The 58,111-nt window shown below is 45.0% G+C and overlaps 1 protein-coding gene across 1 annotated transcript; it reads right to left on the bottom strand.

Annotated features, from left to right (window-relative positions):
* Positions 1–10,048: 10,048 nt before the first annotated feature.
* LOC130121793 (BCL2/adenovirus E1B 19 kDa protein-interacting protein 3-like) lies at positions 10,049–39,156 on the bottom strand. The gene is made up of 6 exons (XM_056290694.1): positions 38,734–39,156; positions 33,551–33,758; positions 27,168–27,246; positions 22,918–23,021; positions 17,819–17,968; positions 10,049–13,487 (listed from the first exon to the last, which is right to left on the bottom strand). The coding sequence occupies exons 1-6, from the start codon at positions 38,783–38,785 to the stop codon at positions 13,439–13,441; spliced, it is 642 nt and encodes a 213-aa protein (XP_056146669.1). The 5' UTR covers positions 38,786–39,156; the 3' UTR covers positions 10,049–13,438.
* Positions 39,157–58,111: the final 18,955 nt, after the last annotated feature.

Here is a 58,111-nt window from a genome sequence, read left to right as displayed (position 1 = left end):
CAGGGGCAGAGACAGGAGTATTAAGCCTAACATGCATGTCTTTTTTTATGGTGGGGGAAAACAGGAGCATCCTGAGAAAAGCCACCGCAGACACGGGGAGAACATGCAAACTCCACATAGAGGACGACCTGGGATGACCCCCAAGGTTGGACAACCCCGGGGTTCAAACCCAGGACCTTCTTGATGTAAGTCGACAGCGCTAGCCACTGGGCCACCGTGCCACCCAACTACTACTCGTTGTCTACCTGCAGCGAACCGTCAGGGCCTTCTAGGCCTTCGGTGAAGGCCTAAGACTCCACAGAAAAAGGAAAACACTTCAATAAATATAATACAATCTTCTAATCAGTCTGTTAATATCGCATTACATTTCGATTTCGACTACACATGCAAATTCGGGAGGCTCTGCTTGCAGTCTCTCAGCCAAACAAAATCATCCAATCAGCTTTTTCCCCTCTGTTGTAACCATGTGAGGAATCGCCTGCTGTCAGCGCCTTCGGCATGTCGAGTGAAGGTCTCCGCTATCTAAATAAGTTAGGCGTTAATACTGGATTGATAGATTACTCAACCAATCAGATTTTGATGTGTAGCGGATGGGCGTATTCTTTTATACTTGCACAGCATCATAGGGTCTTTGCTGCATACAGCTTACGTGACCGATTGTTCAGCCAATCAGCAGCAGCGCCTAGGTCTGTGGTTGAAGCCGTCGTGGTTGCATTCCGCAGCGCAGCGCGGTAGTTGGTGGCTAATGTTAGCTAGCGTTGGTGTTTTTGATCTAGTTAGCTAAGCTAAGCTAGCCGTGAGTGAGAATAATGGCTCAAGGAGAACTCGTGGATGATGTGGTGGCAGATTTATTAGTCACGCCATTTTCAAGACGATCGTTTGGGGAAAAGCAAAGGCTTGTGGAGACGGACAGACCAACCCCACAGTTAGCGGCTCTGACCCAACCGGGGAAGACGGATGTGCGGCATTTCCAGGCAAGCACCTCGGAAAGGTACCCGTGGCTCACTGGATCCGAGCAAAGCGGAAAACTACAGCTGGGCCTGCTTGCTTTTCCCGCCAGAGAAGGAGTCATGGAGCTACACAGGCTTCCAGAACCCGGCTTGTCTTATTTAAAAGCCGAAGGAGTGCTCTATGGCCGTGTGATCGACCGTTTCATCAAGAAAGAAAGGAGAATGGATTTTGTCTTCAAATAGACAACACTGGTGAGTCAAATGTATTTTTTTGTACAGTTAGTTGCTTTGCTTAATGTTTGGTTGTTTTTATACCCAGCGGCCCAGCTGGGATGTGTTTGTTGAGTTTCTTGATAGCATATTTATGTGCCCAGCGGGATTACTTCCAGTAAGGCCGTACGTTACACCATGTTGCCACACGATATCGCTGTTGTGAAAGTGAAAAGTGTCAAATAACTTGATGGTGGTGATGATTGTGATGATAACCACTTTTATGACTAGAACATTGTAGCATGGCGATATGACGGTTGTCTTTGGGTACTTATGAGGAGGTGACGTCTCACTGAAGGCCTAGGTCTGAAATGCACGGTCCGCTATTGTTGACTACTACTACTACTATTACTACTACTACTTTTGGCTGCTCCTGTTAGGAGTCGCCACAGCGGAATATCCGTTTCCATCTCTTCCTGTCCTCTGTATCTTCCATTGTCACATCAGCCACCTACATGTCCTCCCTCACCACATCCATAAACCTCTTCTTCGGCCTTCCTCTTTTCCTCTTCCCTGGCAGCTCCAGCATCCTTCTCCCAACATACCCAGCATCTCCTCTCCACACATGTCCAAACCATCTCAATCTTGCCTCTCTTGCTTTGTCTCCAAACTGTCCAACCTGAGCTGTCCCTCTAATATTCTCATTCCTAATCCTGTCCTTCTTCGTCACTCCCATTTTGCTCTGGTTATGCAAAAGCAGCGACTTCTCCTTAAAGTTACAATCCTGAAAATCTGTTTCTGTTTGACCTACTGACGTCTAATCCAGCCACTGAGGATGCACAAGCCAGTGCGTCCTTAGTGCCGGTCCCAAGGCCCAGATAAATGGGGAGGGTTGCGTCATGGAAAAAAAAACCTTTGCCAAATCAAATATGGCGGATCATCAAATCAGATTTCCATACCGGATCGGTTGAGGTCAGGGTTACCAACGACCACCACCCTTACTGTTGGCCGGCAGGGTGCCGGTGGAAACTATGCTACTGTTGCACTGGATACACCCTCCCATCAGCTAAGGAAAAACTCCCATTAAAAAAAAAAAAAAAACCCTTTAACAGTGAGAAAAAAAGACAGAGGAGGGATCTCTCTCTCCCAAGATGGACAGACATGCAGTTGATGTTGTGTTTACACAATTCACAGAATACAATATTGAAAGAGCATAACAATTATAATGGAATTATAAAATATATCAAGAATATGGGATAGGCTCCAGCATCCCCGCATCCCTGAGAGCAGGATAAGCGGTTTGGATAATGGATGGATGGATGGATCGATGAAGAATATGAGGAGGATGCCAAGCAGTGTCCAGACACCACCAGAACAGCCCAAGACGCGACCGCCATCACCATGTAGACCTGACAGGAGGACAGACTACACATGCACACAGCAGCGACTCACATCACACCGTTCACATATGTGGGAGAAGAGACAAGATAAAAACTTGAGTTACACGTCTGAGTGAGAGAGGGATACAACATTAAAACAGGATAACAAAATTATATGAATTTATACGATATATAAAAAGAAAATGTGATGAGGGGGATTCCAAGCAGTGTCCAGGTGGTGACCACTGTCACCATGGAAACCTGGGCGGAGGACAGAATGCACGTGCACACAAGGGAGACTCACATCACACCATTCACACGCCCAGAAGAAGATAAAGGAGAAGACATCATTCAGAGAGAGAGAAAAGACATGTGAGAGAAGAGAGCAGTTTGCAATAGTCAGTAATCTGTACTCTATAATCTCGTGGGCAGGACAGTGGTTGGTAAATTCACTGAGACAGAAACCAACCCGCCATGCAGTACAGGTTGTGAAGCATCCAACTTAAAGGCAGCTAATTGTAGACAAAGACAAAAAGATGAGTTTTAAGTTTGGATTTAAAGGACTCAGCAGACTCTGCTCCGGCAGCAGGCAGGTTATTCCACAAGAACGGGGCCCGATAGGAAAAGGCCCTGCTGCCACCAGCTGACTTCTTTTTACCTTTGAGAGCGGAGAGCTCCCGATGGAAGGTACAGTTTAAGGAGATCAGACAGGTAAGATGGGGCAAGCCCATTTAGGATTTTATAAATCAGCAGAAGCACCTTTAACTCTGGTCTAACATGGATAGGACGCTGTTTAAGTTGAACATGGTGGCCCAGTGGTTAGCACTGTTGCCTCATAGCAAGAAGGTCCTGGGTTCGAACCCCAGGCCATCCCAGGGCCTTTCTGTGTGGAGTTCGCATGTTCTCCTCGTGTCTGCGTGGGTTTCCTCCGGGTGCTCCGGTTCCCTCCCACCATCCAAAAAGGCATGCATGTTAGGGTTAATACTCCTGCCTGTGCCCCTGAGCAAGGCAATGGAAAGAAATAACTGGAGTTGGTGCCCGGGCGCTGCAGCTGCCCACTGCTCCTAGCTACACAGCTAGGATGGGTTAAAAGCAGAGATTACATTTTATTTGTATGCATGTACAAAATGACTATTCTATTCTATTCTATTCTATTCTATTTCTGGGACAACATTGAATAGATGGCTCCTGGCTATCTTAGTTGGCAACGGGACAAAAGGTCACAGTCCCGGTTACGTATTGCTATTATGAACTGGCTATTCTCTAACAGACAAACCCTCTTTTGCACAAGTGGCAGCGGTATAATCTTGTGCTGAACTCGTGTAGACCTCGTTTCCATAACAACCATCAGACTAGCAAATGGCTTTACTGCCACAGTGTCTTCTCCCACAGGGGTTGTGGGTGGGCCTCTGTGAAAAAAAGGAAACAAAATATCCGATTTGCTCGCCGCGTGTCAAAGGTGGGTTTTAAAGGGAGGATGTGGCCGCACCCTTAAGTTATCACGTAATGACAGAATCCCCTCGCTGGACTGACACCAAATATCACGATGACACTCCCTCACCAAAAGCGGAAACAAGGAATTAGAGAGGGAAGTTGGCAGTGTGCCCGGTAAAGAAATGAGACACGGGGCATGTGTCTGGTCCCCGGGCTGTCCAGACTACTGTGGAGGGAGGGCTTGGTCTTTGCAAATGGCAATGCATTTGTCTTGCAATGTGCCTATGCAGCACACACACACGCCCATAAGCATGCACAACCCCCCCCCCCACACACACACACACAAATTCACAAAAATCCGGTGAGCGAATCATAAATTTTCAGATGTGCCGTAATTGTGATTTAGATTAAAATCTGCTGACTGTAAAATAATCCGTCAACATTTCCAAAAGCCTTCTGAATAATTTCAGAAACTTCAGAAAAGTAAACATTTAATCACTCAGATAATATTCACGTCATACAATTCTCAATTTCTCACATTTGTAGACGACGACAACAGTGCTCGGAATATTATGAGTTTGTGAGTTGGCACAAATAGCCGGTTACTTCAAATCCTGTAGATTTGAAATACAGTCATCCTAAGGAACCACAAAATACTCAGTATGGTATTACTGAGCTGGTGAAATTCAACTAGTTAGCTGCACCCTCACTTGCATATTTAGATGAGAATTCATTAAATAATATCACTTGTTTTGAAAGCAACGTCCCCCAATTATGGCTGCAAGCAACAGATCCTCCACGCGGCCAATGCAAGTAGTCTCAACCAATCCTCAGTGCTACGCTCCCATTCCTCTCTTGCTCCATCAGTCCTCCAACACCTTCCCTATATGGAACATCAGAACACCTGTTCACAGCCAATCCAGATGCAGCAAGAGCCACAGCTCCTCCCACTGCAGCTGATGGCGTTATGGTGGGTTACAGGGTGGTGGCCAGTTTCATCTACATCCCTCTGCAGAGAGATTTGCCTCCATGTTCACTACAGAGATGCTAAGACACACCAGATTACACTGCTTTGTAAAAAGAGGTGACACATACAAGCTTATAGGGTGGACTGGGGTAAAGCAAAACCCAGGGCAGAGGAAATCGTCCCTTCCTTCAGCATACTGACCAGAGAGCAAGGGTCCAGTCTGACATCTGTCAATACTACATGTGTACAAATAGACAGCAGTGGAGTAGATGCCAGCTGCCCTTCCCCTGAATGAATGTGCAGATCGAAGGCAGGTACTGCGAATGTGCACCATCCTTCCCTCACCAAGATGTGTGACTATTTTTTTCTTTTTCTTTTACACGGTGATGCTGGTAGCATGGCTTGGGTCCTGGGTTGTCCTGGTGGCGTCTGGACACTGCTTGGCATCCTGCGCATCATATTCTCCATGGGGTTTTATGGTTCCATTGTAGTTCTGTTGTCCTCTTTCAGTGTTGTATTCTGTAAATTGTGTACACACAACATCCATTGCATGTTGTCCGTCTTGGGAGAGAGATCCCTCCTCTGTTGCTCTCCCTGAGGATCCTTTCTATTTTTTCTCCCTGTTCAAGGGGATATTTTTTAGGGAGTTGTTCCTTATCCAATGTGAGGGTCTAAGGACAGGATGTTGTGTTGCTGTAAAGCCCCTTGAGACAAATTTGTAATTTGTACTATACAAATAACATTGACCTGACTTGACTAGACCAGTGTCAGCTGTTGACTTGCTAAATGGAAAAGGCGAATGGGTGTGGCACTCTACCACAGGATAAAATTAGAGCTGATACAACAGCCAACATACATGCATGTCCATACTGGCACCCCTCTTATCTGGTTAGCTTTCAAGGCACCCAAAGTGTCCCACAACCAAGGGAAGACGCAGGCGTATAAAGGATAAGGGGATGTTTATTTAAAGTTTTTTTTTCTTTTTGAGAAATGATAAGTATTAATACAGCATAATATACAAGCAAACTTACATCAAATAACACTTCAACATATCAGCCACTAGAGTGCAGTGTTTGCTCAAAAAGTATGAGTAAGTGTTCTTCTTTCAGAGTGTACTGATCAATTTGGTAATCTCCATCCTTCCATCCATCCATTATTCAAACCGCGTATCCTGCTCTCAGGGTCAAGGGGATGCTGGAGCCTGTCCCAGCAGTCAATGGGCGGCAGACGGGGAGACACCCTGGACAGGACGCCAGGCCATCACAGGGCCAACACACACACACACACACACACACACACACACACACACACACACACACACACACACACACACACACACACACACACACACACACACACACACACACACACACACACACCTAGGGACAATATAGTACGGCCAATTCACCTGACCTACATGTCTTTGGACTGTGGGAGGAAACGGGAGCCCCCGGAGGAAACCCACGTAGACACGAGGAGAACATGCAAACTCCACACAGAGGACGACCTGGGACAACCCCCAAGTTTGGACTACCCCGGGGCTCGAACCCAGGACCTTCTTGCTGTGAGGTGACCGCGCTAACCACTGCGCCACCATGCCGCCTTTGGTAATCTCAGATTTAAAATTAAAAAAAATAATTATAAGATCTCTCTCTCTCTGAAATAGAGAAATGAGTTGGGAAAGATGGAGACAGATGGATGGACAGATAGACAGAGGAAGATTACTGCTGTCTAAGCTTCAATGAACAGCTTGATGCATTTGCAGGTGGTTGTCCTTCACAGTCAAATAGGGTCAGAGGTTTGATGGATTTGGGTTCAAGACATAAAACATTTTTCTTCGTTTTTTTTCTGGCGGCCTGTCCAGGGTGTCCCCCCGCCTACCGCCCAAGGACTGCTGGGATAGGCTCCAGCATCCCGCGACCCCGATTGGGATAAGTGGCTTGGATAATGGATGGATGGATGGATGGATGGATGAGGAGAGGAAGCTTTACCTTAAAAGGCGTTGAGTCAGTTATTGGTGAACAAGAAGGCCAAATATAGTTAAGGTCAGCTCAATTTCTTGAGCTTGAGTAAGTGTTGAAAAGTGCTGCAGAGAGCAACAAGGGAAAAGATCATTAAGATTAAAAGACTGAAAAAAAGAATATGAAACATTATTCGCATAGTGTACTATGCTTTCTTCATGAATGTAACTTGAACCAGTGTGTTACTCTGATGAAAGTACTCCCAGACTTCGGTTATCAATGGAGGTGGAAGACGCAGCATAAACGTGCCTTGAATACGATCAACTGAGCACAAAAGGAAGGCCTTTACAGTTATATAACCGAGAAAATGTTGCTATTATATGACATTATATATGGTATTATTATATTATATATTATTCAAATTATATATATTGTATATATTATTATATGATATGAATATATGATAATTGAATAGTTTTAAAAATAATATTGAAATAATAGGGCGGCACGGTGGTGCAGTGGTTAGTGCGGTCGCCTCACAGCAGGAGGGTCCTGGGTTCGAGCCCCGGGGTAGTTCAACCCTGGGGGTCGTCCCGAGTCGTACTCTGTGTGGAGTTTGCATGTTATCCCCGTGTGTGCGTGGGTTTCCTCCAGGAGCTCCAGTTTCCTCCCACCCATCCTCCCATCCGCGATCTCACCCTTTCGGTCACTACCCAAAGCTCATGACCATAGGTGAGGGTTGGGACGAGGATTGACTGGTAAATTGAGAGCTTTGCCTTCCGGCTCAGCTCCCTCTTCACCACAACGGTCCAGTACAACGTCCGCATTACTGCTGATGCTGCACCAATTCGTCTGTCAATCTCCCGCTCCATCCTACCCTCACTCGTGAACAAGACCCCGAGATACTTGAACCCTTCACTTGAGGCAACAACTCATCCCCAACCCGGAGGGAGCAATCCACCATTTTGCGGTAGGGAACCATGGCCTCAGACTTGGAGGTGCTGACTCTCATCTCGGCCATTTCACACTCAGCTGCAAACTGGAGGTCGTGTTCTGATGAAGCCTATAAAAACACATCATCCGCAAAGAGCAGAGGTGCAATTCTGAGGTTCCCAAAAGGACACATTCCTCACCTCGGCTTTGCCTTGAATATGCATGCGTCCATGAATATCACAAACAGAATCAGAGACAAGGGACGACCTTGGCGGAGTCCGACATCCACCGAAAATGTGTGTGACTTTGCAAGATGAAAATCAAAAGCTTCGAGCCTTATTCAGCAAAAGGCAGCGGCAAAGAGGAAAGTCTTCAGCCCAGATTTATAACAAACGAGAGTTGCAGCAGACCTGCAGTTTTCAGGGAGTTTGTTCCAGATATGTGGCGCATAAAAACCGAAAGCTGCCTCTCCATGTTTAGTTTTGACTCTGGGGACAGAAAGCAGAACTGTCCCAGACGATCTGGGTGGTCTGGATGGTTCACAGTAGGTCAGAAATGTATTTTGGCCCTAAACCATCCAGTGATTTACTAACCAAGAGCAGAGTTTCAAAATCGATTCTTTCACGGACAGGGAGCCAATGTCCTGACCTCAGGACTGAAGCGATGTGATCCACTCTTTTGGTCTTAGTAAGGACCCGAGCAGCAGAGTTCTGAATCAGCTGCAGCTGTTTGATCGATTTTTTAGAAAGACCTGCAAAGGCACCTTTACAGTGGTCTGATTCGGCTGAAGATAAATGTATGGTCAAGTTTTTTCAAACCCTGCTGAGATGTAAATCCTTTAATTCTTGATATATTCTTCTTAATGTGGCTATCTAAATTCAGGTCTGAGTCCATAACTATACAAAGATTTCTGGCTTGGCTCGTTGTTTATAACATTAGGTCTCTTCCTGTTTTCTCAGTCCAGGATCCCAGATCAATGTAGACTGCAATGTGTCTGGCAATCCAAAGAAAACACAAAACACAATGATCAGTTCTGTAGCCTGAGAACAAGGCTCCCTGTTGAACTTGTAGCCAGAGAACAAGGCTCCCTGTTGAACTTGTAGCCACAGAGCAGGCTTGGACATAGAACAAAGATTTGTAGTCAGTAAATATGGTTCTGTAGGCCTCCTCCTCTCCAAAAACATCAGGGCGAAGAGAGTCGAGATAAAGTATCTTGTCTCTCATCTACCAAATTAACCTGCAATGTCAATATCTATGAAAACCCAACACACTAACCCCTTCTGTTGAACTGAAAAATAAAAATCTACAAAGGTCATAAAAGGACATTCAACAGTGTGATCAGCTTCATCCTGCTGCCTGCTCCAAGCTGCTAACAGTATGGCATCCTTGGAGCTCAATCTTTCCTAATAGTAATGGGGTGAAATAACATACCTCGGCATACAGAAACAGGTGAGGCCGCCGTCAGACCGCCCTCGGTGGTGTCGGAACTGCCGGTCTGCATGGGCTAGCAGTTAGCTTAGCCTGCCCCGCTTCCGCATCCTGTCGGACCACCCTCGGTGTTTCCTCTTCGGGCGCAGCGCCAAGCAGTGCCGTGGTGCCTGGGCCCACAGGACGTAGCAGACCAGGCTCCCTCAACTGATCCAGCGCCAGCTCTTCCAGACATCAAACGAAGACACAAACTTAGACGCGTACGTGGACAAAGACACTGCATGGACGGTACTGGGTGAGGCCGCCGCAAACGTAAATTCGCGCTGCCATCTTCCCACTAAAGATCTTTTTTTAATGGCAGCTCCCATATCCCATACACTGCTCTTTTATTTGCCCTCAAAATGCCTGCCGAACACTGCCCCCCCCCCCAGGAAAACCAAGGTCTCTTCTGCAAACATTAGTCTTAGTCACGGTCCTACAGTCAGCCAGTCAGTCAGTCAGTCAGTCAGTAAAATGGTCGTCTACTTAGTCCGAGTCAAACATCCTAACAAACAACTCAACCACAATAACTAAAACATGAACACAACATCACTAAAACAACAATTTGAACATGAACGTAAACAGTCCCAGAATGCCTTGTGCTCCTCCCGCGCAGAATTGCTGATAGTTAGAGCGACCCCCCCCTCTCCGGTCACTACAATAAAATGAAATGCGAGAGAACCCCCCCCCCCCCGCTCCCACTCAATAAGCCCCAGAAAACTCCAAATAAAAAGCATACTCGGCAAATTGCTTGACTCAGGTAATCTTTAATGACAAAATCTTTATCAATTTTCCAATGAAAAGGGGGAAAAAAAACAAAATAAAAGCAAACATATTGTAATACCTAGTGCTATGCTATAGCAGTTTGAGGGAACTGCCTTTCATTTCTTATTTGCATTACTCGCCGCCCTCAACATACTGCTTTTTTTTTTACACCTCTGTTCTGGATAATGAAAACATAATCTCAAGTCAAAATGCAGATTGCATTTATATTCAGCTACAACTGTTGATCAATGCATTCTTGATCTAGCTCCACAAAACAAACAGAAAAGGAACAATCCGGCACACTTCTTTCAAAAGTTGCACATAGAAACACAGGCAGAAAGAGCCCGGTGGCACATAAAGACTGCAGTATCTCTGCGGCTGAACTACGCACGATGAAACCCAAGCAAACCCAGCGGAGGACAGACAGCGAGGCACATGGTTGACAGATGAATCTCTGAGGGTTCGGTTGGAGCCCAGTCACTGTTGGCAGTTACTTAGTATGGTGTAAAGAGTAAGACGATAGTACCATGGGAAGACCTTAGTCACATAATATTCAACAACAATCCGTTGACTCCCTGACGTGTGGGGTTCAGAGCATCAAAACAAGCAAGACAGGGGACTGTCAGTCTCAGTGTACTAAACTGCGCTTAAAATACTTTTGTGTACACTGCTAGTCGTACTCATCTCATGTCATACTCTGACATCAATATATATATATATACTATAAAAATCATAAGAATTATTTGCAAATACTATCTAACCCCGGTGCGGCCATGGCATTTATATTTAGAGAGTTAAATGGAACAGCCCACCATGAAACTCTGGTTATGACTGCAGAGATACTGCAACAAAGCTTATTTATGCTTGAGAACTAAATCAAGCTTTCCAAACATGCTGTAGAAGTGCTCGTACTCACATGCTAGAATCAAACCTGTGTTTATGAACTACTAAGACCTCCCTTAGTCAACTAAAAGTTGCCAATCATTGGCTATATGGAAAGGGATGTTAAACGAAAGACTATTTCCGATACCTTCCGCCTGTCCACCACGTCGCTGGTGGTGGAGGCTGTCTGCACGTTTTGCTGAATTTCAGCAGTCAGGAACTTGATTAAGAAAGTCTCGAAGTAAAGTTGTCTCTGTGAATTGTTCAGTAATGTAAACGCCTCTGCCATTACTTTTTATTCTACCTATTTTTTTCTTCTGAATCTGAACGAAAATTTAATCGCGCAAAAGTCCAACTTCGTTGTGATATTCAAGGTAATTTTGTGTGCCCTTGTGTTCTCTGTAAAAGCCATCGTTTTGAATTCGATACATTTGATTTCTTTAATACAATTATTGGTATTTTCATAACATTTAAATAATGGTACCATTATTATCAGAACTACTAGAGGACAGCATTATGGCCTCACTGGGTCCTGGGTCCAATCCTAGCCCTTCCATGTGTTTGCGTTTTCTCCTGGTGTTTGTGCGAGTTCCCTCCAGGTACTCTGGTTCCTCCAATGGTCCAAAGAAATGAATGGAACTTGGAACATGGAACTGGACACACTGCCCAGGGGTATGAATGGTGTGTTCATGACTGTGTGTGTGGACCCACCGATGAACAAGTGACATAACTATGGCGTCTCTCTGCCTACTGCCCAAGGAATGCGGGGATAAACTCCAGCCATTTGCAAACCTTTATGAGTTGGATTTTTCCCCCTTTTTCTCCGCAGTTGTACTTAGCCAATTACCCCACTCTTCCGAGCCGTCCTGGTCGCTGCTCCACCCCGTCTGCTGATCTGGGGAGGGCTGCAGACTACCACATGCCTCCTCTGATACATGTGGAGTCACCAGCTGCTTCTTTTCACCTGACAGGGAGGAGTTTCGCCAAGGGGACGTAGCGCGTAGGAGGATCACACTATTCCCCCCCCACCCCCTCGAACAGGCGCCTCGACCAACCAGAGCAGCGACCAGGACACATACCCACATCCGGTTTCCCATCCGTCTCTGTCTGCAGGGACGCCCGACCAAGCCGGATGTAACACGGGGATTCGAACAGGCGATCCCCGTGTTGGCAGGCAACGGAATAGACTGCTACGCTACCCGGATGCCCCCAAACCTGAAGTGGATCACGCAGGTAGCGTACAAACAAACAATAAATACTGCTATGACTGCAATTAATGATGGTAATAGTAATACCAATATCAAAATGAAAGCACTGAAAGGTTATTATTCTTCGATATTCAGCACCGTCTGTAAGAGCCCAGTTACAGAAAGGACGCACAAATCACTTAGGGCAATTTATAGACACGTGAAGGGCTAAGTATCTGATAAAAGGGCCAATCTACAATAGCTCCATGATATGTCACAGACAACCCAGGAGGCTAGAGTTACACACAGGAATGACGACGTCAATGCACAAGAATGAACAGACAGGTGTTCTATTCCAGATCCCACAGTGCTGTTATCCAAGACCCAACAACAAAATACTGCCTATACGTGTATGTTAAGGGGATAGACTGTCTGCCTGCAGTTTACAACCACTCTATTCACTGACTTCCAGTTGTCACTTTGAAAATGTCCATTCAGATGAGGAGGTGAACTTATTCGAACTTTCATTCTTCCAACAACTCTTCCACCTTTTCTAGCAGCCAAAGCCAAAGATTCCCACAATGCAAAGCAAGGGTGCTTGTGAACTGGGAGGATCACTATGGCAACTCCTTTCATAATCACCAATTAAACCTTGTCAATAAACCATCAATGGTGTAAAATAAATAAGAAATGACAAAGTCATTGTATATATAGCAATGAACAAGATGGCTACTTTCAAAGGCATGCTCACATTATCGGGTAGCGTAGCCAACTCGCTAAATTTGGTTGAACGTTTTCGGGATCAAAAGCCAGGCTACAGCAGTAGGTGGCACAATCTCAGGTCAATATTACGTCTTAATTGGACAAGTTCCCCCCTGTTACCGGGTAATCAAAGGAGGTGGGCATAGTGTGTAGCAGACGAGTTTGGCTTTGTTTGATGCTGTGCCCCCCTCAGAAAACCCACCCTTTGAAACAATTACACCCAATACTGGGGAGAAGAGGACTATGACCATATTCATTCCTTGAATGAATGAAAAGCTTAAACAAATGAGTGAGGGAGACAGGGGGGTCGAGGGGATTATCTACAGACAGTCAGAGAAAGACTGATAGAGTAGGGGGGCAACGCATTCCTCCTGAGAACATGTCATATCTCAGGGCAAAAGAGGTAGGGACAAGAGGGAGCAGAGGGATAAGAAAGGGGGAGAGAAAGCGGGAAAGTTGGGAGGAGATGGGTATTTTCATGACAGCAAATATTCCCCCAACAAGTCATGGCCACTTCTCAGGCACGTCTTCAGTTTCTAGCTCAGAAAGAGCTTGCAGGTGGTGTGGTCAACCTCTTCCCAATGTAGACTCTGTTAAAAATACAAGACAGAAATAAGTATGTTGGCAGCATTCCTGGTTTAAGAATCCTGTGTCACATGATTGGATATTTCAACACAAAAGATATCCTTTTTCTCCCCAATTGTATCTGGCCAATTACCCCACTCTTCTGAGCCATCCCGGTCACTGCTCCAGCCCCTCTGCTGATCCGGGGAGGGCTGCAGACTACCACATGCCTCCTCCGATACATGTGGAGTCACCAGCTGCTTCTTTTCACCTGACAGCGAGGAGTTTCGCCAGGGGGATGTAGCTCGTGGGAGGATCACGCTATTCCCCTCAGTTCCCCCTCCCCCCTGAACAGGTGCCCCGGCCGACCAGAGGAGGCGCTAGTGCAGCGACCATGACATATACCCACATCTGGCTTCCCACCTGCATACATAACCAATTGTGTCTGTAGCAGAGGAGGTAAACTCCGCTTCAGAAAGTCGAAGTACTAACCATGTATTTGCTCCAGCCATGCACTAAACCAGCTGATTCTAATTAGCACAACACTTCAGCCAGGTAGGAGGACTACTTAGTGAAATCATTTCATGGGTGGAGCAAATACATGGTTAGTACTTCTACTTTCTGCAGCCGGGTTTTCCATCTCTGGTCTGTAGCCAGAGGTGGAAAGGCCAGAGGTAACACGGGGATTCGAACTGGTGATCCCCATGTTTGTAAGCAATGAAATAGACAGTCTGCCACGCCACCCGGATGTCTCAATAAATTATATCTTGATGTGAATTATAAACAAAACAAGACGTGCCTACTCCAGCTTGGCTTATGTGATTGACACCATCTCATAGACACAGAAAAAGAATCCTGACAGCAACACATCGGAGGCCCAGGACCTCTTGACCACAGCCAAACCTGGTGTCAACAGCCAGATCTCGAGGGAACCTCGCAGCTGCTAAGGGACAGTCGTGTGCCAGTGATTCAGTGGTTTCACCAAAAATGCAGCTGGTTGCCAAGCTAAGAAGGGGTATAAATGAAGCTGTTTTTTCTTGAAAATTACCCCTTCATATTCTTCAACTTTATATACTGCTTTGGTTAAAACATGCTGAGTAGCAACTGTTAGAAACCATGCAACAACCCATGATAACCAAGGCAGTCTTCTATATAAAGACTATTGGTATTCTGCCAATGATGCGGACAGCTAGCCAATTCAAAATTGAAACGTTGAAGAAATGTTGTTTCTGTGAAGTATTACACCAAAATATAACCATATATGATATTTGATTACTTTTAATCTTTGACCGTGTCCCCCCCCCCTTTTTTTTCTCCCCAATTTATCCAGCCAATTACCCCACTCTTCCAAGCCATCCCGGTCACTGCTCCACCACCTCTGCCGATCCAAGGAGGGCTGCAGACTACCACATGCTTCTTCCGATACATGTGGAGTCGCCAGCTGCTTCTTTTTACCTGACAGTGAGGAGTTTCGCCAGGGGGACATAGCGCGTGGGAGGATCATGCTATTCCCCCCCAGTTCCCCCGCCCCCCCGAACAGGTGCCCCTGCCGACCAGAGGAGGCGCTAGTGCAGCGACCAGGACACATACCCACATCCGGCTTTCCACCCGCAGACATGGCCAATTGTGTCTGTAGGGATGCCCGACCAAGCCGGAGGTAACACGGGGGATTCGATCCCCGTGTTGGTGGGCAACGGAATAGACTGCTACGCTACCCGGATGCCCCTTCTTTGAACGTGTTTAAGTTTAGTCTATATTGCTTAGCTAGATGCTTAAAGTTCATATGTAACAGAACAAAGGTAGTGTTATAAGGGGTCTTTTCCACAGCAGACGACTGTAGGAGAAACTCACTGAGTGCAGCAAGTCTATACACAGTAACTGGAAAAACAGCCTTGGTTGGATGTGAGCTGGAAAACACGAGATAAGAAGGAGTAGAACAGATACTGACCTATAAGACAGGCTGTACTGTACTGTACAGATGGGCGCGCACTTAAATATATATGCTTTGTGTGTTTGTTCATGAGCATATTAAAGTGTGATAATACTCTAATGGGTTTTTGTCTCGCTCCTCATTTATTTTTATTTTTTTTTTTAAATTTTATTTCTGATTTTTCCCTTTTTTTCTCCCAATTTAGTGGCCAATTGATCCCTATTTTAATTCAAACACCCACCCTCGTATTGCATGCGTTCGCCAACTGCATCTCTCCGGCCGGCAGTCTCGAAGGAAAGCGCCTCCCCACTTTCGTGACAAGGCGAATCCAAGCCGAACCACTGTTTTTCCGACATACACAGAGACGCATTCACATGACGAACACAAGCCGACTCCGCCCCCCTCCCGAAGACAGCGTTGCCAATGATTGCTGCTTCATCGAGTCCGGCCATAGTCGGATCTGACGAGACCGGGGCGCGAACCCCAGTCCCCAGTGGGCAACTGCATCGACACCAAGCCGACGCTTAGACCGCTACGCCACCGCGGACTCGCTCCTCATTTATTGTCAGAGTGGAATTACATAATTGCCACGACAGACTGCTTTTGGTCTGAAAGGGTCTGTGGCTCAAAATCTTAAAAATGTAGTCATGGGTATAACACAGCAGTTTTCCTAGGAATTGGCACATTTTCCTGGTATCATGTCAGTGTAGGTGAGTCTTACAGAATTCCAGCATCCACACACTTGATGTGTTATTTTACAATTCATATTCATGGATGTGCATATGCCATGATTTTGCGCCTTTCACTATTCTGCCTCACTGTACCTGCAGTGAGGCAGAATAACACAGCTGATGCGGTAACATCAAAAATCCTCGGCATGTTGTAAAAATGCTTACAAATATATGAAAATTAGCAATAATCTAGTCAACTCGTCTTTTTCCAAGCTCAGTGTGAACAAGGATGAAGAGATCATGGGACAGGATAGCGTTTGGTGTAGGCAGGAATTTAATGGGACCATGTGAAAGGGAAAAGCTAGAATCGATTAGACAGTGTAAAAGTGGGGGTTATCCATAATCTCAGATTTAACACCAACGAAAATACCAGGATTTTGGTGGGGAAGAGGCTATTGCTGCAGTGTAAAGTGCCTTTTATAGTAGTCACAGTTGCTGTAACATGTCATTATAATGAGAACGTGCTCCTCGGAGGAATGGCTCACCAGGTGAACTCACCAACCTGAATTGATCATTAGCTCTGACTTGTCCCCATGCTGTCAACCCATGGCACATGTGCAATTTCCATAATGGGAGGTTATAGTAAACCCTAACCCAAACAATAACCCTTACTTTAAATCTAAGTCTAACCTCTTTGACGTTACACATTATTTACTTTTGCTCCTTAGCGCTAACTCTGTTGTGAGAGGTTTAAGCAACTGCAAACCTGGAACAGATCTCAATAGTTTAGGGCAAGGATTATGTGCAGGTTTTGTCTGGTCTTGGCTGCTAGTAACTACATAGCTTTGGGGGAAGCCAGTGTGCAGCTTTTTACATTGCAGTTCTATGAACCAGCCAAATAAAAACCGAGATAATATAATCAAAATGCTTCATCTACGATGCCATGGCACCTTTTCCTGGACTGTATAGACCAGCAGAAACCATTGGACAAGGATTGTGCAACTTAGCAAAGGACAACTTATAAATAATCAAAACCCAGTTCAAAAGATTTTTCCCCTTTTTCTCCCTAATTGTATCTGACCAGTTACCCCACTCTTCCGAGCTGTCCCGGTCAATGCTCCACCCCCTCTCCCGATCCAGGGAGGGCTGCAGACTACCACATGCCTCCTCCAATACATGTGGAGTCGCCAGCCACTTCTTTTCACCTGACAGTGAGGAGTTTTGCCGGGGGGGGGGACGTAGCGCGTGGGAGGATCATGCTATTCCCCCCGAACAGGCGCCCCGACCGACCAGAGGAGGCGCTAGTTCAGCAACCAGGACGCATACCCACATCCGGCTTCCCACCTGCAGACACGGCCAATTGTGTTTGCAGGGCCGCCCAACCAAGCCGGAGGTAACACGGGGATTCGAACCGGTGATCCCCGTGTTGGTAGGCAACAGAATAGACCACTACACTACCCGGGCACCCCTAAAATGAATTAGGTTTATCCAACACAATTCTGAATATCTCTTAGCTTTCATATCCTCGTTGTAGGAAGGTATGGAAACACAAAACACAACACAACTACAGTTCATTCTTTGTGCATGACACTGTGTAAAACTTTCAAACAAGCTCCATATAAAAGGAGCATGTAAAACAAAATGGAAAGTGATAGCATATTTTCATATTTTTGATTTATAATCAGGACCAGCTGTGATATGAAACGAATGACATCAGAATTAGATAGTTGGACCCTAGCTTATGTAGCTCTCTTACCCCAGTCCAAGAGCGAGGATGTGTGATATAAACAGTGAGGGGATGAAGACTTTGAGGAACTCTGCGGAGAAAATGCCCCCTTTCTTCATCGCTCCAGTCTTCCTCATACTGAGTGTTACTGAGCGCCGAGGGTGACGGAAGTGGAACTCCCTGATGGAAAAAAAAAAGATTGTTTACCTCAAACAAGTACAAAATGAAAGAGTGTATTTTGGTGGCATTGGTGCAGAGACATATCATCAACCCACATTATCACAGAAGGTTCAAACACACAATGTACAGGCAGAGCGAGATCCCATTAGACACAGTTCAAGGGATCAGTGCGTGACAAATTATAGGCAGTAGACAAACTGTTATTGCAAATATTTGAAAATATTCAGCACTTAATCACTATACTGTTCCTGCAAATATATAAACATATTCAGCACTTAATCTATACTTATCACTATATTGTATGTAGCTTAGCAAAGTCTGCTTATAGCTGTTGAATTAGAATTGGATAAAAATGAGACACAGCATAGGGACCGATTGGCCACTAAATTGGGAGAAAAAGGGAAAAATCAGAAATAATAATAATAATAATAGTAATAAAAAAAGAGACACAACAGCACCAGACAGTAGATTTAAATTTCCAACTGGATGTAATGTAATCCAACCAGACCTGATATATTTCGGACCATTGGTGGAACCACAAACTTTTCATTGACTTTGTCATATTTTTGCTTTTTTTCCTTACATTTAAGAAACCAGCAAATCATAATAATATATTTCCCATACATATATATGTAGGCAAGGGGCAAGATTTTGGTATCGGAAGTGTTCTTGTTTCCGTTTCTGTTTTAATCCGAGTAGTAGTGACCAATTGTGGCGGACACTAGGGGCTATGCCTGTCACCCAGCAGGGCTGTGAGCTCCCGGGCTCTCTGGTGCAAGGTTGTTCCTGTTCCAGTTTGGTTTTGGAGCTGAGGAGTAAAGTTCAAACTTGCCTTCGTCTCCTGTGTTTTTCCTCATCCTGCCACACAATCACACTTGAGTAGGCAGCGACTTCTCCAGGAACATGTTCTGATGACATAAACGGTCCGTGTGGGGGGCCAAAGAGGCAGAACGCATTGGCCAAAATGTCATCTGGACCTAAAACACCTACAAAAGTATCAATGTTTGTGTCCTGTGTGGAGAAGTGTTTGACTCTTGTGATAAAAGAAACAAATTGCTTTCAAAGGCAGATTACAAAATTGCCTTTGAAAACAAAAAAAAAAATCAGTTGGCGATTTTCCGGGGAGCTGCAAACAATGATGAGCGCATGGAAGAGGAATTCTTCATAGGAAACGGAAGCGAGCGGGCAGCAGCTACACCGGAAGCGGCACGGTCGCCCAGTGGTTAGCACTGTCGCCTCACAGCAAGAAGGTCCTGGGTTCGAACCCCAGGGTTTTCCAACCTTAGGGGGGGTCATCCCAGGTCATCCTCTATGTGGAGTTTGCATGTTCTCCCCATGTCTGCGGTGGGTTTTCTCCAGGGTGCTCCGGAGACACCCTAATATGCATGTTAAGATTTGTAATCCTGTCTGTACCTCTGACCAAGGCAATAGGAAAAGAACTGAAATTGGTCCCCGGGTGCAGCACGAAGGCAGCAGCCCACTGCTCCTAGCTACACAGATCACAGCTAGGGTGGGTTAATTTGCTGTAACTGAATTTTGCCGAAATATTGCCCGTTGCCCCCAGACGCTAACTCAGATAGCCAATGGGTTCCGAGATTGGTGTATGTGCAACAATAGTGTAGAAGTGAGCAGTATGCAAAGTGCTGTGCACTTTTACAGTAGCTTGCTATTATTGTGTTAAAATATGTTATGGAAAACTGTTTATGTAAGAAATTTATGTGATAAAATGGATATTAACCTCTTCTCCTTGGTTACCTATCTGTCATGAAAAATCCAATCATCAGTATAATTAAAAGTTGTAAAGTTTTTTTTTAAACCGTATACAATTACCATATAGAATATGATAGCTACAGTAGGTATCTGGTAGAGATTTTATATTGAATCGTTATATTGTGAACTGGTTTGCGTTTCAAACCACTATTATTTGAAATGAGAGTTACAAATGTAACTGCAGTTCTATGAATTCTGGATGACCACCAGAGATGGTGCTTAGCATTTGGATATATCCACCATGCATGTGCAGGTTGAGCATCTATACCAACAAAATCCCCTGTGATATGTGTGACATAGGCTACACTTCCTCCTTATAAAAGGCCTGTGCACCCAGGAACAATTTCCTTTTGGAATCTTCTCACCAAGATTCCAAGTGACGGTGACTAACAAGACTACAGAACCATTTGTGCCATCAATCTGTTTGTGCTAGGCTGAAATGGCCGCCACATACACCCTGACTGTAGAGGCTCAAAGGCCCTTCTCTAGCAGCAGCTGTAAAAACTGGAGTATAACTGGTATGACACATTGCTCTGATTCCTCATCTTGTGATTTGCACCAACCAGAAAATAATTTACACCTGTCGGCACTTTGGTGGAAGCAGCCCTAGAGTTCAAGATGGTCCAAATAACTGCCTTGTCACAGGAACCCAAAGGTGGATCAGGCCCCTCAGTGGCCAAACACAGAGCTTGATTCGGATACCAGGCGTGACCTCCCCAGCTGAGAGAGGAGGTGGAGTCTCTTGGGGAGGCATCAAGGCTTACCATCGAGAAGCTTGTGAATTAAAGGAAACTATTCCCTGTCTGGCCAATTTGGGGCTACTAAGAGTACTCTGTGATTCCTCCTGAGAAACCTTTGCAGTGTTTGCAAGATTAGTGGGATTGGGGGAAAAGTGCAAAGGAGACCGTTTGGCCATGCATGTGCCAAAGCTTTCTATCCTAGCCGGCCGGTCAACTCCATCAGTGAAAACCACATGGGGATATGGATTGAGAACTAAAGTAAAAAGGCCTACCTCTGCCCGATCTTATCTGTGCCATATTGCTCCACCACTAGATTTAGCGTCCATTCCCTTGGGGAGGCGATTCAGCAGGAAAAGAAATCTGCTATCTTATTCTGTATGCCAGAAAGGTGCATTGCTCTTAGGCTGACGCTGATTCTCTCTTTAACTGTAATGTGATAAACCACTGGGATGTTGTCTGACCTTATGAGGGACATGTCAGCTAGGGTTGGGTATTGAGAACTGGTTCCAAGCTAGAACCGGCTGCAAAATTCCGATTCAAATGAAATCATTAAGAAAGTTTGATTTCAATTTTTACTTATCGGTTCCCAAAAAAGTTAACTCGCGTTAGTTTCAGTTTCAGTTTCAGTACCAGGACTTAGCTATCTGTCTGCGCAGCTGCACCTATGGTCAGGTCGTGTGAGTTGAATGCACGCATGTCCTCCTGTCTCCCAAGCTACACAATGGTACTCTTTTTGGACTGGACGATGCTGCACAAAGCAATACATTTTGTTTTTGCTTTGTGGAAAGATCAATAAGAGTAGTAAGCACATGAGTCTGGGTAGAGCCGTGTGACATCAAGGACTGCAGTAGGTGTTCAAAAGGGTGGCTTCATTTTGTTCGAAAAAATGACAGGTCGGCACAGTGCAACACCTGTGCCTAACTTATTTTGTGCAAGAGAGGATGCAATACTAACATGACTAAACCCCTTCGCCAGCATAGTACACAAATCAATGAGTGTACCATGTTAGATGTGTTGTGCTGGTCTCACTCTCCCTCACATGCCTTGTCCTCCCCAGTCAACCCTCAGCCAAAAGCCAGCACCTCGTCCCAATTGGGAAAGTGAAAATCAAATAACGTCAGCGAGACGGCAAACTATACTTGATCAAATTAATAAAAACTTTCAAATTTGTGCAAATACTATAATGTAATTTTTCATAGATGAACGTTAGCACAGACGTTCCGACTTCTCTCTTGTCAACACTCACATAGGCTGCAGCTCCCTAACGGCAAATTCATTGGTTTTTAGACTGTTGCTGTGTTGTCATTTCGGCGGTTTTCAGTGTTACAGTTACTGTGTTTGTCTATGTCTGTCTTGCACTGTTTAGCAAAGCCGCAGCCCTTATTTCATTTTTAACATGTGCCTGCACATTGTTTTTAATAAAAATAAATTGAATTGAATTGAATTGGGACAGTGAATAAAAAAAAGAATGAATTGATTATTACTGAATCATATCATTTAATAACAGCAACCAAATTAAACAGTATAAATTAATTTACAGGTTCTATAAACTCTATGAAGTCAATTGTAAATATTAATATGACTGAATATGACTTGGGTAAAGGCTTTTTAAAATACTTTTTTTTGTCTGTGAAATAAGCACGTGACTTGTTTTGAGCCCGCCCCTAAAAAATAGAGAATCATTAAGAACCGGAATCGATAAGCAGAATCGGAATCGGAATTGTTAAAATCCAAATGATACCCAACCCTAATGTCAGCCCCTTCAAAAAAGTAGGAAATGCCTGAGGGCTAGCCGCACTGCCCACAGCGCCAACACATTTATGTGTTCCAACTGGTGCTGAGCACCCCACAGGCTTTTTGACTGCTCTGGCCTGGCAGACGGCTCCCCAACCTGTTCAGGAGGTGTCTGTAGTTATCACCTCTCAAAGCAAAGGGACTGAGCCCAGCAGAATGCCCCAGGTAAGGAATGTCTTCTTACACCACAGATGTACAGAAAGAAGGTATCGGCCTGTAACTTTCACCGGCCTGTTTCTGTGCTGTATCAGGTCCAAGTGATGACCCTGAAGTCAGATCTGGAAAGCGCACAATGAAAGGTGCCCTAGTGGAATTACTGTAGATGCCACAATCAGCGTGGTTAATAGCTGCAGGAAAGTTCTGAATGCCAGAACCTTCCACATGTGAGTCAAGTGAGGAGCAGCAGGATGTCATTCCCACAGTGTGAGGAGGGTATCACTTTCATCGGCTAAGAGTCAAGTACAATGCCGATGAATTTCACCTGCTGACTGGGTACTAGAGAGATTTTGTCGAAATTGAGAGTTAGACTAAGCTGACTTATTTGGGATATCAGAGTAGATGTTAGGTTGATCGCATGAACCCTCGACTGGGAACACAAACAAGATGACTTTTTACATAATGGAGATGTTTATGAAACAGACTTACTTGGGGGGAATGTTTTCTGGTCGACTAGACCAGTCAGCAACCCAGTCTGAGTCCTTCATCAAGATGTCTATGTCCCTCTCTTTATCCAAGACATCTTCTTCCGACTAACAGACATATACACACACACACACACACACACACACACACACACACACACACACAAGTACTTCAGTTTAGGAATCATATGTTATATAGGTCCAGGGGCCCTGATGGCCAGTCTGTCAGCACAGATAATATACTGTATATACTGTAATATATATTGTATGTATGTATGTATGTATGTATGTATGTATGTATGTATGTATGTATGTATGTATGTATGTATGTGTGTGTGCGTGCGTGTGTGTGTGTGTGTGTGTGTGTGTGTGTATGTATGTATGTGTGTGTGTGTGTGTGTGTGTGTGTGTGTGTGTGTGTGTATGTATGTATGTATGTATGTATGTATGTATGTATGTATGTATGTATGTATGTACGTACGTACGTACGTATGTACGTACGTATTTAACTTAGACACTGAGGATGCACAAGTCAGTGCATTCTAAGTGCTGGGCCCAAACCCGGATAAATGGGGAGGGTTGAGTCAGGAAGGGCATCCGGTGTAAAATCTTTGCCAAATCAAATATGAATCAGATTTCCATATCAGATCGTTCGAGGCCCGGGTTACCAACGACCGCCACTGGTACTGTTGGCCAGGAGGGTGCCGGTTAAAACTATGCTACTGGCGAAGGAGAAGGAGAGGGGGAAGGCATGTCAAGAGGCAGCAGGAGAGGAGGAAGGGTAGGAGTGCGGAACTTTGAATGTTGGCACTATGACTGGTAAAGGGAGAGAACTGGATGATATGATGGAGAGAAGGAAGGTAGGTATACTGTGTACAAGAAACCAGGTGAAAAGAGAGTAAGGCCAGGAGCACTGGAGGAGGGTTGAAACCCTTCTACCATGGTTCGAATGGGAGGAGAATTGAGGTAGGGTTAATTCTGAAGGAAGAGTATGTTGAGTGTGTTGGAGGTGAAGAGAGTGTCAGACAGAGTGATGAGTATGAATCTGGAAAAAGAAGGTGCATTGCTGAATATTATCAGTGCATATGCCCAGCAAGTTGGGTGTGAGATGGAAGAGAAGAATTCTGGAGTGAGTTGGATGAAGTGATGGAGAGTGTACCCAAGGGGGAAAGAGTGGTGATTGGAGCGGACTTCAATGGGCATGTTGGTGAAGGGAACAGAGGTGATGAGGAGGTGATGGGTAGGTATGGTGTCAAGGAGAGAAATGTGGAAGGACAGATGGTGGTGGATTTTACGAAAAGGAAGGAAATAACTGTGGCAAATACATATTTCAAGAGGAGGGAGGAACACAGGGTGACGTACAAGAGTGGAGGAAAGTGCACACAGGTGGACTATATCTTGTGTAGAAGGTGCAATCTGAAAGGGATTGGAGACTGCAAGGTGGTGACAGGAGAATGTAGCTAGGCAGCATCGGAAGGTGGTCTGTAGGATGACTTTGGAGACCAAGAAGAGGAAGAGAGTGAAGGCAGAGCCGAAGATCAAATGGTGGAAGTTGAAGAAGGAAGACTGTTGCGTGGAGTTCAGGGAGGAGTTAAGACAGGCACTGGGTGGTAGTGAAGAGTTACCAGATGGCTGGGCAACCACTGCAGAAATAGTGAGGGAGACAGCTAGGAAGGTACTTGGTGTGTTATCAGGACAGAGGAAGGAAGACAAGGACACTTGGCGGTGGAATGAGGAAGTACAGCAAAGTATACAGAGGAAGAGGTTGGCAAAGAAGAAGTGGGATAGTCAGAGAGAAGAAGAAAGCAGATAAAAGTACAAGGAGATGCAGCGTAAAGTGAAGAGAGAGGTGGTGAAGGTAAAGGAAAAGGCGTACAGTGCGTTGTATGAGAGATTAGACACTAAGGAAGGAGAAAAGGACTTGTACCGATTAGCTAGACAGAGGAACCGAGCTGCGAAGGATGTGCTGCAGGTTAGAGCAATCAAGGATTGAGATGAAAATGTGCTGATAAGTGAGAGGTGTGTGTTGAGAAGGGGGGGGTTTGAGGGTGAAGCAGGAAGATATGGGAAATGATGATGAAGTTATGGGAAAGAGTAGTGGAAGCTAGGTTAAGAGGAGAGGGGACAATTAGCAAGCAGCAGTATGGTTTCATGCCATGAAAGAGCACTACGGATACGATGTTTGCTTTGAGAATGTTGATTGAGAAGTATAGAGAAGGTCAGAAGGAGTTACATTGTATCTTTGTAGATTTAGAGAAAGCATATGACAGGGTGCCGAGAGAGATGGTGTGGTATTGTACGAGGAAGTCGGGAGTTGCAGAGAAGTATGTAGGAGTGGTGCAAGATATGTATGAGGGCAGTGTGACAGTGGTGAGGTGCGCGTTTGGAATGACAGATGGGTTCAAGTTGGAGGTGGGATTACATCAAGGATTGGCTCTGAGCCCTTTCTTGTTTGCAATGGTGATGGACAGGTTGATGGACGAGATCAGGCAGGAGTCTCCGTGGACCATAATGTTTGTGGATGACATTGTGATCTGTAGTGAGAGTATAGGGTGCAGGTTGAGGAGAGCCTGGAGAGATGGAGGTATGCACTGGAGAGAAGAGGAATGAAAGTCAGTAGGAGCAAGATGGAATACCTATGCATGAAGGAGAGGGAGGACAGTGGAATGGTGAGGATGCAAGGAGTAGAGGTGACAAAGGTGGATGAGTTTAAATACTTGGGGTCAACTGTTCAAAGTAACAGGGAGTGCGGAAGAGAGGTGAAGAAGAGAGTGCAGGCAGGGTGGAGTGGGTGGAGAAGAGTGTCAGGAGTGATTTGTGACAGAAGGGTACCGGCAAGAGTTAAAGGGAAGGTTTACAAGATGGTTGTGAGACCAGCTATGTTATATGGTTTGGAGACAATGGCACTGACGAAAAGACAGGAGGCGGAGCTGGAGGTGGCAGAGTTGAAGATGCTAAGATTTTCACTGGGAGTAACGAAGAAAGACAGGATTAGGAATGAGTATATTAGAGGGACAGCTCGGGTTGGACGGTCTGGAGACAAAGCAAGAGAGGCAAAGTTGAGATGGTTTGGACATGTGTGGAGGAGAGATGCTGGGTATATTGGGAGAAGGATGCTGAATATGGAGCTGCCAGGGAAGAGGAAAAGAGGAAGGCCAAAGAGGAGGTTTATGGATGTGGTGAGGGAAGACATATAGGTGGCTGGCGTGACAGAGGAAGATGTAGAGGACAGGAGGAGATGGAAACGGATGATCTGTTGTGGCGACCCCTAACGGGAGCAGCCATAATTAGTAGTAGTAGTATGTATGTTTACGTGCGTGCGTGTGTGCGCGTGCATGTGTGTGTGTGTGTGTATGTATATGTGTGTGTGAGTGAGTGAGTGAGTGAGTGAGTGAGTGAGTGAGTGAGTGAGATTGAGCGAGTGAAAGAAAAAGAAGGGAGAGAATGGTTGCCAGGCAGTTACAGACATTGTTCACCTTTTACTGGCACTGTTTTAGCTCAGTAGATATGACTAAAGTCTTCTTTTATTACCCCCCCCACCAACTTTTTCTCCCCATTTGTATCTGGCCAATTACCCCATTCTTCCAAGCCGTCCCGGTTGCTGCTCCATCCCCTCTGCCAATCCGGGAGAGGCTGCAGACTACCACATGCCTCTTCTGATACATGTGGAGTCGCCAGCCGCTTCTTTTCACCTGACAGTGAGAAGTTTTGTCAGGGGGACATAGCGCATGGGAGGATCATGCTATTCCCTCCAGTTCCCCCTCCCCCCTGAACAGGCGCCCCGACCGATCAGAGGGGGCGCTAGTGCAGCGACCAGGACACATACCCACATCCGGCTTCCCATCCGCCGACACAGCCAATTGTGTCTGTAGGGATGCCCGACCAAGCCGGAGGTAACACGCGGATTTGAACCGGCGATCCCCGTGTTGGTAGGCAACGGAATAGACCGTCATGCTACCCGGACGCCCTGTGACTTAAGTCTTAACTGAACTAGAATAGAGGGTGTATGAATGTTGTTCCTAGTGTGTACCCTTTACTCTTTTTCTACCAAGAAATTGCACCAGCCATCAATCTGGAATTAATGGTTGAAAAAGGTGGCTACCAATGACAAAATATCTACACAAGGCGAGGCTGTCGTTTCCATGGAAACTAAAGCCAGCATGTAGTTGTCATTCACATAAATAAACTGACTTAGAGGCAGTGGTTGATATCACCATGGCAACAGACTGGTGAAGACGGGGCACTCTGACTTACTTGGCTGTCTCTCCTGCTAGTCACATCCACATCAAAGATGATCTGTCCATCATCCTGGGGAGTGTGGGGTCGGGGAGGACTGAGGATAGGATCAAATGACAAAACAAAACTTGATATAGACACGGACTCCAACAAACACATTAACTCACGATGACCCCCTCTGCCCACGCTGGAAATTTCCCCTGCTTACTTCAAAAGCCTAAATCTCATCTGAATTGAGTATTGTGGAAAGATGATCAACCAGAAGGACAGTTAAGGAAGACCCAATCCCCCATGTTGCGTGTAACGCAACAAACCTGTACTTGCTATGCAGCAACGTCTCACATAGCTTCCTGTACAATTAGTCCCTCTGCTGTAATACGAATATGCTTGAGCGTCTTAGAAGAACGCTGTATATAAAGAAAAACAACTGTTTTTTTTTATATCAAACTAGCTGTAGCATGGCAAATGAAGTGAAAACACTGCCCAGTTTCGGATCAACCCCTCCCCTCCTTCCCATGGAGCCTTAATGGCTTGTAGCCCACAGATAAAATGCCGTTGACTGAAGTAAAACTGAATCCTCAGGTGACTCATTGACAGCTGACTACACAGCAGTGTAGTCAGCTGTTTTATATCAAACATGTGGCTTTAAACACAAGCAAATACTTTTGAGTTCCCCCCCCTTTTCCTCCCCAATTGTACTTGGCCAATTACCCTACTTTCTGAGCCGTCGCGGTCGCTGCTTCACCCCCCCGATCCAGGGAGGGCTGCAGACTACCACATGCTCCCTCCGATACATGTGGAGTTGCAAGCTGCCTCTTTTCACCTGATGGTGAGGAGTTTCGCCAGGGCGACATTGCACGTGGGAGGATCACGCTATTCCACCCAGTTCCCCCTCCCCCTTGAACAGGCGCCCCGACCAACCAGAGGAGGCGCTAGTGCAGCGACCAGGACACACACCCACATCTGGCTTCCCAACCGCAGACACGGCCAATTGTGTCTTTAGGGATGTCCGACCAAGCCGGAGGTAACACGGGGATTCGAACCGGCGATCCCCATGTTGGTAGGAAACAGAATAGACTGCCACACTACCCGGACGCCAAATACTGTGAGTTTTAAGTTAAAAGAAAAGTTTTGGATTTTCATTGTATGCTCACTAAGTTAAACACTACGCTGCATTATATGTTGCTCTTAAGAGGTGTAAATTTGTTGATTGCGACTGGTGGTTTTGGCTGTTAATCCTAGTTATCCCCCTCCGAGAATTGCCACCTTAACGTGGTGGAGGGGTTTGTGCGTCCCGATGATCCTGGGAGTTGTGTTGTCGGGGGCAATAGCTCCTGGTAGGTCTCCCAAGGCAAATTGGTCCCAGGCAAGGGGCCAGACTAAGCGGGATTCCCAAGAAACTCAATTAATTTACAACAGCAGAGCCACAGCACCTTGCCCGGAAAAGGGAAACCGGGGCCCCCTCATGGAGCCAGACCTGGGTAGGGAGCTCGCTGGTGAACGTCTGGTGGCTGGGCCTTGGCCCATGGGGCCTGGTTGGGCCCAGCCCGAAAAAACAACATGGAGCCACCACCCCATGGACCCACCACCTGCGGGGATGAGCATTGGGGTAGGGTGCAATACAGTCCAGGCAGCAGGCAAAGGCAGGGACCGGGGTGTGCCAACCTCCGGCATCGCAGGCTGGTCCTCGGGATGTGGAATGTCAGCTCTCTGGCAGCAAAGGAGCCTGAGCTGGTGCAGGAGGTGGAGCGGTACCAACTAGATATAGTTGGGCTCACCTCCATACACGGCATGGGCTCTGGTAACAAATTCCTGGAGGGGGGCTGGACTCTACTTTTCAAGATCTGGCCAAGGTGACAGGTGCTGGGTGGGTGTGGGGATACTCACAAGTCCCTGGTTGAGCGCCACTGTATTGGAGTTCTCCCCAGGGAATGACAGGGTCGCCTCTATACGACTGTGAGTTGCTGGGGGGAAGGCTCTCACTGTTGTGTGCTTATGCACCGAATAGCAGTTTGGAGTATCCGGCCTTCTTGGAGTCTCTGGGTGGTGTCCTGGGCAGGGTTCCGCCTGGGGACTCTATAGTTCTGCTGGGGACTTCACCACTCATGTGGGTAATGATGGAGAAACCTGGACAGGCATGATTGGGAGGAATGGCCTGCTAGATCGGAACCCATGCGCTGTCTTGTTATTGGACTTCTGTGTGAGTCATGGATTGCCATAACAAACAACATGTTCGAACATAAGGTAGTTCATAGGGGTACTTGGTACCAGAACACCTTAGGCTGAAGATCAATGACAGACTTTGTGGTCGTATCATCAGATCTGCGGCCGTTATTTTCGGCTACTTCCGTTAGGGGTCGCCACAGCGGATCATCGGTTTTCATTTCTTCCTATCCTCTGCATCGTCCTCTGTCACACTAGCCACCTGCATGTCCTCCCTCACCACATCCATAAACCTCCTCTTTGGCCTTCCTCTTTTCCTCTTGCTTGGCAGCTCCATATTCAGCATCCTCCTCCCAACATACCCAGCGTCTCTCCTCCACACATTTCCAAACCATCTCAATCTTGCCATTCTTGCTTTGTCTCCAAACCGTCCAACCTGAGCTGTCCCTCTCTGGCCCACTGGCCCATTATGCCACTGCCCGTTGGGTGCCCATATGGGCAGGGTACCCATTATTGCTTATGGGTATAGTGTAAGACACTATAACAGGTATGGCTGTACAAGAGATCGAACATGGGCTTATAAGTGTGTGGAGGCATCTCAATAACCACAAGACCATCCTACCACCCTTTATAAGATTATAAACTCAGACTACACCCCTTGTCAAAGATTTCCCCTTTTAAACAGATTTCCGTACAGGGATGAGCCGGATGGTGGTGTAGTCCCATTGGCTTGTCAGATCAAAATATCCATCCCATTCTGATATACAATATCCCTTAAGGTGGGGGGGGGGGCACTTTGACAAAGGAGATGCTATTGTTATTGCATTTGCTATCAGAAGATGCTGTTGCAGAACCACAATTAAGTTTTGAGTGCAAACACTGGTCCATTTTTAAGGGTTCTTCCAATAGTGTTGATGAACTGGTGGAAGTCGTATTTAGTTACATATCGCTTTGCGAAGGTGCCATCATCCCAACAACTGAAAAAGTTTATAAACAGTAAACCTTGGGTCTCTGAAGCCACGAAGGTGCTGTTAAATAGAAAAAAAAAGACATTCCCATCGATGCTGCTGAAAGAGGATAACTTACAAAAGGAGGCCAGAGCATGAATACGTACGGCCAAGCTTGAGCACAAGGACGGAATGGAAAATAAATGTAACAACATGGTATAAAGGCAGTGGAGGATGGATGTTATGAAGGCTATGACAGGTCAGACAACTAGAGGTCAAGAGCCCATTAGTTTAGATAGTTTTAAGAACATAGAATGAGCCAATGCAAGAGGAAGAAAAAGAAGAAGAAGAAGAGAGATTTTATTCGTCTTACAGCTACACAGTGGACACATGCAGGGAGTGGCACAATGAATGCAATGGAAGGGTTCTACTAGAAATTTGATAACTTTGATTTTAAAGATGAAAAAGAAAACTCAAACATAGGAATGCAGTAACAAAGTTAATTTTCAGTGCGGAAAATATCTCTGGGAAACAGCTGAAAACTTGCACAGAGTAGCTAAATGAAATCTTTTATGTATTTTATTTGACTCTAGATCAACAGAGAGTTCCCTTTTTATGGAAACAGTCTATTATTGTTCTCGTGCCAAAGAGTAAAAGGCCTGAAGAGTTGAATGACATCAAACCCATGGTGTTGCTCTCTGGTTATGAAATCACTTTAAAGGGTGGCCCACAGAGAGGTACTGAGAAGGGTTGGGCATCTTTTGGATAAACTAATTTTGGAAGAGATTTTAAATGACTTCCTCCGACAACAACTAAAAGCACAGAAGATTAAAATGATGGACAGTTAAATAGATAGGCACCATCATAGATAAATTACATTTTGATTTAAACACTGGGTCAACTTGCAAAAAAGGCCACCAAAGATTGAAGCTGAGGTAAAATGGCTAAATGTTTTTAGTATATATAGGATGAAGTATGAAGATATGGGAAATGAAGACGAAGTTATGGGAAAGAGTAGTGGAAGCTAGGTTAAGAGGAGAGGTGACGATTAGCAAGCAGCAGTATGGTTTCATGCCTCGAAAGAGCACCACAGATGCAATGTTTGCTTTGAGAATGTTGATTGAGAAGTATAGAGAAGGCCAGAAGGCGTTACATTGTGTCTTTGTAGATTTAGAGAAAGAATATGACAGGGTGCCGAGGGAGGAGGTGTGGTATTGTATGAGGAAGTCGGGAGTTGGGGGAAGGATGCTGAATATGGAGCTGCCAGGGAAGAGGAAAGGAGGAAGGCCAAAGAGGAGGTTTATGGATGTGGTGAGAGAGGATATGCAGGTGGCTAGTGTGACAGAGTTAGATGCCGAGGACAGGAAGAAATGGAAACGGATGATCCGCTGTGGGGAACCCTAATGGGAGCAGCCGAAAGTAGTAGTGGTAGTAGTAGTAGTAGTAGTAGTAGTAATGGTTTTTGATATATATAAGGTGATGACGGTAATGCTCTACAGGTCATTTCAATCATGGGCAATCTTCTCCATAGTTACCTGATTCATTAAATTGAAAGTATGAAACAAAAACATTTATATAATTTTACCAAAATTGCCAGTAAGATCCTAGAACAACAGAGCCATTTGATTATCTTCAAGGGACCGATGCTTTGTAAGACCAGATCCAGACCATCCTCTCCGGGAGGAAGTTTGGATGTGGCCCCTGAGACAAAGGTTGAAGATGCCCATGGTAAAGAGCAATTGATACAATCATGTATACCTTTAGCAATAAACCTGCTAGATTGGCAATGTGCTTAATTTAGTTTTTATTTCAAATGTTGGATGTTGAATTTGTGAATGTTGCCCTTTCCTTTAAATGTGCTGTCATAACATTGACTAATGTTTTGTATGTATTATGCTGTTGTTTTTATTTGCTGCGGCAAGACAAGTTTCATTGAAAGGGACAAAGAGAGAATTGAACTGAAACTACCCTCTTCATAAATCAAATTCAAAAGCATGTTGGGAAAAATGGGGTTCTGCTAACTGCACCAACAATAGGCTCCATGTCAGTTCTTGGAAAGTTAAGTCTAGAAAATTGAGCGTTAGCTTTAGACTGACACCCTAGGGAGTTGGTGTCTTGCTCAAGGACACATCAACAGGGTAAAGAGGGTAAGGGACTTGAACCTGGGTCCCTTAAGACCCCCACACACTGCGCAGTCTTAGGGCTCTCCCAGACAAATGTTTCGAGTCATGGACAAAATTGTTCATCATGATCATGAACACTGGTCAGCTATTTTGGGTTGTTTAGCATGACAAGGTTATGGAAAGCCGACAAAATAGCAATCCATGGACCCATAAGCTCCAACAAAGTTCTAACAGTGTCAGAAAATGTGAGCTGCAGTCATGTAGTGTGGCAGATGCTATGGCAACAAAACCCATGGCTAGACCATCATCCTGGTGTGTGACAAAAAGCAGCATGGTAAATGATGACATCCTCATATGCCATCAATTGACAGGAAATAAATATGTTGAATGGGTCCAAATAATCCACTTTTTTGGGGGGTTGGGCCCCAGGCAAAAACTTCAATCATTCATGTGACTGTATGTTTTTATTTTTTATCTATTTATTTATTTAGTGATTTTGATATACTATATTAATCCCCGTGGGGAAATTCCTCATTGCATTTAATCCATTTTAGCTGTGTAGCTAAAAGCAGTGGGCAGCCGCCGTGCAGCACCCGGGGACCAACTCAGCTCATCTTGCCAGGCTGCGGTCAGGGGCAAAGACAGGAGTATTAACCCTAACATGCATGTCTTTTTGACGGTGGGGGAAACCGGAGCACCTGGAGAAAACCCACCACAGACACAGCCAGAACATGCAAACTCCACGCAGAGGATGACCCCCAAGGTTAGAAAACCCGGGGTTCGAACCCAGGACCTTCTTGCGTTGAGGCGACAGCGCTAACCACTGGGCCATGTGCCACCCAAATTAAATTTACAATTAATATACAAAAATTAATGTTGAATTTTGAATGTAGTTTTCATTGTCATACCACACTGTTAGCAGTTGGCTGATGTCGTACATAGCCGTCATTCAACCAAGCACACAATGGGACAGTAGTTTTAATACACTCACACAATCTCTCAAGGGGGACATATTGACATTTTACCTTTTTCTCATTGTACAATGTCACATACACTAGCGTTCAAGATGGCCACAGTCATACTGTGTGTGGAAACTAAAGTTAGCTGTTCTTCCTTGTATTCTTTAAATGAGTAAATGAGGACATGTCCAGAGGAGTCCTTATACTACCTGTCACAGGAGGAGTTGCTGCGGCTTGACTCATGCTGAGCGTCAAGAAGTATCTTCTCCATGTCTCCATTGTGAATGGAGGATGAGGAGGGGACATGCTCCAATCCTCCGACCATTGCTTCCTCCTCCTCCACCTGGGGAAGGGGCAGTAGACCAGGGGCCTGACCTGCTGTCGTGTCTCTGTTCAACCCCAATTCTACCCAGGACCCTGTAGGATAAATAGACAAAAACTTTACTGTTGTTGGCCTACATAAATATTTGTCAGTGCAGCAAAGAAAAGTGGTATTACATAGCTCAAAAGGCAGAAAATGGCAGTAACACTTCCAAAGTTAGTTTGAAACAACTCAGTAAAGTGGTACCACAAAAATCTATTTGGATTTGTCCTAATGACGTTTTTCTTGGTGAGGAGAACCTTAATTAGTACACAATAAGACATACAATGACATGTGTAATAAGAGATTTTAGCTTTGCCAATAGTTGTAATTTAGCAAAAAATTTCCCAGTTTATAGTCTTATCTATAGTCAAATTTAGATAAGCAGCTTGGATAATGGATGGATGGATGGATGGACAGATGGATGGATGGATGGATGGATGGATGAATGGATGGATGGATAGTCTTACCATTGCATGTATATTATGACATTCTAATACACAATCAGTCAATTCAGCATTCCTCGAAACACTAGTGTTTAGATATGACAATATTTCACAATAAAGATAGCCTGCTGGCACGAGGCCTGCTAAAATTTGTATCATGCCGGTGAACTAATAAAACACTATGCTGGAATTAGCAAGCTACTAGGTGTGAGCATTGTGAGCATTTTGTTTTCATTTACCACTAAAATCATTAGCATGCAAGAGAGAACATAACCCTGTCTCCATCTGATGATGAATATCACAACCCTTCTTCTGTACTACTGGACAAATGTCATCTTGACTGATCAATGACCACTATGATAGACACATCAGGTCACAAAATATCATTTATAAAACTAACTACAGAGAACTGATAAGTGATAAGGTAGCTAGGGAAGAATAGTCTGTGTTGAGGAAAGATAATGGTTTTTTCTAAAACCCTATCTACCGTTTCAACAAGCCCAGTGAGGAAAAGAAAGTTAAACCCTACATCTCCTACTGACATCTGATTTCATTTTCATGTCTTTGCTTCTGAAAAACTACTTCAGCGTCAGGGTGGCATGGTGGTCTATTCTGTTGCCTACCAACATGGGGCTCGCCGGTTTGAATCCCCATGTTACCTCCGGCTTAGTCGGGCACAATTGTGGGCCAATTGTGCCCGACTAATTGTGACTAAAGACACTGTGGGAAGCTGTAACAGTCAGAAATATACCTACTGTGTTTTGGGACAGTATTTTGGTTGTAGTACCACATTTGGTCACTGGGTGGCGCTTCGTGTATATACTGCGACTCATCACTGGAGCCATGGTCACTCCCAGTGTACCTGTCCCAGTCTACCTCCCAGCCTACCTAGTAACAGCTCGGTTCGTGTACAACTGTGTATCAGTCTACATGTATGTTGAAAGATTATAGTGCCGTCGTACCCAGGCATTCTATGGTGGCAAGTATAGGCAATTAAAGTGACACAAGTGCGAAATCCTACTATTGACTTCATCCCAATGACTCTACGCTAAGCTATCCTGGTGCAGCCTAGCTAGTACTAAGCTAACGCAGCTAACACGTAACCACAGCTCGTTACAAAGCCGGATGTGGGTATGTGTCCTGGTCGCGGCACTAGTGCCTCCTCTGGTCGGCCGGGGCACCTGTACGGGGCGGGGGGGGGGCGACTGGGGAGAACCTCCCACACGCTACGTCCCCCCTGGCGAAACTCCTCCCTGTCAGGTGAAAAGAAGCGGCTGGCGACTCCACGTGTATCGGAGGAGGCATGTGGTATAGTCTGCAGCCCTCCCCGGGTCGGCAGAGGGGGTGGAGCAGCGAGCGGGAAGAGTGGGGTAACGGGCCAAATGCAATTCAGGAGAAAAAGAAAAGAAAAAAAAACTACTTCATTAACAGAAATTCAAAAGTCGTATAAAAAGGCAAGGGATGAGAGAGACAGAGGACAAAGTGTATTTCTTGACATCAGAATAAGTGGAGTGGGGAAAAATTGACAGCGTGACCCAAACTGACCCAAATGAGTAAAGCCCTCACTCACTGGCTCTGCTGGCCCCGTTTCCATTCGGCGGGAGGTGGTGAAAGGGCAATAAATGCCTGTCTGTGTGCACTGAGGTTTCTAGACCCTGACTGGGATATATGACGCCGTCCCTGCATGATCCTTGCTTGTACGTGAGCTCAAGCATGGACTAGGCCCTGCATATCAGAGTTATGATACAAATGCCGGGGAGGAGGGGTGGAGTGGGGGCTAGTTGGAAAATGAGGTAGAGGAAAAGAAATCCAGTGCTGACCAGTTAAAAGGACTTTCTCTCACAACAATAAGTAAACACACAGGCCATGTGATAACTGCTTAGCAACGTGTCTCTGGACTACGTTTCACTGCCCGGGCAAAGGGCCAGTGGAACCCCCTACCTCAACCCTCACCCCCCCCCCAACTCCGATGGTGTGCCCCTCCCCCTGGAGTTGATTTAGTGCCCGCTCTCATCCTGCGGATTACACAGCAGACTGCAACCCTCGCCACCGTCAACAGCCCATTGTCTCTGCTCCATGGACTAAACCATGTTGCCATGACTCCGCCTAGGCCGAAGGTTCTGGCCCTGGATCTGTTATCAGCTGTTGGATGGGTTTAGGGCAAAAGCACAGAGAGACGGACATGCTGTTAATTCTCCACCTCGATGTACTGAGGCTCCAAAAGAGGAACAGTCAGGAAGCACCCACAGCCTTTAGGGACAAATTAGGAATGAGACAAAACATTCAGAGCACTAGAGTTGAGAGTTAAGAGAAACAAAGAGAAGGAAAAAAAAGACTCAGGTAGAAAACAGAAGACCCTGCAAACCATTCAGCCTAGTTTAGTTCGACAGAAGTGCTGTTACTGTAAAATTTGCATTATTGTATTGTTTTGTGATTTATCTCTGCAGACAAATGCTGTAATATCAATGTCCTGTCTGCAACTAAGCAACTCGGGAGTCTGGTTTAGTTAAGCCTATGAATGACCACTGTATATAGGGCTTACTAGATTTGGCAGGTTTATCACAACTACTCTTAGGTTGTTGATGAATGATGCTTTTCCCAAAATAAGCATAAGGAAAGAAAAAACACTAAGCTATTATATTCAGCTTTTAAAGAAACAGATTCAAATGGCAGCTTACCTACCTTACTAAAATGAATACACAAGTTACTCTAAGAGACTTCTCTCTGCTACCCTGGGGGAAATGGCAGCGTTGAGCGCAGGGACAGATAGCCATCTCCAACAAGAGCAATCTGTTGTTTTCAACCCTGCACTGCAACTGTGCACACAAAAAACATGGCAAAACGTGCTGTGAAAGCTGACAACGACTGCGAGCAAGTTGGCACGTCCGCGTCAGCCACCACTCAACACTGGTGAATTTAGGCTGTGGTTAGCATCTCTCCCCCCCCCCCAGCAGCCAGTTTGGCATGTAACCATTCCTTACTGAGGTATCACTCTACAAAAGAGGTCCTGTGTGTTGCAAACGCGTCACCACTTTGGACACGTAGCAATCAAAATATCTGTCCCCCTTGTCAGCGTGATCATAAATAGCACGTCAAATCAGTGCTCTCCATAACTTGGTATAGTTTATTTCAACAGCTTTCTGTGCACCCCCTTGAGTATTTTCATCTCTCCGCGGAGGCATGCGTGCCAGTTTGATCAACGTGCTTTTGTCTAAGCCTCTGGTCACCCGTGCATGTGGATCTGAACACGTCTCCCCTTGCAATGAACGCCAGTCTGAACAGTAATGCAGTAGCAGACACGCTTTTACAGCAGTCTCTCACTTTTTCCCTCATATGCAGAGAGAGAGACAGACGGGGGGGGGGGTGAGACAGAGAGAGAGGGAGGGAGAGAGAGTTTTTGAATTTACAACAGCTCTTTATTTAACGAGAAACAAACGTTAAAATGAACAATGCCATCATCAAACATACAAACATAGTCACTCCTTTTACATCAACACGCAGAGTTCAACTTCCATCACAGAACGCAAGATCGATTCAGTGAGAGACAGAGAGAGAGAGAGAGAGATAGAGATAGAGAAAGAGAGAGAGAGATAGAGACAGAGAGACAGAGACAGAGAGAGAGAGATAGAGACAGAGAGAGATAGAGAGAGCGAGATAGAGACAGAGAGATAGAGAGAGATATATATAGAGAGTTTCCGAATTTACAACAGCTCTTTAACGACAGAGAAACAAACTTTAAAATGAACAATGACATCATCAAACATGCAGAGTTTAACTTCCATCATCGAACCCAAGATCGATTCAGAGAGAGAGAGAGAGAGAGAGAGAGAGAGCGCGAGAGAGCGCGCGACAGAGAGAGCGAGAGAGTGTTCATGAAAGATGGAAGAAAGGAAAATACAATGCGAGCGAATAAGATTTTTTTTTTTAATGTGAGCCCATCTTACTTCAACTGAGCCTCACATGTGTTTAGGTAAAATGCTTTGGGGCAGGCTCCCACTTTGGGCAGTCATCACTTCAAATCTTAATCTTGCCAAATTACTGATATTTCCCCAAAGTCCATGGGGAGCCCCGACGTCAAATTGGACAAAAAAAGTTATAACCAGAGACAACAGCGACGCTGTTTTCTCCTAAACCGAAACCCCTCAACAGAATGGGAATCACCCCAACGGCGCAAAAATCGGTGAATCTCTTCTACCCCCTTTTTTTTGTTTTACCAATTCCAACTTCTTCCATCTCCCCTTGTTGACAACGGTTACACACCCGCCTACATACCGCCACGTGGCTTGCCGATTGGCCTACTCGTTAATCAATCAAACACAGGACGCCATCTCCTTAAACGCCATTGGCCACCCAGCTGTCAATAAACAAACGGAACATACTGTTCTCAACAGACCCCCCCCCCCTCCAAACAGTCAATGGTTGCTTCACGGCAACAGGGGGAAAAAAGCCACCATGACAATACATTTAAACACTCTTTTATCGTGTGGAAAAGCACAGCGGACATATCCCCGCGTAGCCCACGACACGTTCTATTAATCCAGCGCGATGACAGGCTTTTACGCCCACCCGCAGCGGCTATATTTACCGTTAAGTCCGGAGTCCCCGTTGTTTTCTGTGGAGGTAGCAGCGTCGGACATGGTGCCTGTGAGCAGGGTCGCTTGCGTAAGACTGTCAGCGGAACGAGCGCACTCCCGCTGCGCACATTCAGACGTGCGCACAGCCGCGCGCAGCAACAACACAAACCCCAAACTGAGCCGGGTCGCCTTTTACCGGAATCACGAGAACTGCCGCGGTCTCGATGTTCGTTTTCCTCAGCTGGTCCAGATACAGCGGGCTGCCCGGACCGTCCTGCAGCCGTGCGATGACGTCAGTTAACGAAGACGGAAAAACGACTCAAATTATGCAATGAGGCGAAACCAAACCGACAGCCCGTCCTTTATGACAACCCGTTTTTGCCATCTAACTGCAAGACTGGATTACGTATTGCAGATATCCCCAACTCATTTCTTCCTGGTCAAACAGAACATTTCTGATGTCCACACTGACATATTCTTCCTATGCACAACTGGCGTTTCAGATATCCCCGACGTCACTTTTCATAGGACAAATGACGTCACTTTTTCCATTCATGCGCATTGGGGCTTTCAATTTCAGATATCCACAATTGCCTTTCCGATGTATAGAATAAACGTTCCGGATACCGGTAGAATTCCTACCAGGAAAAACTCCCATTTCAGATACCCACAATCCAGCTGTTACTAGCCATAACTGCGTGAGTGAGCCAGTTTGGCATTTATTATTATTTTTTTGGATATCCAGAATTGCATTCTCTTTTTTCCCATTAATATTTTATTAGGATGAACCAAACAAACAACAAAAAACAAAACATACAAATACAATGGAAATGGAAATGATTGTCCTTTCATATTTTGGTAATCCCCACCAAAAGCCCCTTCCCACCCAAGCCTCACCCACTGTAGATGCCAAAAATATTGCTAAAATAAACATTAATCACATTAATAACTATTACAAGAACCAGCCCCCAACTACGGGTTAAATAGTGCTACTGCCTAGTGGATACCTCGGGAGAGGACTAGGCTACGGGAGTAAACCCCTACAGAAAATCAGTGTGTACACTGCTGTTGCTTTTTGTTTTTCTTGCCCTTCTGTAGCTGTTTAAGTGGGAGAGTACTCCCTCTCGTAGCCCCCCTTCCCATCCACCCCTCTAGGTCTGTGTTGTGTTTATCTGTTGTCTTGTTAGAAAAGCGCTATATAAGTTTATTATTATTAAGATAAATAAAAAAAACTACAAAATACAAATAAAATGGGTTAGAGAGCTTTACATTAACAATATGTATCCAGTCATCTCATAAGTACAAAGTTCAGGAACATGAAGCACAGAGCACCATGTACAAATTAACTATTGGTAGTCATTTCTGTTTACATAAGTCATGCTTTATGATGTCATAAATTTTAGTGACTGGAGAAAAATATATCCCATATGCCATAAGTATAGTAGTCTACACTGATACACAGTACCAATTAAAATTAAGACACAAGTGTGCTTAATCATAGGGAAGCACTGTCAGATGGTCAAAATAAAGAAAATGGGGCTGCCGAGGTAGAGTAAAATTTCTGGGCTGATCCGCCAATGGCACATTTAATTTTTTCTAGTTTAAGGAGCATCAACATGTCCTCTATCAGGGATGATTGTGAAGGGGGTGCAGGGAACTTCCAAAGAAGTAGTTTCCTTCTGCGAGCAAGAAGAGAGCCAAACACAAAAAATGTTGAGCTGCATCCATGTGAAGTTTTCAACCAAGATTCAAAAATAGCTATCCCTACACCAGGTAGGACCTCCACTCCAATGACTTCAAACTATTTCAAAAAAGGAGGACCGGAAACTTATCAAGTTAGGACATGACCGGAACATGTGTGTTGGGTCAGCTGGGGATTTGTGCACAGCGGTCACATTTGTCATCTACTTCAGAGTAAAACTTTGAAAGTTTAAATCTAGAGAGATGAATTCAATGTAGAAACTTAAACTGGATTAGACTCAGATGGGCACAGGAGGAAGAGGAGTTGACACATGCAGTGGCCCTCTCCCACCAGTCATCATCAAGCTCTGTACCCAACTCTTTCTCCCAGGGGCACTTAATATCGCTAAGAGTATGGTCTTTGAAAGCTATAATTGGTTATAGATCCGTGAGCTAAGTCCTGTAGGCGTGAGAGGAGTTTCAAGGAGTGTGCCCATGCCTGATTTGGGTGGTAATATAGGAAATTGTGGGTTATGGGTTTTAAAGAATTGGCATATGTGAACATTTCGAAAAAGGTTTGAGCCAGGCAGTTTAAATGTAGTAGATAGGGTCTCAAAGCTAGTAAAAATACCATTGATATAAAGGTCACTGGGACATTTTACTCCCCTTCTTTTTCACTGCCCAAAAATAGCATCCAGCTTTGCAAGGAAGAATAAATTATCATTACAAATAGATCCCAGCAGGGAGAAATTTCGAAATTTAAACTGCTGACAGAACTGAGTCCAAATTATAAACATGGATGTGACAACGGGGCCAAAGGTACTATGTCAGGAGGGGGGTAAACGGAGGGCACAAACATGAATAGGAGTCAGCCTCCATACGGCACCAGTCCATGTCTGGATGATGTAGCCAAACGATGCTGTTTTGGTTTTTTGCTGCCCAATAATAAACGAAAAGGTTTGGAAGAGCTAAGCCCCCCTTTGACCTATTTCTCTGAAGCAGAGACTTATTTATGTGTGGAATGCAGCTCCTCCATATAAAGGTTGAGATCAGGTTGCCAACTGAGAGGGGGGGGGGAGAAAGAAAAAGATTTGGGCAGAATAAGAGGCAAGCACATAAAAAGATAAAGAAGCCAGGGCGAAACATTTATTTTCACACATTGAACTCTCTGCCAGTTAAAGATAAAGGAATAACCTTCCATCTCTGAAGGCCCGATCTCAGTTTCTACTGGGGTTGTAAAGTTCTCTTTTTGTAGAGATTTAATGGAACGAGTGGTTTTTATATAAAACTAGTTTTAGAAAGATGAAAAAGAAATTCACCTTGGTTGATCATTAATGCAGAGTTGTTAACTGGAAAACACTCGCTCTTTGTGAAATTTAATTTATATCCAGAGAAAGCGCCAAAGTTTTCCAGTACAGCTAATATTTCTGGTACACAGGCAACAGGGTCAGTGACCTATAATGACCGGTCGTCCAAATATAAGGACAAATGATGTCCAATACCCCAACGATGAATGCCCTTAATCAATGGGCATGCTTTCAGAGATATGGAGAGGGGTTCAATGGCTATAGCGAATAAAAGAGGTGATAGGGGGCAGCTGTGACGAATTCCTCGTGAGGGGGGGAAGTATGGAGAACGTAGATTATTGGTAGCCTGTGGAGAGGAATAGAGGAGGTGGACCACTGAGGTGAATTTTCCCCCAAAACCAAATTTTTCAAGACATCAAATAAATATCCCCATTCCGCTCTGTCGAATGTTTTTTTCTTCTTCTCCTGCATCTAATGAGATAACTACCTCTGCTGCATCTGATGGAGATGCAGAATGAATAACACTTAGGAGCCGACGCACAATAGAAGAAGAATGGCGGCCCTTCATAAAACCTGTCTTGTCCTCCGAAATAATATCCACCAAAACAGTATCCAATCGGCTTGCTAGAAATTTCGCCAGTATTTTGACATACACATTCAAAAGCCAAATAGGCTGGTAGGAGGCACAATTTGTAGACTCCTTGCCAGGTTTTAACAGAAGTGAAATTGATGCTTGGGTCAATGTTGGAGGCAATAAGCCTATAGAAATGGCATCATCAAACATTTCCAGAAGAAAAGGGGCTAGATTATTTGAAAACTTAAAGAAGAAAAAAATCATCAGTGTACCCATTGGGACCTGGGGATTTGACTTTTTGGATACATTGACTGGACCTTACCAACTTCCTCCAATGAGAAAGGTTTGTCTAACTCCAGATTTAATTCTGTTCTAATAGTAGGAGTTTCTAAGTTATGAAGAAAATTACTCATGGATGTTATGTCACTAAGGGGAATTCTGGAGTGAGTTGGACGACATGGTGGAGAGGGTACCCAAGGAGGAGAGAGTGGTGATTGGAGCGGACTTCAATGGACATGTTGGTGAAGGGAACAGAGGTGATGAGGAGGTGATGGGAAGGTATGGAGTCAAGAAGAGAAATGTGGAAGGACAGATGGTGGTCGATTTTGCGAAAAGGATGGAAATGGCTGTGGTGAATACATATTTCAAGAGAGGGAGGAACACAGGGTGACGTACAAGAGTGGAGGAAAGTGCACACAGGTGGACTATATCTTATGTAGAAGGCGCCATCTAAAAGGGATTGGAGACTGCAAGGTGGTGACAGGGGAGAACGTAGCTAGGCAGCATCGGATGGTGGTCTGTAGGATGACTTTGGAGACCAAGAAGAGGAAGCGAGTGAAGACACAGCCGAAGATCAAATGGTGGAAGTTGAAGAAGGAAGACTGTTGTGTGGAGTTCAGGGAGGAGTTAAGACAGGCACTGGGTGGTAATGAAGAGTTGCCAGATGGCTGGACAACCACTGCAGAAATAGTGAGGGAGACAGCAAGGAAGGTACTTGGTGTGTCATCAGGACAGAGGAAGGAAGACAAGGAGACTTGGTGGTGGAATGAGGAAGTACAGCAAATTATACAGAGGAAAAGGTTGGCAAAGAAGAAGTGGGATAGTAAGAGAGATGAAGAAAGTAGACTGGAGTACAAGGAGATGCAGCGTAAAGCAAAGAGAGAGGTGGCAAAGGCAAAGGAAAAGGCGTATGATGAGTTATATGACAGGTTAGACACTAAGGAAGGAGAAAAGGACTTGTACCGATTGGATAGACAGAGGGACCAAGCTGCAAAGGATGTGCAGCAAGTTAGGGCGATCAAGGATAGAGATGGAAATGTGCTGACAAGCGAGGAGAGTGTGCTAAGAAGGTGGAAGGAATACTTTGAGGGGCTGATGAATGAAGAAAATGAGAGAGAGAGAGAAGATTGGATGATGTAGGGATAGTGAATCAGGAAGTTCAGTGGATTAACAAGGAGGAAGTGAGGGCAGCTATGAAGAGGATGAAGAGTGGAAAGGCAGTTGGGCCTGATGACATACCTGTGGAGGCATGGAGATGTTTAGGAGAGATGGCAGTGGAGTTTTTAACTAGATTGTTTAACACAATCCTGGAAAGTGAGAGGATGCCTGAGGAGTGGAGAAGAAGCATACTGGTACCGATTTTCAAGAACAAGGGCGATGTGCAGAACTGTAACAACTACAGAGGTATAAAGTTGATCAGCCACAGCATGAAGATATGGGAAAGAGTAATAGAAGCTAGGTTAAGAGGAGAGGTGATGATCAGCGAGCAGCAGTATGGTTTCATGCCACGAAAGAGCACCACAGATGCGATGTTTGCTTTGAGAATGTTGTTTGAGAAGTATAGAGAAGGCCATAAAGAGTTGCATTGTGTCTTTGTAGATTTAGAGAAAGCTTATGACAGAGTGCCGAGAGAGGAGGTGTGGTATTGTATGAGGAAGTCAGGAGTTGCAGAGAGGTATGTAGGAGTGGTGCAGGATACGTATGAGGGAAGTGTGACAATGGTGAGGTGTGCGGTTGGAATGACAGATGGGTTCAAGGTTGAGGTCGGATTACATTAAGGATCGGCTCTGAGCCCTTTCTTGTTTGCAATGGTGATGGACAGGTTGACGGACAAGATCAGGCAGGAGTCTCCATGGACGATGATGTTCGCGGATGACATTGTGATCTGTAGCGAGAGTAGGGTGCAGGTTGAGGAGAGCCTGGAGGGGTGGAGGTATGCACTGGAGAGAAGAGGAATGAAAGTCAGTAGGAGCAAGACGGAATACCTATGCGTGAATGAGAGAGAGGACAGTGGAATGGTCAGGATGCAAGGAGTGGAGGTGACAAAGGCATTTGAGTTTAAATACTTGGGGTCAACTGTCCAAAGTAACGGGGAGTGCAGTAGAGAGGTGAAAAAGAGAGTGCAGGCAGGGTGGAGTGGGTGGAGAAGTGTGTCAGGAGTGATTTGCGACAGAAGGGTACCAGCAAGAGTTAAAGGGAAAGTTTACAAGACGGTTGTGAGACCAGCTATGTTATATGGTTTGGAGACAGTGACACTGACAAAAGACAGGAGGCGGAGCTGGAGGTGGCAGAGTTGAAGATGCTAAGATTTTCACTGGGAGTAACGAAGAAGGACAGGATTAGGAATGATTATATTAGAGGGACCGCTCAGGTTGGACGGTTTGGAGACAAAGCAAGAGAGGCAAGATTGAGATGGCTTGGACATGTGTGGAGGAGAGATACTGAGTATATTGGGAGAAGGATGCTGAATATGGAGCTGCCAGGGAAGAGGAGAAGAGGAAGGCCAAAGAGGAGGTTTATGGATGTGGTGAGGGAAGACATGCAGGTGGCTGGTGTGACAGAGGAAGACGCAGAAGACAGGAAGAAATGGAAACGGATGATCCGCTGTGGCGACCCCTAACGGGAGCAGCCGAAAGTAGTAGTAGTAGTATGTCACTAAGGGCTTCTGATGTATACAGGATGGAATAGTAACATGAAAATGTATCATTAATGATAGCAGAGTCTGAAGTTAGGTTTTGAGAGGAGTCCACAATTTTGGAAATCACACGTGACACAGATTTACATTTCATTTGATGAGCAAGGAGCCGACTTCCCTTGTCTCCATGTTCATAAAAAGTACCGTGTGTATGGAGCAACAGTTGGTCTGCTTTGACAGTAAATAGTAAGTTGAATTCTGTCTGGAGGTCCAATGTCTTTGTCTATGGTATTTAGAGTTAAAAAAAAGAAAAAGAGAGGTGCTAATTTGTGTTTACTTGCATACAGCAATAACCATTGGAAGTAGGATAAATCATGTTTATATCATGTTGTGTGTACAGAATAAAACACACATACAAAATCTGTTGCTCTATGTCGTGGCAATTATTTAATTCCACTCTGACATGAAACGAGCAGCGAGAAAAAACATCCCTCAACGTATTGTCACACGATTTTAATGTTCAATGAACATGATGCACAAGCTCAGATGCTTGAATGCGTGCCCCGATCTCAGAGCGCACCGTCTATATACCATGCAGCAGAACAATGCCTATTGTTTTGGTGCATACCCCAAGGCTCTCCCTCATCCTGGTTTGGAAGAGGCAGCTTATCTTGATGGACTGTCGTCCCAATGGATAACAGAACATGCACACTGTTAAAGGTCTCCTCTCGCCCTTATCTTCTGTCGTGATTCTCCAGGACCATCCCTTCTGATCTTGTGACACTCAAGTGGGTTTCCCACCCATTTTTCTGCTATAAACTAATCAGTTAACAACAGGCTCTTACCAGTTTACACAGAAGAGGCACTTTTAACACCACCTTTGACCTGCTTCACGAGCCCCAGGCATCCGCTTAAGCAATGTAAACATAGTATGGCTGATCTGTGGTCAAAGATTAAAAGTAAGCAACATTCATACATGAATTGCCCTCACACTCCTCATATACACTGCATCCGGAAAGTATTCACACCCCTTCACTTTCCCCACATTTTGTTCTGTTACAGCCTTATTCCAAAATGGATTAAATTCCTTTTTTTTTCTCATCAATCTACATACAATACCCCATAATGACAAAGCGAAAAAGGTTTTGTAGAAATGTATTAAAAATAAAAAACTGAACTATTGCATTTACATAAGTATTCACACCCTTTACTCAGTACTTGGTTGAGGCACCCTTGGCAGCGATTACAGCCTCAAGTCTTCTTGGGTACGAAGCTACAAGCTTGGCACACCTATATGTGCGGTATTTCTCCCATTCTTCTTTGCAGATCCTCTCGAGCTCTGTAAGGTTAGATTGGGAGCGTCGCTGCACAGCTATTTTCAAGTCTTTCCAGAGATGTTCAATGGGGTTCAAGTCTGGGCTCTGGCTGGGCCACTCAAGGACATTCACAGACTTGTCCCGAAGCCACTCCTTCGTTGTGTTGGCTGTGTGCTTAGGGTCGTTGTTGTGTTGAAAGGTAAACCTTCACCCCAGTCTGAGGTCCTGAGCACTCTGGAGCAGGTTTTCATCAAGGATCTCTCTGTACTTTGCTCCATTCATCTTTCCCTCGATCCTGACTAGTCTCCCAGTTCCTGCCGCTGAAAAACATCCCCACAGCATGATGCTGCCACCACCATGCTTCACTGTAGGGATGGTATTAGCAAGGTGATGAGAGGTGCCTGGTTTCCTCCAGACGTGACGTTTGGCATTCAGGCCAAAGAGTTCAATCTTGGTTTCATCAGACCAGAGAATCTTGTTTCTCATGGTCTGAGAGTCCTTTAGGTGCTTTCTGGCAAACTCCAAGTGGGCTGTCATGTGCCTTTTACTGAGCAGAGGCTTCCGTCTGGCCATTCTACCATAAAGGCCTGATTGGTGGAGTGCTGCAGAGATGGTTGTCCTTCTGGAAGGTTCTCCCATCTCCACAGAGCAACGCTGGAGCTCTGTCAGAGTGACCATCGGGTTCTTGGTCACCTCCCTGACCAAAGCCCTTCTCCCCCGATTGCTCAGTTTGGCTGGGTGGCCAGCTCTAGGAAGAGTCCTGGTGGATCCAAACTTCTTCCATTCACGAATGATGGAGACCACTGTGCTCTTCGGGACCTTCAGTTTGTGTTTCTCAATAAATATATCCAGCCTTTCAGCATAGAGTTTTTCCAAAATCTTAGAAAACTGCCAAAGTAATGATACAGGCCTGTAATTGGTAAACTGATGTCTATCGCCCTCTTTATAAAGTGGGATGACTTTGGACACTTTCATTTTGTATGGAAATGTACCCGTTTTGAAAGAGAGGTTGCAGATGTAAGTTAGTGGGCTTACAATACCATCAACAACTTTCTTAGTTAGAGCCATATCAATTCCATTCCAGTCGGTTGTTGATTGCTTCTTACTCTTATTAACAGTATCAACGATTTCCTTTCCTTCTACAGCTTTCAGAAAGATTGAGTTTTGAATTCTGTCTCCATGATCCTCAATGGCCCCCACATCATTAGGATGTGAGTCATCAGTTTCTGCTGCTAGCTTTGGGCCCACATTTATGAAGAAGTTGTTAAACCCAGTTACCACATCGTTCATATTGTTTATGGTTTGATCATTGTCCATGAAATAGTGAGGGCAATTTGTGCTTGTTGATCCATTCCTAATAATGCTATTTAATACTTTCCATGTCCCCTTGATGTTATGTTTGTTATCCTCCAATTTCTTGTTATACTGTTCCTTCTTGCTCAGTCTCAGAATATTATTTAACTTATTTTTATCTTTTGCATCTATTTTCTGCATCCACTCTTCTACATTTCAATAACTGTCAATAAAGAGTGATCTTTTTTTTACAGGCATTTTGCAGTCCTTTTGTAATCCACGGTTTGTTCTCATAGTTTTACTTCTTGTATTGTTTTATGGGGCAGTTTTTGTCATATAGTGTTGAGAATATACTGAGAAATGTGTCATAGGCTCTGTCAATGTACTTTTCCTCATGTACTATGCTCCAGTTTTGCATTAATAAATCATATTTAATGCATCCAAGGCTTCCTCTGTTCTAACTCTTCTATGTTTGATCATATTGTCTCCTTTAGCCTTCATATAATCACATCCATAGATCACAAAAACTGGCAGATGGTCACTTACACTCACTGGCCACTTTATTAGGTACACCTTGCTAGTACCGGGTTGGACCCCCTTTTGCCTTCAGAACTGCCTTAATCCTTCGTGGCATAGATTCAACAAGGTACTGGAAACATTCCTCAGAGAGTTTGGTTCATATTGACATGATAGCATCATGCAGTTGCTGCAGATTTGTCGGCTGCACATCCATGATGCGAATCTCCTGGTCCACCACATCCCAAAGGTGCTCTATTGGATTGAGATCTGGTGACTGTGGAGGCCATTTGAGTACAGTGAACTCATTGTCATGTTCAAGAAACCAGTTTGAGATGATTCGAGCTTTATGACATGGCGCGATATCCTGCTGGAAGTAGCCATCAGAAGATGGGAACACTGTGGTCATAAAGGGATGGACATGGTCAGCAACAATACTCAGGTAGGCTGTGGCGTTGACACGATGCTCAATTGGTACTAAGGGGCCCAAAGTGTGCCAAGAAAATATCCCCCACACCATTACACCACCACCAGCAGCCTGAACCGTTGATACAAGGCAGGATGGATCCATGCTTTCATGTTGTTGACGCCAAATTCTGACCCTACCATCCGAATGTCGCAGCAGAAATCGAGACTCATCAGACCAGGCAACGTTTTTCCAATCTTCTATTGTCCAATTTTGGTGAGCCTGTGCGAATTGTAGCCTCAGTTTCCTGTTCTTAGCTGACAGGAGTGGCACCCGGTGTGGTCTTCTGCTGCTGTAGCCCATCTGCCTCAAGGTTCGACGTGTTGTGCGTTCAGAGATGCTCTTCTGCATACCTCGGTTGTAATGAGTGGTTATTTGAGTTACTGTTGCCTTTCTATCAGCTCGAATCAGTCTGGCCATTCTCCTCTGACCTCTGGCATCAACAAGGCATTTTCGCCCACAGAACTGCCGCTCACTGGATATTTTCTCTTTTTCGGACCATTCTCTGTAAACCCTAGAGATGGTTGTGCGTGAAAATCCCAGTAGATCAGCAGTTTCTGAAATACTCAGACCAGCCCGTCTGGCACCAACAACCATGCCACGTTCAAAGTCACTTAAATCACCTTTCTTCCCCATTCTGATGCTCGGTTTGAACTGCAGCAGATCGTCTTGACCATGTCTACATGCCTAAATGCATTGAGTTGCTGCCATGTGATTGGCACATTAGAAATTTGCATTAACGAGCAGTTGGACAGGTGTGCCTAATAAAGTGGCCGGTGAGTGTATGTCATTTGTCAGCAACCCACTCACGATATTATTGTCCATATTATTTGAGAATATGTGGTCTATTAGAGTATCACAGTGTGAAGCTATTCTACTGGGTTTACTGATTACTGGATAGAGACTCATGCTGTACATTGATTCAATAAAATCATCAGTCAATTTTTGCTTGTTGGGATTCAGCAAATCTATATTAAAGTCCCCACAAATGAACATTACCTTCTGATCTGACCGAGCAAACATTTCTTCCATTTTTTCCTTAAACATTTCAATGCTGGCTCCAGGTGCTCTGTACACAAAAGTAACGATTATACTTTTCCCCTTTTCCATGCAAATTTCTATGGTAATACATTCCATTATACCACCAACAGTTGTAGATATGTTTTCCATTACCTTGTGATTGAGGTCTTTGTCAACATATAGAGCCACACCTCCCCCCGCTTGTTCTCTCTAATCATGTAATATAAATGGTAGCCATCCAACTGAAAGTCCACCCATTTCTCAAGCTTGAGCCAAGTCTCAGATATCGCTATGACACTGAATGGTTTCTTGAATAGACTTAAATATTCCTTTATGTTTTGAAAGTTTGCATAAAGACTCCTGCCATTAAAGTGGATGATCGACAAACCATGTCCTGCTTTAATAGTCTTGTAAATTAATATTCTTGTAATATTCTTGTCAATCCATCCATCAGAGCTGATCCTTGATGTAATCCCACCTCCACCTTGAACCTATTCATCATTCCTATACTGCACACCTCACTACTGTCACACTGCCCTCATACATGTCCGGCACCACTATTACATACTTCTCTGCCACTGCCGACTTCCTTCACGCAATACCACATCCTCTCTCGGAGGATGTGAAAGACACAGTGTCTTTGTAGATTTAGAGAAAGCGTATGACACACTCCTTCTGGCCTTCTCTATACTTCTCCATCAACATTCTTAAAGCAAACATTGCATCTGTGGTGCTCTTTCATGGCATGAAACCCATACTGCTGCTCGCTAATCGTCACCTCTCCTCTTAACCTAGCTTCTATTACTCTTTCCCATATCTTCAAGCTGTGGCTGATCAACTTTATACCTCTGTAGTTGCTACAGCTCTGCACACCACCCTTATTCTTGAAAATCGGTACCAGTATGCTTCTTCTCCACTCCCCAGGCATCCTCTCACTTTCCAAGATTGTGTTAAACAGTCTAGTTAAAAGCTCCACTGCCATCTCTCCTAAACATCTCCATGCCTCCACAGGTATGTCACCTGGATCAACCGTCTTTTCACTCTTCATCCTCTTCATAGCTGCCCTCACTTCCTTTTTGCTAAGCCACCACACTTCCTGATTCACTATCCCCACATCACCTTACCCTTTCTCTCTCTCACTTTATTCATTCATCAGCCCATTAAAGTACTCCTTCCACCTTCTCGACACTCTCTCCTCACTTGTCAGTAAATTTCCAACTCTATCCTTGATCGCCCTAACCTGCTGCACATCCTTCCCAGCTCGGTCCCTCTGTCTAGCCAATCGGTACAAGTCCTTTTCTCCTTCCTTAGTGTCTAACCTTTAATATAACTCACCATAGGCCTTTTCCTTTGCCTTCACCACCTCTCTCTTCACTTTATGCCGCATCTCCTTGTACTCTTGTCTACTTTCTTCATATACTATTTCTGACTAGTCCAGTTCTTCTTTGCTAACCTCTTCCTCTGTAGACTTTCCTGTACTTCCTCATTCCACCATCAAGTCTCCTTGTCTTCCTCCCTCCACCAAGATGACACACCAAGTAGTTCCCCAGCCATCTGGCAACTCTTCACTACTACCCAGTGCCCGTCTTAACTCCTCCTTGAACGCCACACAACAATTCTTCAACTTCCACCATTTGATCTTTGGCTCTGCCTTCACTCGCTTCCTCTTCTTGATCTCCAAAGTCATCCTACAGACCACCCTCAGATGCTACCTAGCTTCGTTCTCCCTGTCACGATCTTGCAGTCTTCAATCCTTTTCAGACTGCGCCTCCTGCATAAGATATATAGTCCACCTGTGTGCACCTCCCTCCACTCATATAGTACCCTCTGTTCCTCCCTCTTCTTGAAATATGTATTCACCACAGCCATCTTTTTCACAAAATCCACCCGCATCTGTCCTTCCACATTCCTCTCCTTGACACCATACCTGCCCATCACCTCCTCACCCCTTCTTTTCCCTTCACCAACATGCCCATTGAAGTCCGCTCCAATCACCACTCTCTTCCACCACTTCATCCAACTCACTCCAGAATTATTTTTTCTCATCTCACACCCAACTTGAATATGCGGTGATAACATTCATCATCACACCTTCGATTTCCACCTTCATACTCACCACTCTTTCTGACACTCTCTTCACTTCCAACACACCTCTTGACATAATCTCCCTTCAGAATTACCCCTACCCCATTTCTCCTCCCATCCGCACATTGGTCGAAATGTTTGAACCCACCTCCGATGCTGCTGGCCTTACTCCCCTTCCACCTGATCTCTTGCACACACAGTATACCTACCTCCCTTCTCTCCATCATATCAGCCAGCTTTCTCCCTTTACCAGTCATAGTGCCAACTTTCAAACTTCCCAACTCTCACCTCCACACTCCTACCCTTCCTCTTCTCCCACTGCCTCTGGACATGCCTTCACCCCTATGATCCACATATTTGATTTGGCAAAGGTTTTACACCGGATGCCCTTCCTGACACAACCCTTCCCATTTATCCAGGCTTGGGACCGGTACTGAAAATGCACTGGCTTGTGCATCCTCACTGGCTGGGTTCCCTCTTGCACCAACATACCAAGTCAGTTTCCTTGTATGTTCTTGAACTACTTGGCAATAAATACGATTGATTCTGAAGAGGAGGATGGATTTTGGATTTGCCCTTTTGTCTCACATATAGAGGCCCCTGGGTGATTTTCCAGCCCCTCTGTTGCAGTTCATGTATTTGCCTTTGTTCACGTGGGTGTCCTCCAATAGTCCAAAGACATGTAGGTGAATTATGGACTCTACGTTGCCCAAAAGTATGAATGGTGTTTCAAAGCTTATGTGTGTTTGTGCCTTGTGGTGGGCTGGGATAAAGTCTAGGGTGTACGGGAAAAATAGTACCTTAAAATAAATAAAATATGTATTTTCTAAAGCCTTTTATCAAAGAATAATAATCACTTTGCAGAACTTTATGATCAACATTAATCAGTTTTTGGAATTCCTAAGGTCAAACTTCCTAATAACTCAGGTGAAACCGGTTCTACCTTATGAGCTATTCATTGCCCAATCTAGCTGTTTACTGTGGAGCTCATGTAAAATCATGTGCATAAAATCATACTGGAAATGTTTTCCTCACCAAGGGCAAGGGCAATACCACTGCAACCCCGCAATAAGAGAGCTGAGAAAAATGGAATGGGGAGCTTTAAATGGAAGATCTTGGGTGTAGGAAAGTTTAGTTTTTATCATTTCGATCTTTGACCACTAGAGGGCTAACTAGCATCAATAATGTAGGTTAAGGGTTGCAAGACATTTGACAGCGTTAGGGTCTCTCTCTCTCTCTCTGTCTCTCTCTCTGTCTCTCTCCCTCTCTCTTCCTCTCTCTCTTTCTCTCTCTCTCTCAAATCTCAGATAGCTTTATTGGCATGAACAGAAAATATGCCATCGCAAAAGCAGTTTGCAAAAGACTAAAACATTGCGTCACATATTAAACACATATCAAATTCACATTACATTACACATTAATACATAGGTGTCATCACATAAGCATGCTCCATATCTTGGCCTAACTAAGCAGTCAACCTCTTTTTTCCTCACCGCCATACAGTACAGTGCAACAAATGCCCCACAGTTCAATGCAGTGACTCAACAGCATATATCTTGGGGATCTCACAGTGGTTGTGGGTCCCGCAGGCTGTGGCAGGCAGATAGGGATCTAGCTGCCAGAGGAGCTGTTGTTCCTTCCCCCAGGAGAACTGCCAGTTTCTCCTCTGGGCTTAACAGTAGGACCTTTGGTGTTTTCTTGGCTAGTTCCTCCACTTTCTCTCTCTCTCATACACATGCACACTCATCCTCCAAAACTGTAACTGTGATTTAGATAAGTAGGTATGGTAGGAATAGATAGAGACAGACAGACAGACACACACACACACACACACACTAACATACACACACACACAACGGACAAGCAAGCCTATATGCTATCACAAACTGAACCTATGCATTTCATGGAAATGTCGTTATGTTAGGTTACTTCTAGACTTGAGGGACTTGTCGTGAGAAAACCTCCTTAAATAAATACTATTGTTTAATACTACTCACACGTGGTCACTAAATGAGGCCGCATGCTCAGAAAAAAAGAGCTTGTGGGCAATCAGAATAATACTCAACAGACGGGGGCGCTGTTGGTCTAGTTTAGATCTAAAAGACCAGAGGCGTGTCGGGGACTATTTCGGCACCAAAAGCGCCACAAAATTCAAAATAGTTATGCAGAACAATGATTAAAATCAGTATCCTGAATGTCTGACTGTGAATAATGTAATTTAGCCTATGCTAATATCGAGGCATGCTAGCTCCAACACTAGTGTAGCGAGTTGGGGGGCAGTTTGGGAAACCGTCGCCGAAACCGGGACGCGAACTCGTGTCTCCCACACCGCAAGCGACAACGTTAACCAGTCGATCAAAGGGTCCGACTCTTCAGCCAAGGGCCAACGTGTCTACTTATCCATGCAGGTTACACTATTATTAATATTAGATATTCTAATACTAATAAGATTATTTGTAGCTAATACCGCTACTGGTAATAATGGGAGAAATTAATGGTGGGGATGTGAATAGCTATCTGAAATTAACAAGCACTTTGTAGTCTACAACAAAGGATAGACAGCACGCGCTGCGTTTTTATCAACACAGCAGCACGGAGACACGTTAGGTTATTGATTATGTACCACTGTGTAATTAACAGCCACACTACAGGCAGATCTAACAGTTTGTAAACACAATTTCTGGAATCCCTGTCAGAGTTAGCAGACCGACCAGCCTATATATTTCGTCCACAAAATCCTCAAATTTAGCATTTAATAGGAGGCTTTAGGGTATGGTGTGGAAACTTTGGTTTTCATAAAAAAGGTTAAAAAAATGTTGTTTTGTACTCGAAGCTATAACTGCTTTTTAGTTGTTTGTCTCATAAAGTTATCTTTTCAGGCCTTTATACGGCTGAACGTGAACTCGGCATGAAAAGAGGAGTGCGTGTGCGCGCGCGCGCGCGTATGTGTGACGTAAGCTTTACGACGCCTATATAAAGAGGTGCTTTACGGCGCCGCGGGTCATTGGCCAAAAGACGCGCCCAGGAGGATGCTGTGTCGTCTTGACGCATGCGCAATAATCCAGGTAAGAAAACCAAAGCAGGCTGACTCACTTCATCAGGATATAACGTTTATTGACAGATACGCGTCATCACTCAGCTAAGTGACGTGTTCAGTGACTCGTATCTGCCAATAGACGTTGTCTCCAGATGAACTGATTCAACCTTCTTTGACAATGTGTCGTCCTGAGTACGAACCCTGATCCCAAGAGGGTCGCACGGATAACGAGGTAAGACCAACTTCGCATGAAAACGAACGTGTCACCATTACGCACCGAGTGTCACCATTACGCACGGAGTGGGCTGATATTCAGGCGTTATCACCGATTCCAAAACTGGCTTGTTGGTCATCCCATGAGAAGCAAGGCTACTGGACTCTGCTGCAAATACCGTTTTAATCGCTTGAACTCAGCAATAAAATCTGGTCATGCTGTGCAGTTTCCCCCCCCCTTTAATTAAGATCTATGCAGTGCAGGCTATAGGAATTCGTTCCAATCACAAGTTAAGTTTACACTGTGTTGTTATGATCGCAGAACAGGACATCCAAGCTTTGTAATGTTTGCCTTGGGGGAAAATAAAATGACAACGAGGATTTCCTTCACCACGGTTGAACAGAGTTTGCAAATAGGCTCTGCAATTCAGACAGTGCCAGTTAAGATTTCCCAAGAATAAGGCACGATATACCAGTTCAGCTGTCAAATACTTGCCTGTGGTCGTCTAGACATTGTGGCGTCCATTGCAGCACACTTTTCTCATCTGGCACCATGGACGTAGAATCAAGTTATGTCAGGGAGCTGTTTGACTCGAGGTAAAAATGAAAAATTCGAGTAATTCAATCACAGCTGAAAATCACTGACATCGGTATGATTTGGCCGTGTCAGACAAAATTAATATTGCCTGCAAAATGGTTGGTACTAATTATTTTGAGGATGTCCAGCTGCACTCAGATGATTTGGAAAGAAACATTTTTATTGCATGAAATTAAAATGGTTTTAGTTGTGGCTGTACTGCTAATTGACAAGCCTTCTGCTGTCTTACGACTTGAATCGGCAGGAAGACTCAAAACAGAAGTGACGTTTATTGCGTTTAGGGACTCAGCTGACTGGTGATTAAAATGCTCAGATAAGCATCAGATAGGGGAGTCCCAGCCGAGCAGTCAGTCCACTAACCATCAAATAACTCAAGACTACACAATGTCTAATGTGTGTAATTCTAGGAAGAGACCCAGTCAACGGGCGGCCCGCGGGCCAAACCCGGCCCGAGGATTATTTTTTCCGGCTCTTTGATCAATTTTTATGAGAACATTAAAAATTATAAAGCATTTTGGTGAGAATGTGAGAGATGATCATGATACTTTAACAAGTAATTCAATGTTTTTTCCCCATCTGCCAATGTAATGTAATTTGTTTTGAATTTAATCGGGGCCTTTTGATCATCAGTGTTGGTTATGGTGAGAAGTGATTCACTTAGCCTATATAATTGGATAAATGTATCAAATGACTGCCCTATTTTGTATGTTACATAAACAGATTGTTAATGAACACTTTTGATACACTGTGGAGGATGAAAGAAAGGAGACGAGACCACTTCTTCTTTTGACCACACAGCCGTGGGGTCGTTTATTTGCTCCAACTAAAACTAAGTCAGCAGTTCATTCTGCTATACCTCAGCCTCGTGTCTACCCACAACACCCTTTGCTAACCCCGCCCACTGTCTTAAAGGGACCGTCTGTGGCCCGCATGGGGTTGCGAATACGTAACCTGCAAGTAGGTCACTACAACACAGTATTAAGGGTATTTAGTGCAGTTTTTCATGTTCACATGTAAGTGCTAAGATCCAATGATTACTCTGAAAAAAGTTTGGCCCCTTACATCTGAATAAGCTGGCCCTCATAAGAAAGTAGTTGACTAGCCCTGTTCTAGGAGGCATTAAACACTATGTGAGTGCAAGTGTGTGTGTGTGTGTCTGTGTGTGTGTCTGTGTGTGTGTGTTTGGCATGGCTTGCTTCTTTCTTTATTTTGTTGCTTGTCTGTCCTTTTTTTTGGTGCGTGGACACATGTATACCCACAATCTAAAATATATCCACAATCAATATGTTAGTACAAGCAATGGAGGAGGCTGACAGCTGGCATCTTCAGCAGGATCCTCCAATCTGGTTTGGCGCATCCCCAGAAGTGCGCTTCCTCCAAATTCATTTGTTTGTTTGAAGGACACACTGAAATCTAAAATGACGGTCTGCATTTTTTTTTTGCAGAACCATTTACATTTTCAGAACTGAAAATTAAAGGTGTCGACTAGTCACCTGCGCTAACTAGTCGACTAAAGGGTCCGAACCGTTAGCCAAAGGCCAGTGAGTCTACACATCCATGGTCGTTACACTACACCCCTGGGTTCACGTGCTTCCTATGGCCTCAAGGTCTCTCCATCCCACTTCTGACACCGATGTAGCGAATTCGGGGGGCAGCCGGGAACCGCCGTCCCAGCTGGGACACAAACCAGGGTCTCCCACACCCACACCACCAGGCCCGTATTAATGCAAGCCTCGGGGCCCGACGACGTGAGGGGGCCCACGAGGCTCGGGGTCTTCTGTGTCTGTGCTCCCGACTGCTGTGTGTGTGTGTGTGTGTGTGTGTGTGTGTGTGTGTGTGTGTGTGTGTGTGTGTGTGTGTGTGTGTGTGTGTGTGTGTGTGTGTGGCGGCCGCTGGCCACCCTCGGGGCGGGAGGGGGTGCTTCATATCTGACAAATCACAATGTCAGACCCGTTGATTGACGGGTCTGACAGTGACATTGGGCTACCAATCACACGTATGACGTGCCTGTCAAAGCTGTCATTATTGTCCAATGAATGACTCGCTGTTTTTCAACTGTAACTTGCTGTCTGGAAAAAAAAGTCTGGAAACAAGAACTGTGAAAGTGGAGCTCAAAAAAGGACAAACCAAAAGAGAGAAGGAGCAGCGGGAGTCACAAATACTAAGAAAAATCCCCACCCTGACTGGATATTTCAGAGCTGCAAGCCCCCACTCCGAGGCTGAAAACTGCTCAAGTGAAACCACGACGACGTCCAGGCCACCGGCGGAAGTACCAGCTGCCTCTACAGGTCAGGTATCTAGCTAGCTAGGTCTTAGCCGATTTAGCAAAGCAATTATTATGCGCAGTTCCAGACAGCTATGAATTTGAGC

Source organism: Lampris incognitus, chromosome 12 (genome assembly GCF_029633865.1).
Source record: "Lampris incognitus isolate fLamInc1 chromosome 12, fLamInc1.hap2, whole genome shotgun sequence".
In the NCBI taxonomy this organism is placed as follows: domain Eukaryota; kingdom Metazoa; phylum Chordata; class Actinopteri; order Lampriformes; family Lampridae; genus Lampris; species Lampris incognitus.
This window is presented reverse-complemented; position numbering and strand designations above follow the sequence as displayed.

Bases quoted from the DNA above. Each gene is read 5' to 3' on its own strand.
- LOC130121793 (XM_056290694.1), bottom strand. From the start codon at position 38,785: ATGTCCGACGCTGCTACCTCCACAGAAAACAACGGGGACTCCGGACTT. The intron at 17,969-22,917 runs GTAAGTCTGTTT...TTTTTCCATCAG, and splicing joins CCAGAAAACATTCCCCCCAA to GGAGTTCCACTTCCGTCACC. The intron at 13,488-17,818 runs GTAAGAGAGCTA...TATTTTTAACAG, and splicing joins ATCCTCGCTCTTGGACTGGG to AGTCTACATTGGGAAGAGGT.